Genomic DNA, 72,089 nt, shown 5'->3' on the forward strand with positions numbered 1-72,089 from the left:
AGAAGGAGGGAAAGAGAGAAAAAGATGAAGGGGAGCAAGAAGGAAAAGAGTGAATAAATGGGGGGGGGGGTAAAAAGGAGGGGAAAGGGAGAGAAAGAGAAAATATAGCGGGGGATATCGAGCGTGGTGATTAAAGGGCTTTTCGACTTTATTATATAGAGGTGAACTGGGACGGGCTTTTATTCTTCAACTTGGCTCGACTAACTCCTTTGTTCCCCGAAAAGAATAGTTAGATTTGATAGTTAGCGTTTACGTGAGCACCCGCTAAAATTCTTAATAAAAGAAAAGAATGGTTTGTATAGCTCCATTCTTGCTTTGTCGGAAAGTGATAATTAACTCGTTAAGTACCCATTCCATACAATACGTCATAGTAGCTTTCGCAAACATAATTTTGCTTGGGTTTAAGCATTTAAGCAAAATGCGTTAGGAAAGTTTTTAATAGTTACATATATGCAAATAGTTTTGTTGTTCTGCTCTGAAGCGAATTGAGCATCTAATCAAGATGGAAAGTGCGCTATACAAATCTCATGTATTATCATTTTTATCTTCCATATAACACTGAATTATGTATTGTACCAAGCTGTGGTTTGGTTTTGTGATTGGTTTTATCATTTCCAATTCATTTAACAAAATATATTCGAAGGAAAATCTTGTTTTACTGAAATGAAAGAATCGAAAAAATGTCTAGACCCTCAATGATATCCAACTAATATATCAATATAAAACCGCAGTTCGTAAAAATGATAGGTCAATCTTTACTTCGACGATCATCATATTAGTGTATCAAGGATATTAATATTCGTTTTAAACCCATCTGTAATTTTGTATAAAATTGCGCGTAATAAATGCGTTGGACAAGTAATCTTTGCTTTGATTATGTTAATTATTATTATCTTTCCAATCCGAATATCTACCCAATAACACCGCAATCGAGAGCAGATAATGTAATCAGATGTTTTAGCAAAAAGACAAACTTGTTAACCCGTTCGCGACGGCATAGTAGAATAGGTTCTAACAAACCAAACGAGATTAATCAGCCGGCCATGTCAAGTTCGAACAGCTCCATTGTTCCGTGCGTGCGAGCTGGATCGTTGATTACAAAAGCGTGTGTGCGATCCACGATGAGTGAATTGATCGATCGATAGTTTTCGCGCATGCGTAGTTCATTTCCTGTTTTGGCTGCAAGGAGTTCAGAGCTCACCTGTCGCTCCAGTGCTATAATTATGTCCGTACAGAGTGACTTCTTTGAGAATGTATTGTTGGTGATGTGGGTTTTGAAGTTCTTCTTGGACTTCTTCTTTTTCGATATTACTATCATCATAATATTCTCATAATGTTACTATTATCATAATATTCTCCCTTCCTTTCTTCTTCCTTTTCTTCTTTTTCGATCTTCTTATTATTATCAAAATTATTATTCTCATTTCTTTTCTTCTCATATCCTTCTTTTTCGATATTCTTCTTATCTTATCATCCTCATTTCCTTTCTTCTTTTGTTCGATCTCTGTCTCATCTTTTTGTTCTTATACTTCCTATTTATAGACCCCCCCCCCCCTTCTCCCTTGATATAGTCTTGCTTTGTTTCCTCTTGCAAATGAAATCCTTGTTTTTTCTTCCTTTTTTATAATGCTCCCTCTTCATTATCTCATCCTTCTTCTTCTTAACTGATAATTGTGTAATCCTACACCTCCTCCATCTCCTAAGTTTTCTCTTTCTATTTCCCTTCTATTTATTCTTGTTATGAATTTGCTTGTGCTTCTTTTTTTCGCCTTTTTTTCTTCGTCGTCTTATCTTCTCTTTATACCTATTCTCATTCTTTTACTCCCGTCGTCCTATTTTGCTTAATTTTGTTCTCTCTGTTTTTCTCTTCATGCAAAATGAAAAAAAATGAAGAATATGATATTTCCTTTTAAAAGTATGCCCCCCAAAACATGAATCTTCAAAATATCGTTATATGCATACCAGTAATAATTTCTGAACAAGAAATCATAATCTTCTCGATTAAAATTTGCAAGGTGGTATACGACAATTATTATGAAGATTATTTATCATTTATCATTCAATTACTTAAGTTAGCCCACCCCATCCCCCCATGATCACCATTATCTTCTCCCTTCATATTTTTTTCTGTTTCGTCTGCTTTTTTATTTTTCCTTTTTTTTGTCTTATTATTATATTCATAATCTTAACCATTGTTGTTATTATTATCAATATTATTATTATTTTTTTTATTATCCGATTGTTATATTTTCTTTTATTATTTGTTATTATCATTGTTAGTGTTGATAGTAATGTTTATAATTGTTATCATTGATATTATGTAAACATTTGAATATTTTACATGTACAGAATAAAAAAAATTAGTTTAATTCGATTGAAAAATATTATTGTTATTGTCATGAATGCCATCCCCTCTACTCTCTCTAATCCCCTTACCTCTAGTCAACCTCTACTTATATTCTCTCTCTCCTCTATTTTCCCTTTACTTTTTTCCCTTCTATTCAATCAGTAGCTTACGCAGGGGGGGGGGAGGGTTCAATTTCATACGAGGCGCTTTTAATCGAAAAAAAATGTACTACAACACTGCGCAGACGGGGTCCGACCACTTGACCGAAGGTCCGCGAGACCGAGGGCCCGCGAGACCGAGGGTCCGCGAGACCGAGGGCCCGCGAGACCGAGGGCCCGCGAGACCGAAGGCCCGCGAGACCGACTTTTTTTTCCTTCATCAGGGGAGCGTTTCATCAATATTTTCATCCGACAAGTTGTCAGATCTGACATCTTTCCATGACTTTGATTGGCTGAGATGCACTGTTCCTATGGTAACTGTCGGATAAACTGGTACTTGTCGGATAAAATGTCCGACATGTCCTTTCATGAAACGCCCCCCAGGTGACGAGTGGTTTAAAGCGCCTCGTTGAAGCGGCTTATGCCTGTTTTCGGGGAGGGGGGGGGAAGTGGGGGGGGGGGTAGAGCCAAAACATTTCCAGGTAGTGGGCTGTAGTGAGCACGCAAATCATGCGAAACACTTACTGCGCGCATGAAAGGGCTCTCTGGGGGAGGGGGTGTTTCCGATACTTACAGTAGAAACTTACGTTGCCTAATTTCACTGACACTACTAAATTATATACTCATTTAACGTTTATTTTTTATGGTAATTCTGCTACATGATCTTGTGCATTTAATCTTTAACAAGAAAATTGGAAATATTATAGAAATACATACACCTGGAACATTGAACCTTCATTATGGGCAATCCTATCTTACATGTCCTAGCATTTTTTTTTTCATTTAAACAACCAAAAATAAGAAGACCAAGAAGGTGAAAGTTTTAAAGAAAAGAACGTACATTGATTTGTCACTCAATTAAGAGTGCCGGTTTAAATCAGTATTCCTCCGAGAAGCCTGTCCTCGAGGAATGGTCCTCCGGGGGAATTTCCATGGGGGAGTCGCCCTCCGGAGGAGTAATCCTCTCGGGGAGTTGTCCTAAAACCCATTTTTTATTATCATTGCTGTTACTATTTTTGTTATCATGATAGCAGCAGCAGCAGCAGTAGAATAAAAAGTCGTAGTAGTAGCAGTAGCAGTAGTAGTAGTAGTAGTAGTAGTAGTAGTAGTAGTAGTAGTAGTAGTAGTAGTAGTAGTAGTAGTAGTAGTTGTTGTTGTAGCAGTTACATAATTATTGTTGTTTTTATCATCATTATTACTATCATTATCATAGTCATTATTATTACTATCATTTAAGTCATTATTATTATTCGGCATTTTTGTTTTGCTTTGTTTCATTTTGTCTCTTTTGTTTTATTCATCGCTTTAGTTTATTCAATCAATTTTTAAAAGCGACGCTCCAAAGAAATGGATGAATACTTTTCGAAAACCAGACATCTTTTATAAACAGTCCTGTATTTTAAAGTTATTTCTCTGAATTTTGCACTGCATTAATTCAAAATCAACTCATCTCACATGTCTACTCAACTAGCAGATTGTTTACTTAGACTATTCGTCTCTTCCCAGCAGTTTAATTGTTAGTTTTGTGTGTGTGTGTTTCTGTTTTTTTTGGGGGGTCCATTCTAACCTTCCAACGAGTCAGTTTTTCAGAACAGTCACTCTGGATGCAACCTCATGAATATTTATGAATCACTTTAGCGTGAACTGGTGACCGTTAATTGTCGCAATGCTCAGGCCAACAAATTATCAACATCATCAACTTCATGCGTATTTTCCTAGAATGCGGTGAATCAGGCGCGTACGCAAGGAGGGGGGGGGGGTTTCGGGGGTTCAAACCCCCCCCCCCTTTTCGTTTCCTTTTTTTTTTTTGCTTGTCTCCCCAGAGGTCGGTCTGGTCAAGGAGTTATCGGGCAAGAGCCTGATAACTCCTTGGTCTGGTTACGGACAGTTCCCCTACCCAATAATGTATATGACAGCAATAATGAACAGAATCTCATGTTTCCGACGAAAAACACAGAAAAAATTTCCGCTCGCTTCATTTTATTATATCTTTTATTTCCGCATGTCACCGACATGATCACGGTATCGCCATTAACAAGGCCATACATGATTATCATGATGTATACTTATGAATACAAGTGAACCAAGACAAAGACATACGTTTTCTTACAAAATATGTTTTACAATATGAAAACCAAAATGACGGAAAACGCTAAAATGTCGGTTAGCTCGCTCCGCTCGCTCGTAATAATTTATGAAATTCCATAAGTATCTAGTCTCCTGTTCAAGGCCGTATTATGAGTGTTACGAATAGAAGGACATGTAGCATCGACTAATACTTGATTTACTAACAAACTATTGACAAGAAATGTATGTTTTGACGGGAAAACGCGAAAATTTCGGCTCGCTCACTCCGCTCGCTCGTAATCATTTATGAAATTTCTTAAGTTTCTAGTCTCTTGATCAAGGCCATATCATGAGACTTACGAGCAGAAGGACATGTATCATCAACTAATATGTAATCATTACCAACAAGCTATTGAGAAGAATTGTATGTTTTGACGGAAAAACGCAAACATTTCGGCTCGCTTGCTCCGCTCGCTCGTAATTATTCATGACATTTCTCAAGTTTCTAGTGTTCTGATCAAGGCCATATCCAGGCGCGTAGCCAGGGGGGGGGCGGTCGCCCCCCCCCCCCCAAAACGTCCCCAAAAAGAAAAAAAAGAAGGGAAAAAAGGAGAGGATCGAGAAAAGGAAAAGGGAAGGAAGGAAAGGGAAAAAAGGTAGCTTTGTGTTTTTTCTATTTATTCTTTATTTTTTTCTCAAAAGAGAAACTCCTTCACTCTTCTTGCTTTAAATTCATATATGAATTTTGCTTCCGCGCTGCGCGCGGTTAAATGACAATATTGAAGTTCTCCATTGTTCCCCCACCTTTTCTCTAACCCTGTTTTTCCACCTCAGCTATGTGCTTCTTGCCAGTTAAAGTTAAAATTGTATACATTAGGGCATGAATTTGAGTAAGGTTAGGCAGAAGTAAATGTATGAAGTTATTTTTTTTTTCAACTGATCGCGCAACTTCTGGTCTGGTCGGCTCCGAGCGGGTAAAATCTTTATATCAGTTTCTGCCGTCACCTCCATAAAGTCAGCTTCTCCCGCTTTTCAGCTCATTACTATAAACAACCATAATTTGGGGGCAAACAGGTTCCTAATTTAAAAAGAGGAAGGTATGGAATTCGTGTCGTATTAAATAAAAAGTACAATATTTTTTTTATCAAATTGTATTAAACTTCATGTCATTTCCCTGTATACATTCATCTCCTGTCCTGTTTTGCGCCCTCAGTTTGAAATTTTGAATGACACTTAAGTTTCTTTATATTCAAAATGAAGCGCTTCAGGATAAGTCAAAAAAATTAATCATCCTTTATTATATAGATAGATAATTTCAATAAATCACAGAAGTTTCAACTTTATGCGCACTATTTTCCTTGTAATGAAGTTCAATAATCTTAGAAAATCAATTGAATTAGAGACGATTGGGTATTAGAGATATCTACATTTGATGAAACGTCCGCCCTTTGAAATTTCAGAGTTTCATTGCTCATCGCGGGGAGGAATATCTTCCTCTACCAAACTTCTACTCTGTTTTGCGAGTTAAAAATATGCACTGATGCTAAATTGCTTGTAATCAAATCTGATCTTTCCAAAGAAAGTTTCAATATATCTTTGAGAATACCCTTTTCTCGGGACCCTTTTATGGCAAGAAAAATTGATAAATCACTTTAGCTTCCGCGCTTCGCGCGGAGTTATTATCATTTTAATTTCCTCCATTGTATACCTCTTTTGTGCGTTTACAATCACTTTTGAAAACAAGGTTCAAAATCGCAATATAGTCAACCGAATTGGAGGTACTAGAGACAAGAGAAAGGGAGGGGGAAACTCCCCCTCCCTGCACCCACCCCCTAGGGAGCGCGCTTCGCGCGCTCTGTAAGTGTTGGCACGCTTCGCGTGCATTTACCGCCCCCTCCAAAATGAAATCCTGGCTACGCGGTTGGCCATATCATGAGTGCTACGATCCGAAATGTAGCATCGACTATGATACCAACAAACTATTGACAAAAAGGTTATGTTTTCAACTCAAAAACGAGAACATTTCTGCTCGCTCGCGGGTCATGACCGCACTGTTACATACCCATCCCCACTTAAATGTTATTGTCTTATTTGCAGCGCTGAAAAAAAAGAAAAAAAAATCATCACCCCCCCCCCCCGCTCATCACTTTTTAGAGACTGGGCGGGAGATTTAAAAAAAAAATCAGCTCGAAAACCCCCCTTTCAAAAATCCTGCGTACGCGCCTGCGGTGAATACATATTGAGAAAAATTCGTCATGCAGCTGGCAGAAAAGGGGGCAGAAAGCGAAGGGTAGCATGCGCGAGCTCCAATTTCAATTTTTTTGTCTGGCAGAAGGGCGTTAGCTTGAGCGATCTTTATGTGAATTGTACGGTGTGAGCGGGAGTTAACGCCCTTCTGGCAGACTCACGATATGTACAATCCCACTTGCCCAATGGCATGCACCTGAGAACGGGCACATCTTTCATTTTATCTTCTGTCAAAATGGCTCAAGAATTAGACGCATGTGTCAAAGTCGGGATTGGAAGGGGGCTCGTTCTAGTTGCTCATGGCCACAGATATCACAAAAACAAAGTAAATGTGGCATCCATATCTTGGCGTTGTTGGAGGAAGCAATGTCAGGGACAAGCAACAACAAATGTTCTCCAAGTTGAGGATGGGGCTCGTCCAAATAGGATGAGGGTAAGTATTCTGTATACATGCCGCATGGCGTCAGTCCCCCACCTTACTGGGTTATCCCACAGATGATGACAGATCGACGAGATTTCGAGACTTATACAAGAACTGAAAGATGCGGATCGATTGCATCATTACATAGCCCGAGGGGGCGGGGTATCCCCCCCCCCCAAGAAAGAAACGCACATTAATTCTTCAACCGGGCTGGAGACAAAAAAAATCAAATACAACCCAAAACAAAAGCAAACAAAGTGAGAGCAAGCGGGGAAGGGATTGTCAATGTGTCGAAAGGGTGGGTGAGCAGAGCGGGGATGACCAAACCCTTTCGAGAGAACCCCCCCCCCCCCTTCTCCAGTTATCGCGACAGAATGGCTTGAGAGCGGGGAGAACATTCCATAAGTAACACTACACATGGTACTTTTTCTATACATTTTATTGGAGTTTTTGAATATTTTGCCCCAGAGTATTCGAGAACACGGTTTTCATTTCGTAAAAGATATGAAAACTCACTTGATTAATGAAGTTTGATGGTTGACATGAGTTTGGGGGAAAAATACAAGAAAGTTGTTTTAGTAGAGTAGATACATTGCACTTTGATCCTTTTGGGGAAACCATTTTCGACTAGCACTTTTGCTAACTTTTGGTTCTCCCTTTAACAGCATTTCTTTTGGTACAAAATCACCCAAACCATTTAATTTATGTTCATGCATACGATCAATTTTTATGGTGATTTGCTTCTTGTCAGACTGCATCAAGACTCTTTTGTATTATATGCTGATATCACATGGGGTATCACATTGTGTTCTTTTATAGACTATGCTTATGTTATGAATTTCATTTATATGATTCATGTTATACAAACACATTCTTGTAAACATGTATTATACATATATTCATTCATTTAAATATGTTAATGTTGTTGATAAACTCAACTAAAGATAAATTAATAAACACCTATTCATGGGAACTGGGGAGGGGCTTGTCTCGAAAGGGTGTGTTGAGTACACCGGCGTAAATCCACTTTGAGGAGTGGGGAATGATCAATTTTTATCCCCCCCCCCATAGGCGGATCCAGGGGGCGAGGGGCCCGGCTCCCCCTTCTATTGGCGGAGCAAAGAAGAAAAAAAGGAAAGAGTAGGAAGACGAGTGAATAAAATAATAGCAGAGGAAGACTTGAAGAAAAAAAATCTTTCATGTCACTGTATAAAATTTTTTCTCGCGCTTCGCGCTTGTATTGCCTGTCAGGCAATTCATATATCTTGTTCAACATGGAGCCTAAATATCAAGTTCGGAAGTCAATATACAAAACATATTTCTCCTTGAAAATCGAACTTTCATTAATTTGTGTGATTTACAAATTGATGGTTAAAAAGTGCTCTGCTGTAAAAATGTCAGTTTTATGGTCTGAATATTAACATTTTCTGCTCGCGCTGCGCCCACGCGAAATTGATTTCTCAGGTAGATAGTCATCATATGATAACATGTCCTAAGGATGTCTTGGTCCTATGTCCAAAACTCAAACTAATGATGAAAAACATCAGCTCTTTACACTCTAAAAAATGAAGTGCTAATTCAGCTCTTAAAGAGCGTGTATAGTGACTGCACTTCGGAGTGCTGATTTTTCTCGTTCAAATTTGAACTAGACAAATCAGCACTCCGAAGTGCAGTCCCTATACACGCTCTTTAAGAGCTGAATTAGCGCTTCATTTTTTAGAGTGTATCAAGTGCGATTTTATATCCACCTTACAATTTTCCTACATAGTAGACTTGTTAAGAGGTTGAACGCTGCATTTTTTAGTACAAATGTCCAACTTGGCACAAATGTTCCTTGAGTCAAAAGAAAAAGATTCATCCAAAGAGACACGCTGTATCTATGCAAATAAGCAAGTAATTTGCATAAATTTGCATATTATGTCGATATAGGAAAAACAAGTAATTCAGAATAAATATTTCAACAGAACTGCCCTAAAATTGGAAATAAAGACTTAGGGTAAGACAGGGAAGAAAACTGTCAAAAATAATTGGGATATCCTTGTTTATTATTACCTAATTTACATAAATTATGCAAATTATAATTTAAAACAGAGTATTCATTCAAGAATCCTGAACTGTTTTATAAATAACGGCAATTAATACGAAATGTCAACATTCTACATGAAAGAGAATATATTAGCGAAAACATCGATATGCTTCATGACAGTATTAGTGTCTTAATTTGCTTAGAAAGAGGGCAAATATGTCAAAATGTATGACGTGATATTGCGCTAAAACGAGACCAAAACAACCTCTATGTCACAGTCACACTCACGAATCGGACAATAAAGCGATCAATGGTATGTCATTCGAGATAACACAATCTCAACACAATAGCTTCCATCGGCTTCTCGTATCGCTTTTGTTGGTGTGTCTGCCACACCGTAATCTGTGATACATACGGGCAAAATGCATTTCGGTATCGGTAAAACACTATTAATTTTGTTTTATTTGTTTCTAATTGGTTTCTCTTGGAAAATTTACAGGAGACATTGCTTTGCAGGTTACTGCTTAAATGAAGCTCTGGCACATGAATTATGACGAAGCTACCTGAATCCTTATTTTAACTTTGTTAAAATATATATCTTTTGTAGACCCCAAAGTGGCAAAACTGCATCTCCCCGGCATTCCCGCTACTTTACAAAACCAGTTTGACTTGTATTATCTACTTGGAAAACACAGATGCTTGAGACATCAGACAACATGATTCCTGAAAAAAAATATTTTTGTTTATTTAAGCCAACGGGAGCCTTTCGAATTTACCCCATCCCCTCTCCGTATTTCGACTTTAAATACAAAAAATATCTTGTTTTAAAGCCATCGGCAAGGCAAATTGCGTTTTTTTTTATAATAAAGCAACTTTTATATCTATATCGTTATATTTACATTCATCATTATTGATATTATTATAATTATTATTAATATTATTATTGTTATTATAATTATTAATAATATTATTATTGTTATTATTACTATTATTGTTCGGCAGTTTGTAATAGTTCTCTAGCACAGTAAAGGCTATTGTTCGGCCGTTTGTAATAGTGCTCTAGCACATTAAAGGCTATAACCCAACAGGAGCATGCCTAGGATACACTTTCCCTTTTTGGTTTTATGTATTAAAAAATAGTTTATTGTCTTTAGAACTCTTAAAAGATTACTTTTGTTTGTTTTGATACGTTGGAATAGATTGAGGAGAAAATACTTTTCAACTGACATGTAGAGGAGCTGTGGTAAATTGAAGAACAGCCACACTGCCCTTTATTGATTCCACTCTATGTTGAATTTAAATATTTTGAGAGCCCAATCGGAAGAAAGATACATTTTTACAATTCTACTACACACAGTAAAGCCTCTTTGCGTTCTCATCTTGAAAAAACAAATAAACATAGAAGGCATTGTTTTATTTCTCATAATATAAGTTCGTGTACGTGACGGTGGCCTGTCGAAGTTGCCAAAAACCGTTTATTTTGTTTTGACAATATATATTTAGAATATCATCTAAATGAAGCCCTCATCTGGAAAATGGCACTTATTAAAGACAGCATCTACATTATATAGACATGATAGAGGAAGCCTTGGCACTTGGAAGAGGGGGCTGAAGCTTGTTTGATTTCTTGGGACCAAAATTTTACATTGAACCTTTTTCGTTTTTCAAATTTACATCAATAAATTTTACAGGAAATAAACAAAAAGGATTGCACTACAAAATTATTTTTTGGGGTAACGTTTCGTTTTTTTTTCGTTTTGTCACATCTGCCGGAATTCCAGGGGGTGCTATCTATCGAGAATAACACACGCAGCACCCCCCTCCCGCCCCCTCGTCCGGAAAATCTTGCGTTGTGCTTCAGCCCCCGCTTCCAAGTACCAGGGCCTCCTCTATGTAATGTAGATGCTGCCTTTAATAAGTGCCCTTTTCCAGATGAGGGCTTCATTTAGACGATATTCTAAATATATATTGTCAAAACAAAATAAAGGGTTGGGCAACTTTGACAGGCCACCGTCATGTACACGAACTTATTTTATGAGATATAAAACAATGCCTTCTATGTTTGTTTTTTTCAAGAGGAGAAAGTAAAAAGGCTTTACTGTGTGTAGTAGAAATGTATCTTTCTCCCGAATGGGCTCTGAAAATATTTAAATTTAACATAGAATGGAAGCAATAAAGGGGTTTGAGTATTTTAGAGCTTACGTGTGGCTTTTTTTAATGTACTACAGCTCTTCTACATGTCAATTGTAGAGTATTTTCTCCTCAATCTATTCCAAGATATCAATACAAACCATGGGCGGAAATCCCAGGGGGGACAGGGGGACGTGTCCCCCACTCAAAATAGTAGGGGGGGACACAATATCAAATGTCCCCCTACTTTTTGGGGTCTTTGGTGATGCTAAGAAATATATCACTCAAAATGGGAATAAAACGTACGTTTTGGGACGAGATGACCTTTTTTATTAATTTTTTTTTGCTTGTCAAATATATTTTCGTCAAAATGACCTTTAATTTTAGGTAATAGCGTTTTATTTTTTTGCTTGTCAAATTTTCCAGACCCTTGTCCCCCCTACCTTTTGTGAGAAATTTCCGCCCCTGATACAAACAAAAGTAATCTTTTAAGAGTTCTAAAGACAATAAACTATTTTTGAATACATAAAACCAAAAGGGAAAAGGGTATCCTAGGCATGCTCCTGTTGGGTTATAGCCTTTACTGTGCTAGAACATTATTACAAACTGCAGAACAATAATAATAATAATAATAACATTGATAATATTATTGATATAGATAAATTTGAAATATAGATATAAAAGTTGCTTTATTATACCAAAAACGCAACTTGCCTTGCCGGTGGTTTTTAAACACGATATTTTTTTATTTAGTGTCGAAATACAGAGAGAGGATGGAGTAAATTCGGAGGGCTCCCGTGGACGTATAGTCTTAAATAATAAAAAAAAACTATCTTCAGGAAACATGTTCACTGATGTCTCATACATCTGTCTTTTCCAAGTCGATAATACAAGTAAAACTGGTTTTGTAAAGTAGCGAGAATGCCGCGAGCCGGGGAATGCAGTTTTGCCACTTCGGGGTCTCCAAAAGACATATATTTTAACAAAGTTAAAATATGGATTGATGTGGGGTACATTCGTCATGATTCATGTGCCAGAGCTTCATTTAAGCAGTAACCTGCAAAGCAATGTCTCCTGTAAATTTTCCAAGAGAAACCAATTAAAAACAAATAAAACAAAATTAATAGTGTTTTACCGATACCGAAATGCATTTTGCCCGTATGTATCACAGATTACGGTGTGGCAGACACACCAACAAAAGCGATACGAGAAGCCGATGGAAGCTATTGTGTTGAGATTGTGTTATCTCGAATGACATACCATTGATCGCTTTATTGTCCGATTCGTGAGTGTGACTGTGACATAGAGGTTGTTTTGGTCTCGTTTTAGCGCAATATCACGTCATACATTTTGACATATTTGCCCTCTTTCTAAGCAAATTAAGACACTAATACTGTCATGAAGCATATCGATGTTTTCGCTAATATATTCTCTTTCATGTAGAATGTTGACATTTTGTATTAATTGCTGTTATTTATAAAAACAGTTCAGGATTCTTGAAAGAATACTCTGTTTTAAATTATAATTTGCATAATTTATGTAAATTAGGTAATAATAAACAAGGATATCCCAATTATTTTATGACAGTTTTCTTCCCTGTCTTACCCTAAGTCTTTATTTCCAATTTAGGGCAGTTCTGGTGAAATATTTATTCTGAATTACTTGTTTTTACTATATCGACATAATATGCAAATTTATGCAAATTATTTGCTTATTTGCATAGATACAGCGTGTCTCTTTGGATGAATCTTTTTCTTTTGACTCAAGGAACATTTGTGCCAAGTTGGACATTTGTACTCAAAAATGCAGCGGTAAGCCCCTTTTTTGCAGTTAACAAGTCTACTAACAAAGTGTTTGATATATAAAGCTCAAATTGACCGCCTTTTTCAAATCGGAATATCAAATATTTTAAGCTCGCGCTTCGCGCTCACCTTTATTTTCATGCTAAAAGATGTATTTAAAATGCCTAGATTCTATGTCTAAATCTGAAACAGGCGTGCGCATGTTCATTCAGAAAACTTTCTGCTCGCTCTTGGTGCTCGAATTATTAATATAAGAAGATCCCCTCTTACTCATCATTTTCATGATTTACAAAACATGAATAGTGTCCCGTTTTAGGTCTAAAACTAGAATTTTTCCGCTAAAGCTTCGCGCTCGCATCAATTGTTTAGTTATGTAGCTATCTTTTCATGATTACAAAAATTAATTTTCCATTCTTTATGTAGAAATGTCATATTTTTTCTGCTCGCAATTCGCGCTCGCCTTATTTGATTGTTGAAATATGTAACATCTTTATGGCTAACTGCAAGCAGGTAGGCCTACATTCCCGATCATTTCAAAACGTGTATCAAAAATTTCTGCTTGCACTTCGCGTTCGTAGTAATTATTGCAGGCACATCTTTTTGTTCAGAATGTTCAAATTTTAGAAAAAAAATACATGCAATAAAAAAAAATTGCTCGCGCTTCGCGCTCGCATTATTAAATAAGGACTATGATATTATATATTTACGTTGATTTAAAGAATAAAAATAAGAAGTGACTCTTACATGTCTTAGGACTACCCCCTTCAAAGAAACAAACAAAAAATCATCTTCGAGCGGCCGATCGGGGAAAATATGGCTGAAAAAAATTCCGGGCCCCCTATTCGCGAAGGCTGGATCCGCCCCTGCCCCCTCTATACACACATTTGAATATCTATTTAGCGAGCGGTCAAAGCGAACGAGCCATAAAGAACAACTTTTCTCGTTTTTAATCACATTTCATAATATATTTTTTTTGGTTTTCAATCGCATTTTCAAATTGAAATTTTGAAGTATGTTTTTTTATACTGATTACTTGAAATATATTTTCTTTCCTAAAAAGTGGGGGGATATTTGTACACGCCAACCGCCCACTCCAAAAAAGTGAGTGTGTGGGGGCGGGGTATATCCCCCGGGATTTACGCCAATGGTTGAGTATTCTGATGTACTGGCCATCCTTTTTTATATAGAAGATTTTTTAACGGATTTAGATGAGCGAGAGCAGCTAAGGAACAATTCAAAGAAACGTCGGAACTTCCTCGTTTCTCGCGGGGGGGGGGGGGGGTAGGTACACTCCCCTCCCTGCACCCCCCCCCCGGAACGCGCTTCCCGTGCTCAATACTGAAATCCTAGTTAAATGTATGCAATTATTTCTAGACGGAATTATTCGGAAATATTTGGCTCTGCCCCCCCCCCCTCTGATAACAGGCACCTGTTACGCCGCTGCAACGAGTCGCCTTAAACCTCTCGACCGCGGCAACCAATGAAGGGAAAAAGTCGGTCTCGCGGACCTTCGGCCTCGCGGGCCTTCGGTCTCGCGGACCCTCGGTCTAGCGGACCCTCGGTCTCGCGGACCCTCGGTCTCGCGGACCTTCGGTCTAGCGGGCTGTCACCGCGCAGACAAGTGGGTTATGCTGCTCTCTCTCTCTTCTTCATCTCCCGTTCCGTGCCTCCCGGCCCTCTCTCTATTTTTTCCCTTCTGAGTATATTCTCGTCATCACAGAAATATGTCCAAACCCGGAACTCCAAGCCCAACCCATACTAAAAAAATAGAACCTACATTAGGATAGGTGCCCGGCATATTCGGCCCATAATCAATCTCAAATGATTTCTAGATTTTATACGTCGTCGAGAAATGTTCAACAAAAACCTCCAAATTATTTCAAAATCCAACGGAGACGTTGCCATGTATTTGTGTAAAAAAATGAATATTATGTATCAAATGATTCTAGTAATTAAAATTGTATTAAAAACCAGACATTCTGCCTTTCTTTCATTATCCAAGAATATACAATAAGTCCCTGCAAACCGTTTTATTTATTGTGAACTTACTCAATTCTCAGTTTATTTCACTAGTTTAGAACATGTGTGGTTATTTTCTTGACATTTATGTGCAAAGGATTTAATGATCAACAAATGATTAGTAATTCATGGAAAATGCAAGAAAAAATAACTTAAGTATTATGTTGGACAATTTAAGATGGAAAAAAATGAGTGTGACCAGTAAGACATTTTCGGTTTTGCTGGTAATCTAGTTGTCAGAGATCGGCGGTGAACCAAGGAATTCTTGGTGGAGGGGACTATAAATGCGCTACTTTTTCTTTACTTTTTTCTGACAAGCAAAGGGGGGGGGGGAAATAGAGGTCAGCAATGAAATCGCAACCCAAGTTACACCATTACTATATTTTATACCCTTTTTTTATTCTAGTGCATATAAATTATATTCCATCATTTAACCCCCCCCCATTTGTTTCGCCACACTCACTGTCAAATTTTCGGACAATATATGATTTGATTAACATTTTAGGAACTTTCCGTTCGGAAATTATTATTTCCTGCGTTCAGTTTGTTTTAATATCCAATTTCGTCAAGATGAAAAAGGACTCTGAAAATAATAACCTGCATTGCCAAAGTATAATTCTAAAATGTCGTAAGTGTATATAATTTCTCACCCGGTACATTCACCTTTACAGAATTTCGATGTATTAAAATAAGTCTTATGTTTTATTTCTCCACTTCCTTTTTCCTTGTAGCCAACAATCCATAAGAGCTCCGATGAAAATACAAATATAACGAGTTAATTAGAGAACTGTAAGAGGAAGAGCGTGCTTCAAAAGAGATACATAGAAAGGCCATTCTCGCCTGCCTAAATATCATATTCCAGCTCATATTAAGTGATATATATTATCTCTAATTAATTAATTAATTGTCTTTATTAATCAATTCATGTACTGATTGCTTTATCTCATATTTATCTTTATCAAAGTTGAACGTCTGTTATATTCTATGGAGTACGGCCAAAAATGAAACAAATAACTGAATGGACGTATATGGAATCACAATATGCTTTATGCCGTTTTTTCGCACCCTTCTAACAAGCAATTAAAAAAAATTAAACGAGCCGCATGATGATAATGATTAATAATTCATATAATATCCACTAAACATTGTGATCAAGGCGCTCTACTTATTCATTACCCGGCTTACATCATTTGTTCCGTGAAAAGCATTATAGGCCTGTTTGCAGACATAAACATAAATATTTTATTTTAATATATTCTGCTTTTCATTCCCTCTATCTTCTCGAATAATATATCCATGGAATGCATATTTACTCCATGCTCTGGATTCCTATCGCATCACATTTTTTTTATATGCAGGTCAAACCAAACCACGATAACATACTCAATCAGAATAAAATCAATTGGGGAAACCTTAGATTTTTTTCGAAAATTCATATGAGATTACTGATATGGATAAAACATGCTTCATATACTTTGTACATCGTAAATAACACATATTAGTCTTCATTAGCATGATTATGCCTATGTCACGGCGTTTATCACTCTTTGGTGTTAAACCAAACTGACAAAGTGTGAATTCATCCGTACATCCTTCCCTTTCAAGTCACTCTTTTACATTGTTAGTAAGTGGCAACTTTATTGACCTTCGCTGGATGCCCTTTTGTGATTTTCAAAGGAAAGGGGGCCATGCCTCCATCAATTACCACATCCGTATCGTTAGAACAAAATAGAGTGTACGTACGATCCGAGGTATTCTCAATAGCCAGCTGTATACACTTTTTGTTTAGGATTATAGAAATCGATATCAACTTAAAGTCGTGTACTCTCTTCTAGTTTGATCTAGCTTGATCAGTTCATGAAGTTGAATATTATGACAGCCATTTTCAAGAGGCAAAATAATGCACCTAAATGAAAGAAGAAAACAAAAATCGATGTGTTATGATTTTTCTTCTTCCTATATTTTATCAACGGCGCCATTTTTTAAAAAAGAAGTGCACACCTAGTTAGCAGTAATGCATATAGCATTTTCATTTATTTGAAAGCAGGATAAAAGAGCATTGTAGATTAAATGCCTTGCTCACGGGCATAGGTGCCGCGGCCGGGATCGAACCCCGGACTTTTTGAAACCTCACAAGCAATCTTATAAAGTATCGATCGTTTTCGATCTATCGTTGATCATATCAGCGCACGCACGCAGCTCTGCGTGCGTTTTGGGTTGCATTTCGCTGCTCCCATTGTTTTCCCTCACTTTTATTGATTACGGTATATACGTGGTTCTGCGAAACTGAAAATCGTTGAAATCAAGCTTCCATCGCGGCAATGCCCACTGTACGCCAATATTGGACTCTCTTCGAAGCATAACTCGTTTTATAATGCTTTATAAACTATAGAAACAAAAGGTAAAAACGTATGACTTTCTGGAATGTGTAGTTTAATTAATGGACATTGTAATTATAAAACAGAAAAGGCAGAAACATAGTATGAAATTGTATTTTTAAAGCCTGCAAATGGATGCGAGTAATAGCCTTTGGGGAACCGACTATATACGGCTCCCGTACATGAATAAGTTTTAGGGAACCGTATATATCCGGCTCCCGTTGGCAACGGGTTAAATCTGCAACATTGGGGTAAATTTATACTTTATACAGGGTGGGGGTTTTAGAGACCCGATTTGAACCGATTTGAAAAGAATATCCTTATTCATTGTTGTTGACGCATCAGATATTTGATACCCCCCCCCCCCCCTCATTTCTAAGAACATCCTGTCATAAATTGGTAAGCGGATGTGATCAAAGGAGAGGGGTCGGTGTGGACGGGGAGCAAGACTCTCACAGACTATTGACAATAACAGAAAAACCAAATAGAAAAAAATCGATGAGCACAACCTGTTTTGCTAGTGTTCGCTTTTTTCGCGTCTACTTTTTATGATGTGAGAAAGAACAATTTTCCCCGATATACAAATGCATTAGCATGATTAGAGAAATGAATTAAGATGATTAAAGGCAAGGAAAATGAATGTAGAAAGGAATGAGCCGAACTCTGAATTGGAAAATAAAGAAAGGGACAAGATAACACTACACTAAAAGGGAAACAGAAATTAAAGAATGAAAGAAAGGATGAAAGAAAAGAAAACAAATAACATCTTAAATCAAAAATTCAACCTACAATAGATCCTGATCACGCTAGTTTAAAAACATAATGGTCTATCACAAGATAATCGAAGTACATGCTCATGTAAACATAATGCAATGTACGTACCCTAGGATTTCCTAGAGTAAGTGCGGGCACGGCCAATTTTACATAGCACGCAGGAAACCGCGGGCCCGTCTAAATGCCCTAGTCTGCTCCCCTTGAAAACCCTCGGTTAGACGCGAAAGCCCCCTAGGGTGTTTGCGTGCTCGGGCGTGACGTTTCCTGCGGCTGGCACTGTATTTTCAAGGGGAAATTCACCCTAGCTGACAAATGGTTTACTGTAAAATTAGCAGAAAAATATATAAGAAGTTTGACTTTTTGATCTGTGACGTCATATACTAGCAGCTGCCCCGTATTTTATGCACCAAAATATATACTTTAAAATTTCATAATCAGAGGTTTATGATTGCCAAACAAATTCTTTCAGGAGCGGATGTGAAATGATTTGTGTGTTGATATACTTAAGGTAAAATAAAAACAATTTTATTTTTTGTTTTAGGAAAATGACAGTTCATTTATATTTTTCATTACACCATATATGGGAAAAACTGCTTGCAAATGACGTCACCGTTAAAATGTAAAATTCTAATAGCTTTTTGAAACTTTGCTGGATTCCCGAAAACCCCCAGCAATATTATTTTAATTATTTTCTGCTGTTTCTACAATTAACTTTATGTTAGTGTGAATTTCCCCTGTATAATGAATTGAGTATAATACTTGGGATCCAAGATGTGCTTCAAATTTGAATATTAGAAGAGCGATTTGACATGAGCAGGCCGGTTACACTTCGTAATTCCGAAGCTTCGTAATTTCGAAGGTTCTTTATTCCGAAGGTTCGTTATTCCGAAACACGTAAATTGCCTATACCTCGATGTTCGTTAATCCGAAAACGAAAAAGGGTTCGTTAATCCGAACATTTGTGGCGTAATTCCGACAGTTCGTTATTCCGAAGGTTCGAAAATCCGAAAACGAAATAAGGTTCGTTGTTCCGAAGGTTCGTTAATCCGAAAACGAAATAAGGTTCGTTGTTCCGAAGGTTCGTTAATCCGAAAACGAAATAAGGTTCGTTGTTCCGAAGGTTCGTTAATCCGAAAACGAAATAAGGTTCGTTGTTCCGAAGGTTCGTTAATCCGAAAACGAAATAAGGTTCGTTTTTCCGAAGGTTCGTTAATCCGAAAACGAAATAAGGTTCGTTAATCCGAAAACGAAATAAGGTTCGTTAATCCGAAAACGAAATAAGGTTCGTTAATCCGAAAACGAAATAAGGTTCGTTAATCCGAAAACAAAATAAGGTGTTCGTTAATCTGAAATATGTAAACCGGGAAAGCAGAGGCAGAGGCAAGGGGAGGGGGGCGGGGGACACTGTTGCCGTTCAATTGTTATGAGGATGGGAAGGCAAGGGCGGCCGAACGAATTTTCGTTTGGGGGGTAAAGCCAAAAAATGAAAATCATACGTCAAAATTGACACTTTGGTGATATTTTCCCCTTAAGATTATCATCTGCTTGAAGTCATTGTGTGTTTGATAGTGATTAAGTAGAGAAAAACCTTTTTTGAAGTGATTTCTTATTATGGCAAAAAGTATATTTAGGCTTTATTTTTCGGGAGAGAGTGTAATGAGCGAGCGGCTTGGTAAAACAAATTCAAAGGTGAAGTTGTAAAACGTTTTTTGGGGTCAATTATTCTTAAAATGGCATAATTGCGAGGTGTTGCGAGCGTGAATCACAAGCTAAGACTTTAGGGTATTTCAATAAAAAATGAAAATAAGTTTTTAAAAATCCGAGCAGATTTCTGCTGTCATTAAAAAGATGTGCATCTAACTAAAAAATTAACACGAGCGCAAAACGCAGCTTAAACATACTGACCAGAAAAGGAACCTGTTAAAGAAAGCATTTAGTGACCTCTTTAGGATGCATATTTCACCAATCGAATGAGAGTGCGAAGCGCAAGCTGAAAATTTGCAATATTCCAGCCTGAAAACTTAACGGCCCGAATTCACGAAAAACCTGGCTCCTGGTTTTTGGTGGTTTAAACCCCCTCCTGGTTTAAACCCCGAGCTGGGTTTTTCATTTTAAGTTTCACGAAAGAGGTTTAAACCCCGAGGGGGTTTAAATGCGTCATAAAACGTCATGAAACGTCATATTTTTTAGTCTGCTCTTAGATGTGGTTTAAACCATGGTTTAATTTTATGAGCATGCGCACTTGAGGAGTTTGTGAAAAATCCGTGAAGCGAAGAAAATTTTTCTTGCGGTCCTGGACCTGACAAGTGGTCTTCTTGATTAGAAATTCGTAAGTATTCTTCTTTGAATTCGTAAAAAAAATTCCCGCTTTCCTTCTCTGGAATATATTGATACGTTTTAAGCAGTTATATGAAATTGGGAGTGTTGTTTTTCATGATTGCGAACGAGGTTTTGGTATTGACAAGTCCAGACGATGCACTTTATCGTCGCGTGTGTATTGCCACAGTCCCATCCGTGCATTTAAGTGTTGGGATATTTTGTCGCTGTGTTGTTGAACGAGTTGAAGGTGCTCAGCTCAGCCGCGGGCCGGGCCGGCCGGGCTTACTTGTTTTATGAGCTTCACGAGGATATTTATATTATTATGCCATCTATATCTTAATTTGTCAATGTCAAGATGAAAATGAAATATCTAAATCTACATAATTTTTGTACTATTTGGTGCATTTTAAGAGGAGAAACTCAGAGTCAGAAAGATTTTTTTTTCAATTTGATTTTGAATTTGCCTTGACTAAAGTAACCTTGTAGGCCTACTAAAAAGCCTAAATAAGTAAATTGCATTTCAAATTCAAAATATACATTTGTAGATCGAGACCTACCTTTTTGCTTTAAGCACAGGCCAATTTTTGAGGCTGTATTAAAGAGTTGATTACTCAAAATTTGGTCTAAAGTCTTTTCACTTGCAAATAGAGAAAATAGAGCCCCCCCCACAAAAAAACAGATTTAAGTTAAGCCGTTAGGCCTAGGCCTAATTTAGAAAGGCATATTCCAGTTTCAAACAAATTATTACAATATTTTTTTTATATTGTTTACTGTGAGATTTGCATTTAAAAAGTGATAAACCAATGAATATTTTTTTTAAATGAAACCCTTATAAAAATCGCCAATGGTATTTGAATGGTGCCGAATGGTAGTTGAATGGTGATCTGAATGGTAAATGGTACGCGAATGGTATTTAAGTGGTGTTTCAATGGTAAGTTCTTAATGGTAATTGGTAGTTTATTTAATGGTAAATGGTATACCATATACCGAATGGTGTTTCAGTGGTATGTGACTAATGATATGATTGGTATGATGAATGGTATACCATTTACCCAGTGGTGTCTCAGTGGTATTCAATGGTGTCTCAGTGGTATGTGCTTGTAATGGTATGATTGGTATGATGAATAGTATACCATACATCCAATGGTGTCTCAGTGGTATACAATGGTGTCTCAGTGGTATTCAATGGTGTCTCAGTAGTATGTGCCTGTAATAGTATGATTGGTATGATCAATGGTATACCATACACCAATGGTGTCTCAGTGGTATACAATGGTGTCTCACTGGTATTCAATAGTGTCTCAGTAGTATATGCCTCTAATGGTATGACTGGTATAATGAATGGTATTCAATGGTGTCTCAGTAGTATGTGTCTCTAATGATATGACTGCATGGTATACCATAATATACCCAATGGTGTCTCTGTGGTATACAATGGTGTCTCAGTGGTATTCAATGGTGTCTCAGTGGTATGTGCTTGTAATGGTATAATTGGTATGATGAATAGTATACCATACATCCAATGGTGTCTTAGTGGTATACAATGGTATCTCAGTGGTATTCAATAGTGTCTCAGTATGCCTCTAATGGTATGACTGGTATAATGAATGGTATACCATGCACCAATGGTGTCTTAGTGGTATACAATGGTGTATCAGTGGTATTCAATGGTGTCTCAGTAGTATGTTTCTCTATGATGGTATGACTGGTATGATGAATTGTATACCTTATACCCAATGGTGTCTCAGTGGTGTCAAATGGTGTCTGAATAGTATGTGCCTCTAATGGTATGACTGCATGGTATACCATTATATACCCAATGGTGTCTCAGTGGTATACAATGGTGTCTCAGTGGTATTCAATGGTGTCTCAGTAGTATGTGCCTCTATAATGGTATGATTGGTATCAATATGGTGTTTTAGTAATATGTGCCTAGTGGTATATATAATCATGTTGGATAATTGTAAAGCTATAGTGGCTTAGTGGTGTTTGCCTAATGAATGCCATTTGTGTTAATGGTGAATGATATGCCCAATTGCATTACCCATTAACATAATTCCGAAGATTTAAAGAAAATATATCAAAGATTAAAAGGTATTTAGATTCAATTAAATATTTGACCTGTGACTTTTATGCGAGTAGCTTCCCCAAATCAAGTGTAATCGCTCATGATTGTAAACATGGTCTCTTTCATTCTTTTAAGGGACCGCATCCATATTGTATTGGCAGCGTGCACCCCGCGAGCACACCCCCGCTGCGGTAATTAGTGAACAGGATGTATCTCCCCGCTAGACGCAGCTAGCGGCGGCGCGCTGCTCAGATTAAAGCAGATTAACAGCCCCATTAATCCTAGATTTTATCATTGCAGCTTCTCGCCGCTTCTCGCAGCTTGCACGCGGTCAACTTGCAGGCGAATACTCGTACTCAAAATGATGTGCTTTCTAAATCCATTGGTGAAATGTGCGCCACCGATGAGGCGATTTTCTTGTCTGCCCGACACGAAATGAAGGTATTAAAGTATGAAATATTGAGCTGAAAAGTGTCTTAGATCTTTAGCAAAATAATTCTTATACATTTCGAGGTGGAAAGATTCATATTGATATTAGTTTTATATTATTTCCGTTGCGTAATAATGATCTATTTCTTCCAACAAAGTACGATCATCACTTATTCTTAATCCGACCCCGACATGAAATAGGACATAGTAACTTCTAGCAATGTAAGATCATCGCTTGCGTGTTTGTTTAGGTCCGTTCCGGCACGAAATGAAAGTATAAAAGAATGAAATATTGAGCTAAAAAGTGTCTTAAGAGGTTTTAAAAATATTTCTGGTACGTTTCATTGTGGAAAGATTTGTATTCATGTAACTAAACTTTACGAAATAATTATGTATTTCTTAGAACAATGTACGATAATCGCTTGTTCTTGAATTCGACCAGACAATCAATAATACAAGATATGGAATATTAAAAGATAAATGGGTCGTAAATACTTTTAAATAGTTTGAAGGCGGAATGAATCTAATTACCCTTCGTATAGTAATCTACTGTATTTTCCCAAATGTATGATTATCGCTTGCCTGTTTGTTTCCGCTCCGGCACGAAATGAACGGGGAAATTAAGGAAATATTGAGCTAAAAAGTGTTTTTAATGGTTATAAAGATATTTCTGGTACGTTTAAGGTGGAAGGATTCGTATTCATATAATCAAACTTGTGAAATAATTATGCATTTTTTGAACAATGTCCGATGATCGCTTGTTCTTGAATTCGACCAGACATTTAATAAAATAAAATATATGAAATATATAAATGGGTCGTAGATTATTCAAAATATAGGCCTACTTTTAAATAGTTTTAGGTCCGTTCCGGCACGAAATGAAAGTATAAAAGAATGAAATATTGAGCTAAAAAGTGTCTTAAGAGGTTTTAAAAATATTTCTGGTACGTTTCAATGTGGAAAGATTTGTATTCATGTATCTAAACTTTACGAAATAATTATGTATTTCTTTGAACAATGTACGATAATCGTCGCAATTCGAACAGATATGTAATAAAACAAAATGTATGAAATATTAATAGATTACACGGATCCTAGATTATTCGAAATATACTTTCAAAATGGTTTTAAGGCGGAAAGAATCTAATTACCTTTAGTAATAATCTACGATATTTTCCAACAATGTACGATTATCGCTTGTGTGTTTGTTTCCACTCTGGCACGAAATGAAGGTATAAAAGAATGAAATATTGAGCTAAAAAGTGTTTTTAATTGTGTTAAAAATATTTCTGGTACGTTTCAAGGTGGAAAGATTCGTGTTCATATAATTAAACTTGCGAAATAATTATGCATTTCTTTGAACGATGTCCGACGATCGCTTGTTCTTGAATTCGACCAGACATTTGATAAAACAAAATATATGGAATATTAATAGATATGGGTCGTAGATTATTCGAAATATACTTTTAAATAGTTTTAAGGCGGAAAGAATCCAATTACCTTTCGTTGTAATCTACGGCATTTTCCAACAATGTACGATTATCGCTTGCGTGTTTGTTTCCGCTCTGGCACGAAATGAACCGAGAAATGAAGGTATAAAAAATGACATATTGGGCTAAAAAGTGTCTTAAATGGTTTTGAAAATATTTCTGGTACGTTTCTAGGTGGAAAGATTCGTGTTCATATAATAAAACTTGCGAAATAATTACGTATTTCTTTGAACAATGTACGATAATCGCTTTTTCTTGAATTCGACCAGAAAACAAAATATATGGAACATTGACAGATAACATGTGTCCTAGATTATTTGAAAATAGTTTTAAGGCGGAAATAAAATAACCTTTCTTTTCTTCGCACAATGTACGATGATAGCTTGTTCTTGAATCCGACCCGACATGAAATGACGCAAAATATTTGGCATGTTAATAGATAAAATAGGCCGTAGATTTCTAAATAGTTATGAGGCGGAAAGCATCTGACTGCCTTTCGCAATAATCTACGGTATTTTCAAACAATGTACGATTATCGCTTGTGTTTATTTCTGCTCCGACACGAAATAAAGGCATAAATGTACGAAATATTGAGCCAAAAACTGTCTAATAAATGATTTTATAAATACTTCTAGTACGTTTCAAGGTGGAAGAATTCATATAAATCTAATTAAAAATTAACTATTTCTTCCACCAATGCACGATAATCGCTTGTTCCTGTTTTAGAATGATACAATTCACCTTGCCATTAATTTGATGGTTCAAATTACTAAATTTGTGATTTTATGCCATAATATTTGATGCAAAAGAATTCAAGTAATTTCATTTCATTTTATATAATCATTGGATTATTTTGCCGCAGCAGGTGAGTGTAATGGTGCTTCTTCGCAATTCATTATGTTTCCATACTCGTGCAATGTATACACAATTAATCAATTTAGAAGCCCATTGTAACGAGTAGTCTGAAAAACGCTCAAGCGCAATGAAAAGAGCAGGATCTTTCGCAGAATAGTCATGTCCGCTACGCCCATGACCCTTCAATGATAATTAATCAATATAATCTACGTCGGATACTTTCTTTGAAAAGAACTTGCCGCGCATTATATTGTGAAAGCAAATGGCCGCTTTGATCTTTAATGACTTAAACAGCACCATTGTTAGGTATTTAATCAGTTAATCTTAAAAGAGGATAAGAAAGAACATCCTGTGGAGTCTACTTTTTTGCCCTCTTATAATATTTTAATGCTTTTAAAAGTCATCCAACACTAGAATCTTTTGAAAAATTGTTCGGCGATTTCATGTAAACGGGGGGGGGGGGGGGGGTGTCGAAAATTATTAGACCTATAAAATCCTGGGCACGTTGAAACCAACAAAGTATGTATAGCCCTTTGGTATAATTATGTACATATATATTTTTAGGGCGGTAATGTCAATAGGCATCTAAAAAGAATACCTTGTTAGAAGGCGGGATTATTAGAACTTTGATTATAACTTACCTTTTGTATCGGCGTGGGGATACAAAATCTTTGCAAATTGTTAACATAATTAAAAGAAAGATAAACTTAAAATCGGGGGGGGGGGGGGTATACAACCAAGTCCATACTAGTGAGGGCACTAATAGATTTACCCGGGGCCACAATGCCTAGCTGCCCTATCAGCTACTTTAAAAGATATGCCTCATTATATTGCTATATAACTAGATCAGATTTCATTTGGCCTTTGTAAATGGTGCAAGCACGAAAACACGACACGAAGCGCGCTTGAATTTTCTATAAGGCATATCTTCAACAATTTTGATAGTTTTGACATTTAGAGAACGTTCGTAAATAATCAAATGAATTAAAGCTTCCATTTGTTGGGGGAGCCAGGGAGAGGGTGGGGTGTATGACATTTTGTGTCCCCTACGCTTAACTGACTTTTGGAAGGACGTGTTCTCCCCCCCCCCGACATGTTTGATGTCCAACTACCCAAAACATATAATGGTCGGCTTGGTCGCTATTTTTTAAATCCCGTTCTTTAAATTTTCATGATCTACTTTTCATACTTGTTTTTTTTCACATCTTTCAATTCATTGTATTTGCGTTCTTTTCTCTGTTTTTAAACTTTCTTTTGCTCTCGCGATTTTTCAAATTACATTTACAAAATTATAATAACCCGAACCACTTTTGAAATATAATGTTCGTCTGTTTATTGCGTGCTCATTGTAGTTTCCTGTTGGGGTTATTTTTGCACCATTTGGAATAACGTCAACCTGGTCAGGCTTCCTGCTTTCACTCCTGTTCAAAGAATTCTTGTAATTGTTATTTTTGCCAAGAAAAGCACAAAGGTCGTCCTGACAAAAAAAAACGAGATGGTAACGTAAATGTTTTCAATGAAGCTCAGGGTCAATGAATTCGATCATGGGCACTTAATCACTCCTTTGTGAAATGACGAAGTGCCAGTTGCCCGAACTTGTCACAATAGCTCTAATTCTATAAGGAATTAAATCTATTGTTCCTTCGCATTTCATCGTTGAGAGGATAAAAGCACATTTGCAACATATTTTGCAGCTCTAACCTTGTTGACAAATTAGACACAGAAGAAAAGTGACGCCTATTGGACAAAATTGTTAAAAAAAGACGAGATGTAAAATAATCATCAACAATTGCGTATGCATCAATTAACTAGAAATGGCACGAAAGTGGCAATGATATTGCATGGAGTGGAAATAGAACATGTCGTCCCTTTTTCAGTCCACGTTCATTTACCGCCATGTGCTGTGTATATAGAGCAACATAAAATTCTGAACGCAAAATATATTTTGTCATATTATCATTATATATGTATTACTATTTTTTTTAATCCCCTTGCCCGCCATCCGGGGTAGGAGGATGGGCGGCGGCAGGGTAATTTTGATTACGGGGAGGAGTAACTTTTTTGTATACTTAATTTCATATCGGGTCGGATCAAGAACAAGCAATAATTGCATCTTGTTAGAAGATGTAGATATTATAGCGTAGTGCGAATTATATTCTTTCCGTTCCAAAACTCCTCAGAAGTATATTTTTAATAATTCAAGATATTTATGAACTCGATATTTGTCAGTTTTATGTCGGGTCGGATCTCTTTCCGATTCGAAACCTTTTAGAAGTATCAGCTAGATCGAAACTCCGTATATATCTATGATTTTCTTAAAGTCGACCATCATTTTATAACGGGTCGGACCAAGAACAACAATCGTATGTTGTTGGAAGATATAGGTATCCATAGCCCAACAATAATCAATTATTTCCACATCGAAAGTCTTAAAACATATTTTTATTGACAGACGATATCTTTTAACTCGATATTCCATACTGAAATACTTTCATCTCATGTCGGATTGGATCAAGAATAAGAAATTTCGCGACTTTTATTCCATTAAAATATTGCCTTTTCGACTTTGTCGGGAAAATTAGTAATTTCATTTTTTTCTGACAGAACATGGGTTCGTCCATATACGGGAATATCAGTTATTTAAATCGTTTACACTCGCATTAAATTTAAAATCATGCGTGATCGATCCTGCATTAATTTGAGATGTTTGTAACTCCATTTCATTTGCCTTTCCGATATTGCCGGGAAAGTGTCATTTACGTTCTCAGAGAACATGAATTCAGTCCTGAAGATATATGAAATTTATCTTAAATTGTTTGCACCTTAAAACAATCGCTCTTACATCAACACATGATCAATCGGAAATGATGGCGAAAATCAAAGAACGACAGAGATATTCCATGCATCCAACAATGGAATCGGTTCGCGAAATATACAGGGTAGCACCCATTCATCATGTTCATAATAAAATATAGAGGGTGAAGAGTTTCCTCATTTGAATAAAAACATGCGGCACTAAAAAAGGATTGTCACATGTATCAGTTCCTATTATGTGTGTAATGGCCCTAGCCTATTTATTCACAAAATGTTGCTAAGCTAAAAAATAGGCCTCAAATGATTGGATTTATCAAATACTGCAGTATGGAAATTACAATGAGTATCATACAGTTTCACTTTTTTTTCAAACCTTTGATGTTTTGTATGGGATGTCATCTGGATCCCAAGCGTTTTCTTTTTCTTCATTCAATGTTTTTTTTATAATAAGAAAAAAAACTATGGACTACTAAACCGCACATCCGGGTTTTTTTATTATTGTTCCTGCTCGAAATGATATAGAGCGATCAAAAGACGGCGTTTGTAATTTGCATTCGACCCTTAACGCCCCCGCAATCCCCCTCTGCGTGTGGTCTTTAGCGTCACTAGGGAATTAACGCACTATAGAAAACCGGTGGATGAAAGGCTGATCGGATTTAATCCCGTGCCTAGAAAGACAGTATTGAAGATTATTGATACTGAAAAGCACTGATTTTTATACCGAGACTTAAACCTCGGTCACATTTGATGTACGGCAGCCGTAAGGCGAATTAAAACAGCCGTTTATTCATTTGTTTTATATACAAACCACCTATATGCAGCTGGTTCAAAAATGTTAAAACGGCTGTTTCCGACTCGCCGAACAGCCGCCATAGAGCAAATGTGCATGACCGAGGTACAAATGGTAAAAAAAAATTGACAAGCAAAAAAAAGTCTTCACATAGGAGAGGGGTCACTTATGGCTCGTCAGGGATCACTTTGGACTCGTCAGGGGGGGGCAGGGATACGTCACTTGCATGTGTTGTGACTCGTCAGGGGGGCAGTCTGCCCCCCCCCCTTATTAGGTACGCTAATGGTGCTGATCGTTGACTTTGGCCGGTTTATTAGGTCCGGTAAGAGGTAAAGGGTTGGATCAATTTTTTTAAACGTCTCAGATTAATTGAAAATCGTTCGAGACAGAAATTATTTCAAAATTGTTTTGATTTGGAAATTATATTGAAATAATTTAATTTCCTTTGAGAATAAACACTCTCCTAAAAAGAAGTACAATTCACGTATCTTTTCAATTAAGTCAGAAATATAAGTCCTAAATACATTAGATAAATGGTCTCAACTCTCAGATCACAGCTCATGATCGATCGGAACGTATTTCAAAATTGTTTTGAGGTGGAAATTATATAGAATTTATTTCAGATACCATAAGCTCTTTTTCCTGAAATAAATATTATTCGCTTATCTTTCCAATAAAAGGGAAATACGTTGGAATAAAAGTACTCAACATCTTAGTCTTAGATTAATGCACGATCGTTCGAGACGTATTTTTGAAATTGTTTTGAAGTGGAAATTATATATCATGAAATCAATTAAAACCTTCCAATGTAAACTTTTATTCTCCTGGAAGAAATACAATCGCGTATTTTTCCAAAAAAAGTCCAAAAGAAGCAGATTGCGTTTCCAATAATTTTCTAGAATCAAGAGTGCCTACAATATCAAAAATTCGGCATAAGTTAAACAAAAAACCCAACATAAATATACCCAAACAATTTATACGATGTCAGAAACAAAATCGAAATGTCAAAAAATCAAAACAAAAATATCATAAAAGGAAGTATTTCAAACCAACATAAAAAGTAAGGCAGTATGTCTAACAAAAGAAAAAGAAGTAGACATTTTGTTGATTTGCGATTTAGCGTGTTTAATGATATGGCGTCATTATCATTCTCCAAAATTTAGTTTGCCGTTGATATCAATGTTCGCACTAATTTAGTTACATTCGGGCATCATATTCATATTGTGTCATTTTATCTGGCCTCTGTCAGAAAAAATAAATGTTCTAAAAATATTAATCTTCCCGTGGCAAAGATGAATAGGCCTACCCCTCTAGTTATACACTCTTGGCGGACATTATCCGGCGAGTTGGATGATATAGGCCTATTCATACCAAGATGTCTCAAACTATGGCCTTAATAGAGGTAAAAAAAACTATGCATGGGTACCATTCGTGCAACTGCTCGATCATTAATATTCTTTTTAAACGAACGGTTTGTCTTGCGCTTCTTGATTTTCATGCTCGGGAATTAATATTTTTGTCAGTGCCAAGAAGCAACGTTGACGTTCGGATAAAACGGGATAAAATAGGCGTGTAATCCATCTGTATCCGGTCCCAAAATCATACGTTAAAAAAAGGTCATTAATTCAACTTATTTTTCATGTGTGAATCTTCCGTGTCAATCTCAACTCGAAAGCTGCAACATTTTCGAAATCGGCAGTATTTCTATTGATGGCGTTAATTTTCAGTTCAGTTCGTTGACAACGGAAACTATTGAGAACCATCGACTTATCGAGATCGAGAATTTTTGTCATATTCATAATTATGCGCACGTGTTGATATATTCTATCACTAGCTAGCTGTAGTCATTTCCAATAGAGCGTGCTTGCATGAAATGCTTCGATACGGACATAAAAGAGGAACGCCTTTCATTATCATGCTTTTAAATATAATAATTTGAAGTCGAGTAGCACGACAAGTGGAACTAGTACAGGCACCACGACGTACATGTTTACTCTTCATTCCGGGTCTTCATTCCAGAGCGAGTCGCGGAATTGAAGGCTAGCCGTGGCCGGCGCGGGGTGAGATTGCCTTTGCGAATTTTGATAGAAATGGGGGGGCAGCGACAGCGCAGCTAGCGGCCGCTAGCTGCCGCTAGATGCAGCGAGCTGAGGATTAAATCTATAATCAAATGTAACATAAAGTATGGCAGCGAGCGGCAGCAGGCACAGGGGGAGCTGCGAGAGCGGATGTGAGTTCTATTGTGCTTTAATTATCGCAGCTAGCTGCCGCTGGCCGACGCTATTATCCCGTCTTAGAGTGTGCAAGCGTACGCTCGCGGGGTGCACGCTGCCAATGCAATATGGATGGGCTCCCTAAATTGTCTTTGTCCTTATTAAGTAAAAGGTCTATATGTGTTTAAATATTATTGATCCAGTGGTTATGATACAATATTATAAATTTGTTATATTTTACAATTGTACATATTACCGTCTAAATTTAAATCTGATGCAATGGGTGCAAAAATAAAATCAATCGGTCAATTAAATCTTTTTTGATAAAAAGGGTTTTAATTTTTAATTAATAAGCTTTATTCTATTTTTATAATCATTTTGCTTGTTTATGGCCGCTTTTTGTAAAAAGAACTATATATTGAGTGTTTCAAGAAGATATTTGCAATCAATCCCAAAATTTGATCAGATGCAAATTTACAGGTGATGATACATTAAGTTTATCTAGAACATATCAATTTGGATTTTTTTATGGATCAGTTGCAAGTTTGCAATGAAAAGTATGACTCTCATGATTTTGGAGTCTGAAATTGATTTGCGTTCGATTGCTTCGATTGCAAGTTTCTTGCAATGCCCCATATTTTGCTCAAAATGAATTCACTGTTGGTTGTCTTGGTCCCCCAACCTCTATCAAATTCCCATCCGCAAACCCTGATTTGGTCTGTCTGCAACGTCAAAAGCCCCATCTGAACCCATTTGTACGCTATTATAGCTGCTTCCAATCATGAATTATTTCACCCTTTTTTACAAATGATATTTTCAAAATTCTAATTCTATTTTTAGACCCTAAATATTCTTTCCCACTTGTGGACGGCGTTTATAAAGAGGAGAGCTATTCTATAGGCCGGCATTACTTGATTGAAATGATTTATCCACATGGTCTTGCTCCCTCACCCCTATCAAAATTCCCTGCCGCCATACAGGGTATAGTACAATGTAACAGAAAAGAAATCTACTGAATGAAATCTCAATTTCAATCATTACAAAAGCAAATTAAAACTAAGAGGAGTGAGTAAAAAAATATATATAAAGGGGAAAAAACAAGAAAAGAAAAAAGGCAAAGAAGAAAAGAAAGATTAACAGAAAAAAAAGACAACGAAAATAAAAAAGAAAATAAGAGAGAGAACAGGAAAAAAAGTGAAGGGATCGAAAACTTTTTTCATAGATTCCAAGATCCAAGGAAAACAGTGGCACTCACGCCATCATGGTTTCCAACCCAGAAGCAATCGAGAGGAAAAAGAAGACACCCCTGATTTGGTTTTAATCCACCCCCTCCCCCCCATATGCGTTGGCAAGCAGGGCCGGGCCGCTTAATTGGCTGCTTGCTAGCGCTAGCTCTATTGCACGCGCGCGCGCGCACGTGCGTCTAACCGCCAATTACAATATTTGAAAAAGAAAACTCCATCTACCGGGACCGCCGTTTTGCTGTTGATAAGTCCGTCGATAATTCATCAAAAACTAAAGGAACATGGGTCAGATTCGGACAGCGACTTCAAAGTCATTTGTAGAAGTCTAAACAGTAAGTTCTATAACAATTTTCTTTGATTTATTTCTCAAATTGTCTCAAAATGTTAGATGTCGGTGTACTGCCACGACCACTACACTGCCACCGCCATTGCCCCGTTGGCGCTGGCCGCTGCTCTACGCGGCCGGGACGTGGCTATGACGATAGGGAGCTTGCTTATGCTTTGTGTTGGCTGAGTTTAGCTCGGGGAGCATTGAATAGATTAGTAATTCGCTCATATTGCCTGATGTTTATTGTCAATGTTTTACAATAACCGTCTCTGAATACGTTGAATTCATGAATGAATGATTTGTTAATCTAATGTCAAGACTGTCAAAACGTTAATTGTGAAACACGTAGGGCCTATAGGCCTACTGCACAACGTTAATTCACTGAAATTGAAAACTTGCCGCGCGACAAATAATGTTTTGGAATTAGGCCTATAAATTTGTTGTTGTTGATGGATGTTGGTAAATGAGATAAAATGGAGGTGAAACATGGAAGGGGTCCTAAAGTTTAAAAAATGATAAAGGCTACGCAGCCCCTATAATAAAGTTACACTCTACCACTCATGGCACGTATGGTGAAATGTGCACTTTGTGTGTGGAACTGTGACTGGACAGAGTGACAAACGATTCCTATTCAATTTTTCTACAGAGGCTGCAATAATTATGCAGAGAAAAATGGCGCTAATGCAGTTTTGCACCGGCTGATTACCAGCATACCTCGTCACCAAAATTTGTTCCCAAATGTCATGACAGGTCTCTCAGTCACATTTCGATGTTAATACCACCGCTTTTCAAAATATCTGGAACGGCTGTATTTAGTCTTCGATCTCGATGAGTTGATCTAATCCGTAGACATCACTTCGCGGATTGCTTGGATTCGCTGTAATGTTTATTGGGACTGAAGTTAGCGAACAAATCATGCTTACATGTGGCGAACAAACAGCCAACATGCCTCATGCGAATCTTTTGGTCGCATAACTTCGGTCCATATCAACATAACGGCAAATCCAAGCAATCCGCAATATTTTGAAAAGTGGTGGGCATATTGTGTATTGACTTCAAAATGTGTGTAGACAATTTCTGGTGGGGAGTTTTGCTCGAAGTTGGCTGGTGTGAAACTTGTGAAGCATTAATGCGGGAGGGTATTATTAGATTTTTTTCATGGGGCTAGGCATATCAATTTTTAAAGTAAATTTTATCCTTTTTTTTAAGTTTGTCCTGTGATCACATTTTATCTGTTTTTATTTATTTACTGATCAAAACTTGCCTAAAACAATGTTTGGAATTCATCCACTGACATATGATTGTCCATGAACGGATCCATGATTTCTCAAAGGGGGTAGTGGGGCAGATTTTCCCAAGGAAACTTTGAATAACAAGCAAACCAAAAAAGAGATCCTCATGTATGAGACAATATTTTCAATATAAATATTTGCTGTAACTTTCGAAGGGGGGGGGGAACACTTGTGTAAGAAAGCCACATTCTTATCTTGCTCTCAAGGTGGGGGCACAGGGGTCCATTGCAGAAAGAGTTGCGTTTAAACGCAGGTAAAAAAATCAATCGCAAGTCCCAAATGCGCGCTGTTGATTGGTTGAAAATCAAGTTGCGCATGATATTTAGAGTTGCGATTTATTGCAACTCTAAATATACAACGGACCCCAGGTCAAATGTGCCCACTTGGATCCGCTTCTGTGATTGTCAATACCAGGGAAATGGAATTTATGTCATCGATTACCCTCCTTTTGAAAATTGCTGCTCTGGAAATTTGATTTCAGATGACATAGCTATTACTAGTATAAATCATGCACAGTTATAATACAGCCTTGTCTGAACTAAGCTGAACAATATCACATTTCCTTATTGTTTTCTTGAATTCTGGGCTGGTAATCAGAGATCCATGAAAAATATCTCTAAAATTAAAGTTCTAAGATCATTCTTTTTCTATTACTATATTAGTATTCTATTTTTGTTTGTATCTGCACATACATGCAGATTTTACAACACTCAAATTGATTTTATTTCATTTTCAAAGTTTGGACGACGGATACACTGGATGATAAGGTTAATGGTCCAGCCTTATCTGGGAATGACACGACGGGTGTTGAACACAGAAAACGTGCCGTGTACAAGAAAAAAATGGAGTTATGAAAGGTATGTGTGTAAGAATTTTCTTCAGTAGGAAAAATTGCAAAGCTTCATGAGATAAAACAGATTGTATTCCTGCAGTGGCATAGCTGAAAAAAAAATCAGTATGTTGGCTGAGGGGGAGGGGTGGACGCTTTGTCCTCAGGTATTCATTTGTTGTGGTATTTGTCATCATTGGGGCCTCCCATTAGATAATAGGTTATTTTCTTCCCATCTATGGTTAAACATAAATTTATTTATCATATTTTACAAAATGTTTTGTTGGTATTTGTTAATTGGCACCATTCAATTGAATGGTAGTGTATACTGCAAATTTCTCGATATTTAAAAAAATATATGAACTTCTAAAGAAAGCTTACACACACGACAAGCATTGATGTTTTGAACCCTTAGCTAATATACTGTCCTTTGCATTGTTTTCATCCAATATTTCTTATTACAGCTTCAAGGAATTAATCCTGCCGGGTACCCATTCACTTCACCTGGGTCTAGTGCAGCACAGTGTGGATAAATTTCGGGCTGAAGGAAAACACACCATGGCTAGGACTCAAATTCATGACCCTCTGTTTGTAAGGTGAGAGTCAGAACCACTAGACCATGACGTACCCAAGCTGATGTCATATCCCCACTTGTTCTTTTGTATTTTATTACAAGAAGTCGTGCTTATTTACACTTTGTCCTCCGAGAACTATAAAAAATGGAGTGAAAATTTATTTCAAAGACATGTCCACCCTAACAAAATGTTGATTTGATTAAAAAGAGAAAAATCAAACATAAAAATCGGATGAAAAATAAGAAAGGTATGACATTTTTAAGTTTCACTCAATTTCACTTAATAGTTATATGCATATCCTGGTCGGTATGCAAATGAGGGAACTGATGACATCACTCATTCACTTTTCTTTTGTTTTTTTTAATATGAAATATAATTTTCTCCCCATTGACCTATGAAATAAAGTTTTATTTCTCACTGAACATGTGGAGTTACCATTGCTAAACATTATTTGGTTCAGTCCAGTTGGTCCTTATTGTCAAATCTGTAAAATTTGAAATATTGTAGAATTCAAACAATGAAAAACAAACCAAAAAGTTAGGGACATCATCGATTCTCTCATATGCATGTGGGTAAATTGTGCATATAACTATTTTGTGAAATATAAGCGAAATTTCAAAATGTCATAACTTTCTTATTTTGCATCCGATTTTGATGAAATATTTTGCATGATGCTTGCCTGATTTTTCTCTGTTGATTCAAAACAACCTTTTCTGTGGTGGACTTGACCTTTAATGTGAAGATATTCATTGCTGGAAATAATGATATGATACTTGGGACATATCATACACACATGTATGAAAATATTAAATAATTATGATTTCATTTTATACAATAAGCCTAGCAAATATTCCTGACGATCATGTGTACATTAGGTTATATTTTTTACCGAAATATTGTTAAAATTTCAAATTCAATAACTTTGTTATTATTAGATGTTAATGAAATTTTCAGAATGATGCTTTTCTGATTCATTCTCTCCCTACCAAAATCTCCCCTTTTCTCATGCTTTCTTTCTATGGTCCCCTTCATTCTCCTTATAACTATTTTATGTATAAAATGTAACCAGTCGTCCAACCCATTCGATTGAAGGGCTAGAGGTACTCGAGACTGAAAGTTATGTGATACAATTCAAAGTGTACATCAGACAAACAAAAAGCACTTAAAATTTCATCAAAATTTGTTGAGGATTAACGAAGTTATGACGAATTAAAGTTGTTATTTTTTTGTAAAACTGTTCTCTTCAAGTCCTCATGAATATACAAAATCACAATTTATATATTTTTTGTATTATATGAATTCAAATTTTGTCCAAGCTAGGTTGTAAAAAATTACAATTGACTACTGATTCTGTGTAAGACAATAATCATATTATTTCTCACACATACTTGAGTTATTCATCTGATTCAGCACAGCAAAAACAGACAGAAAAGAAATAAGTGGGTATCTTGTATATATTATTTTCTATATATTTTGCAAAAAGAGGTCTCTATTTTTTTATGTTTTTTAGTGTTCCAAATTGAATAATTTTCTTTCCCTATTTTCATTATATTTTCTTTCTATGTGTGATATATTATTTATTTCTTAATGTATCTTTATTGTATTTATGATAAACTTTTGGCATGTTTCTACAGTAAATCATTAAAAACAGTTTATCTTTTCCAGACTCGAATAACCTTATCGCTCTTAAACCAAGCTGTTTCTACAGACCAAATAATCTGATTAACTTGCATTTCGCTTCGCAAATACGGCAGAAATCGGAAAATTCAACCTATAACATCAACATTGCATTTTGGTATGTCAAAAATTGCATCTCGTCAGGAAAATTTTCAAAATTAATGGTAGATCTCACTCATTGTAGCAGGTATACATGTTTCGCGATCAGCTGGCGAGATTAAACAGGCCAGAATATATGTATACTGTGAGATCGCACTTCTGGGTTCAAGCACTTAAGCCAGACATGAATGCTATTTTGCCCCATGTTTACAGAAAAGTTAAACGGATTTACATGGCAATAACCACCTCTCAAAGATGGTTATGAGAAACCGTATTTTGCGCGATGCAATTTATCAATTAACTGCATCGCGTTTGTTTCTACAGGAAACTTATCCAGGATTCTGGATACTTAGGCGGGTAATACTTTTTAACAATTCTTTGTAGAAACACGCCATTGATATATCTTTTTAGGTGAAAAGAAAAAAGGGAACAATTTGGGGGACGGGGGTACTATTTTCCCCCTTTTGGGGATATTTCATTTCTTCTAGGTGTGGTACCCTTTATTCATTTGGCCATGTGAAGGCTATCGCACATTTTGAGTTTAATCTTCAAAATTTGGTGTTCATTAGTTTGTTGTCCAAATTCTGTCTTGCATGTCAATTTGTTTATAGGAAGATTAACGTAATACCTATGTGGAGTGTAATCATTGATCTCTTGTAGTGTCGCGCAGTCACATGTATTCATAATATGGTGCTTTTATGCCATACCTGTCAATACTCTTTTGTACTTGAACTTATCAGTAAAAAAATGTTTATTAATATTGTTGAAAGCAATTACACACAACAGATTTAACATCAAGTATCAGGTTTGTACGCAGAACAGTGGTTTTGCCAAGTACTCAATCCATGTAAAAAGCAATAAGAGAGAACAGGTTTATTCTTGGAAATGTTAGTCTTCATTTGTTGTGTTTTTCAATCAAACTCGATCTGTCTTGATACATGTTTATTTTTTTCATAACAAGATTGACAGAGATATCAACGAGTAGCTAAGACTAAGTTATATATATTAATAACTTATGTGCTTTAATTATAAAGTCTATACTTGTGAATACTCTGTGCCATTTATGCTGTACTTAAACTTCTTATAGTAAAAACAATTTAATGACGTTCTTGAAATAACTGCTTTCATTTATTTTTCTTGTGTATACTTATTCCATTATCAAGCCTACCATTAACCCCAGAGATATGCTGTACACCATTGGTCTACCATTCACTGTACTTTATTGGCTTACTATACATTGCACATCTTTGTTCTTCTGTCTACCATTAGTCTACCATTGAATGTACGCTTGTGGTCTATAGTGTATGACCAATGGTGTTATTTGAATGGTTGACTAATAGTATAGAGTGTATGGTATGACAGTATTGTATGGTAAATGGTAGGTCAATGGTGTACAGTGTATGGTAAGCCAATGGTGTATGGTAAGCCTACGGTGTACGGTGAATAGTAGTTCAATGGTGTATGGTAGGCCAATGGTGTACTGTAAATGGTAGGTCAATGGTGTATGGTAGAATGGTGTAAAGTGAATGGTCAATCAATGGTGAACGGTGTATGGTGGTTGAATGGTGAGTGTCGAATGGTACACGAATGGTGTACGTTGAATGGTACGCGAATGGTGTACGGTGAATGGTGTACAGTGAATAGTACGCGAATGGTGTACGATGAATGGTACGCGGATGGTGGATGGTACATGAATGGTGTATGGTGTATGGTCAATGGTAGGCGAATGGTGTATGGTGAAAGGCAATTGGTAGGCCAATGGTGTCCAGTGAATGGTGGCTGAATGGTAAATGGTAGGCCAGTGAATGGTGGCTGAATGGTGAATGGTGGTCAATGGTAAACCTGTCTATAGTGGCCATATGGTAGATCAATGGTGAATGGTGTTTGATCAATGGTATATGAATGGTAAATGGTGCTCATGAATATGGTAATAGTAACGTCCCAATTATTTAAATTAGTTTGAATGGTATACCATTGAGGCTTGAATGGTATACCATTGGTGTATGGTGGGTGCTGTGCGAATGGTATTCCAATGGTATATCAATGGTGTATGATAAATGGTAGTCAATGGTATACCATTCAATTTTTTTTATAAGGGAAAATTATTATTATTTTTTTTATTTGACCACTGTTTCACAGAATTACATCGGCATCAGAGGTACCATACAGTGTAGGTCTCTATGGATTATCTCCATCTTCTTCACAGCTTTAAATTACTAAGAGGTATGATTATTAATTTGATTTACATTGTTTTGATTTGTTTAAAAGTATTATTGAAATGATTTAAGATATCGAACATGAAATATTTAGACTGAAGAAATGAAATGGCTTGAATGTAGTTTTTGTTAATCTCTGGAAGTAAATTAAGATTGCAGTAATTATGTTGGCAGATCAAATCTACATGCACATGTACAGTTTGGAATGATTATAAAGATCACAAAATAAAAGAATTAAAAATAATATTCAACTCTTCTGCATACAGCTACCTTTTCCAAGACATTGTGGGCTACATGATGCTAAAAATCCATCGAAATCGTACAAGGATGGGCCATCTCGAGATCAGTATCGACTGTCAAAAGAAACCGTCACCAATATGCTGGAAGCCGAAATGAAGAGGGACACACAGCTCAGAGGATAGATCAACTTCCTGTTTATTTGCAGGTGTTGACAACTCTCCATTTTTATGCAGTGGGTAAGTAATTTAATTTTTCATAAACGATTATTGAATGTATCTTGGCACTGTTAAATCTAAATGACTGAGATTGTTTCTATAATTTTAGGACTCCAGATAAAGCTGATGACATGACAATATCTAGAAATCAGAGAAGGAGCACATAAATAAGAGTATCATTTCAGCAACAGTCAAGAACCTATGAATTGCATAATTTAAAAATTCCAAAACTACCACAGCAGTAGTGAGGCTCTGCTTTTACAACTGTTATGTCAGGTTAGAGTTATAAATTTTGCCATTAACCCGTGGTAGAGCTTCATGAGGTTCACCAAACTTGTACACAAAATTTTGAAATTTTGAGTACAAAATTATGCTAATTTATGCAAAATTTATTCATGCTAATTTATGCGAAATTCATAATCACAAAAGCTTCTGTATTTGTAGACCAATTTTGATTTTTTTTTTCATCCGTCTGGTAGAGCTACATGTACATGAGGGTCCCCAAATTTCCACACAGACTTTTGAAATTTTGACTAGAAAATTATTTATGTTAATTTATGCAAAATTTATTCATATATCACAAAAAATGCTTCTGTGTCACTTCTCTATTAATTTTGATTCTGTTTCCTCAATTCATGTCACAAATATATAATTCACTAGTGATGACTTGGCTGAAATTAAAAATTGATGGTACATTGTTCGGGTACTGTACAACCCAATTATTTTTTTTTAACTTTAATCAAAAGATGTGCAAAACTTCAAGGTAAAAAGTCATTAAAGCATTGGGCAAAAAATTATTCAATAGTTGTTTTTGAAAGTCAGCACTGCTGCTATATTGAATCGCATAATGATGGCGAGACTGCCAAAGGCGTTCCACTTGTTAAAATATATTGGAGAAAATTGTATATTTGTACAAGATGAATATTCATTGTTTAACATCTGTATGTGCTTCAATGAAATGTTTTAAATTACCTCAAAACAATCACCTCACCCATCAACCATATGGTTTGTTTTTATTTTACAGGATCATTTTAAAAGATGCATGGTGATGAGGCAGCAATATAGCAGTCATCAATGTGTCAGAAGCTAAAGCAAGAAGGAAGAGGCAATACATGAAGATTCCTACAAGAGAAGAAGTTGAAGCAACTCGGAGACAGTTCTATCTAACTGTTAGATTTCCAGGAGTGAAAGGTGCAATTGATGGGACACATGTCTACATCAAGAGCCGGGGGGGGGGGGGGATCGGGCCGTATGCTTCTTATATACCCCTTCCAACTTCATGTGGAAAGGAATGCCTGTAACAATGGCAAAAGCATTAAGAACATAGAAACACAGAGTTCATTCAAATTTATGAAGAATACTTTACTTCTTTATTTGTTAATAAATTGATTATTATAACCCTGTGATTCCTGCAGCTTAGCTTCAGCAACCTCTCTTTCTTTATTCAAAACGTCCATTCGTAGTTTGTGCTCCTTCAAGCTCATATCGTGTCTTTCAATCTCATTTCGTGCTCTTTCAATATCATATCATGTTCTTTCACTCTCATCTTGTACTCTTTATAAAGTCGAGACCATGTTTCTTCCATTGAACTTCAATTCCAATGGCATGCACTTCTACCAGCTCAAACTCTTCTGACAGATGATTCTTTTTTCCTTGAGATGGGTAATTCAAATTCCATTTTGCAGAACAAAGGTTTGTGGTATTGCTGCAGGGTTAAAATTCAATATTGAAATGCATTTAAGTACATAACATATAGTAACAGTACAGTTGTAAAACACATACTATAAATCATGTTGTCAAAGATGTATGTTGTTTAACATACTGGTAACTCTCTACTTGATAGGTTCAGCTTCTGACACCAATGTACATTGTGTTTTCTGATTGTTCTCGGAACCATAAATTGAATTTTTGAAAACATTAAAGACTTAATTATAAAAAAATCTTTAAAAACAGACAACAATGCAATGCATTCTTTTCAGAAGTATACAATATTCAGTGCACAGTTCATTGAATTGCTTGAATCTGGTAACATACATATATTGAAGCCCTTTTCATACTTCAAATGATTCACCCTCCCAGTTCAGTTTTATCCCTCTTCACCTCTAAATACCTTACTACATATCTGTAGTATATTCAGATTATTTTGTGTGTACCAGTGTATTGTGCATCCAATTGATGTTGTAATTACATGTACATGTACTTGTACTTGATTTGGGGATCATGTTTAATTTGCTACAGTATTTAACATCTATTTCAACTACTTCTGATATATGAGTCTGGCCAAAAAATATTCTGGCAGAAAGGGTCAATGGAAAAGGGAAAAAAGGCATGGTAATTTTAATGATACTAAATTACCTTGAAGAGGAATGCGATTTCGAAGAAATTCCACCAGTCTGGGAATGTTTCCTTGATACCTCAGACAAATGAATTTGTAGAATTTGTCCTTGTTGTGAAAGAAATAGATGAACTTCTGTTCTTTTGCAGATTTATAAATATCAACAATGTGTCACATTCATCTCAGTTGGGAGGGTTTTATTATTTTGTTTCAAGGAAAGTGATGAATACTCTTGATAATGTAATTATATTATGATTTGGGAAGTATTTTGAGAGGTCCACTATGTGAGATAGTTTTTATTCAAAAAAGCTTCAACTGGACATGGAGTTTTCACATTTGCAATCATTATTTGTGTATTAATTGCAACAAGCATAAAAAAGAAGAATGACCTTTCATTTTGTGAGGATGCATTTCCTAATTTAAGAACTGTTTATTTCAATAGATTATCAAACATATTTTTGTTTCATAAAATATTTAAAAGATAAATGTTCTTTACACGGTTGATTTATTGAGATATGTCTTTCAGTCATTGATGGATTTGAAGTGGAGGGGGGGGGGACAGGATGTTTTATTTAAAGTTCTTATATGCAAGAGTATTTTCTAATCATGTATTACAATAAGGATTAAGAATGCAATTCTATAGTGCTTGCTTCAAAGGATTTTCACTAGTAGGAAAATTGTATTCTGCACTTTTGTTATAAGTACCCCCTTATATATATTATGGGGGGATGTCAGATATATTGTGAGAAATATTCACCCAGAATGGGAAAACGAAATCAGAGTAGATGCACTTGGTTGTTTGGGTGGTGTAACTTGAGGCAGTGCTGGATTTGAAGTTGCCGTATTCCATGGTTGAGGGAAATAAAGATGATAGTTAAATTCTGGGAATGCTTGATATTTATATAGATTTTCAACAAAATTAAATGCATAAATGATCTAAACTAACTTATTAAACAGAATTGTATGTATGAAAATGAATTAATTGGAGAATTAAATTAATAAAAAAAATCACAAAAAATAAAATCTATTTTTGATTAATGTCAACACAGTTACAAAAAATAAGCGTGAAGGGAGTGAAGTCAAAGTAGATGCACTGGCTTTGCTAGGTGTTATTGGAACTTGATCTATACATGACCTGCAATGTATATATATATATATATATATATATATATATATATATATATATATATATATATATATATATATATACATAGAGCTCCATGTATATATATATATATATTTTTTTTTTTGGGGGGGGAGAAACATTGTTCATTGGATTAATACATTACATGTACATGTACTGAGAATATTATATGCCTATAGAATGTACACTCTAATGAATTTGACATTTGAAAATATTTCCATTATATTTTTTTGCCAAGGTATTTTGTTGTACAATCATTAAGACAGGAAATAATTATATGCTTGAATATTGAAATTTTCATGATTTCTCTATGTACACCGCCTTGAAATATTGAAATAAAAAAATAGCTAACTTTAAAATATTTAAACTGCTTTGATGTAAGATGCTTCTTATTACAGGTTTTCTGTTGATGCATTTTTGAAAGAGCAAGGGGAGGGGGTGACAGAGAGAAAAAGGTAGTAGGATGGTGAATGTGTGTGCAGTAGCGTACCTAGGATTTTCCACGGGGGGGGGGGCAAAATCGTCCGCAAAAAAATGACAAAAAGGGGTCTTCAATCACAAAAGGATTTCGTACCAGAAAAAAATGGACAACCAAAAAAAAAAACTCGTCGGGGGGGGGGGGCAGGGATAGGTCCCTTGCATGGGTTGTGACTCGTCAGGGGGGGGGGCGGTCTGCCTCCCGTAGGTACGCTAGTGTGTGTGAGTGATATAGAAAGAAAATGAGCGTTAACAAGAGAAAGATTATGAGAACGAGAGAGAACACTTCATCACTTTCACTTTCACAATATTGTTTAACTATTGAGAAAAGTTTCAAATTGAAATGAGAAATAGAAATTGATATAATTTATTTTGATAAAAAAATATTCAGGAAATATATATGATAAACCTCTATTTTTTGGGGGGGAATGAAATAAACTTCTAATTCTAGCTACAACTACCCCACCCCCAAAAAGGTTATCTTTCCAAAAGTCGGGTCATCTCGTCCCAAATATATGTTTTATTTCGATTTTGAATGATCTTGTATTTTTTACCATCATAAAAGAACTAAACTATTTTGAGTAGGGATTTCAGCCAATGTTTCAGTGATCCACAAATATTTATTTTTTATGCGTGCTAGAGTTATAGGATGCACTTTTGATTACCATTAACAAAATAAAGTCAAGATTTAGGGAATAAATCAGGGCGGTCTCAATTTTAAGAAAGGAAAATAAGCAAATTGGAGGATAAAGTTTACTTCAGAAAATTTTGGGGCGTGTTCTTTCTAGAATTTACATTTGAATTTATTTTTTTTGATATTTTTGGCAATGGAACTGGATTCAAAGGTCGTTTCGCAATTTTGATTATGACGTAAGAACAGCTGATCGACAATCTTTGTTATGATTGTTGTTTTTATACTGAAAAAGCATTAGAAGACCCATATATTTTTCGAATATTACGGGCATGCGCGTTGTTAACTCTCAGCTCAGCCTCAACTAAACTTAGCGATCGAGATCGTAGACATGCAAAATCAACAGCTTATTTTCATATTAAATGCCGCTTAACACCAAAAAAGGTAAGTATTAAGAGAAAGCGATCTGATAAGATACTACTTAATCTTGAAACTGATGAAGTAATTATATTCATACTTCAAGTTTCATCGGGTAATCTTTATATTACATCTGTTTGTTGTCATTTTCTTTTCAGCCGAATTAAATTTATTCAATGATTAAAAACATGACATCGATGTTTACGGATGGGACCGACATGAGATTATCGTCGACGCGCAGACGACCGCAATGGTTGAGACAAATTTTCATTTTTATTGCATTTTGTGATGTATATAAAAATAGCGGATGTACAATACAATTCGACTCATCAAACAATGAATAAGTTTTTAATGTACTTTCATTTCATGTAATCGATTGAGATTGCAAATTTCGGTATTTTATACCCCAGACTTTGGATTTTCGAACCCTGTTTGCCGTGGTCAGCAAAGACGTAGCAGACAACATACGCTCTACTGAGCATGCTCAGAACCGTGGACTAAAATAAAACCATGGTTTAATTTTAAACCATGGACTAAAGAAACCATCGTTCGTGAAACAGAGAGGGGGTTTAAACCCCCTCGGGGTTTAAACCATGGACTAAAAAACCTAGGAGGGGGTTTAAACCCCCTCGGGATTTAAACCTCCTATGTGAATTCGGGCCAACTTGTATACTTTAAAAAGAGTATTTTATTTCGAAAAACACGAAAAACGGCATATTTATCTTTGAAAAAAGGAACTTTCCCATTTTGGAAAATATTCATTTCCCTGTTTTTTATTTCATTTTTGGGGTGCAAGTACCCCCTGCCTCCCTTCCGGCGGATCCAACTTTCGTCAAATAAGGGGGGGGGGGGCAATATTTTTAGCCACATTTTCCTCGATCGGCAGCTTAAAGTTGATTTTTTTATTGTTTCTTTGAAAGGGTAGTCCTAACAGTCAATAATTAGCTTTATACTTATAAAATAAAGTAAATATGTAATAACATAAAAAACCCTTTTTAAATAATGCGAACGCGAGCTATATATTTTTTTTATATGATGGGCAATATGTTTGGGATCTTCAAAACGAGATGCATATGTAACTATATTTAGATAATAACTGCGTGCAAGATCGCAAACAGAAATTTTAAATATATAAGCTCTGACCTGATCTAAAGGGGACATTTAAAGAACTTTTTGCAGTTAGCCATGAAGACGATGCGTGTTTCAACCAGTGTCGGCGGAATATATCTTTCTTGGGAAGGGGGCAAAGCCAAAAAAGGGGCCAATAGGGGCAATTTGGTGCAAACGTATATTTTCACCATGAGATTATCATCTGTGTAAAGAGGTTGTGTGTTTTGTAGTAATTGAATTGAGCAAAAAAAAAAAAATAAGTGATCACTGATTGATAAATTATATATTTACGTTTCATTTCTGCGAGCGTAGCGAGCAAGCGGTTTGGGGGGAAGAAATCAAATCTGAAGATGTAAAATTCGCCTTTTTGGTCAATTACTGTTAAAAGGGCATCCTTGTGAGATGTTGCGAGCGAATCACTTCCTCAAACTTTTGGAAATTTCATGTAGGCCTAGAATGATAATGACATTGTTTACCTAGGGAAGCCACTTTAGTTCTGAAAACTGTTCTCCCAGCTATTATTTTTTTACAAGAATGCTTAGAATGTCCAGTTTTCAGGTTGGAAAATAGGAAAATTTGGGCTCACGTTTCTCGCTCGCATCAAGGATCATTATTATAGTATTATTTTATTACCAGCAGAAGCTGTTATAAAAAATGGCATCCCCTCCAATACAAATCCTACTATCTAGAGGTTACTCGCACGCGACCAACACACTTGATCCCCTGCATCTTTAAACCATTTGCTTAGGCAGCAATTGCTCAGATAAAATCAACATTAGCCTATGCTTGATCAGGGTGCCTATTCTTAATGAAATACATGCTTTTGGCCACAACACATGCATGTATCATCGATCGTAATTGCATAATATCGTGTAAACTTGTAATGACAACACCGTTTTTGTTACAAAAATTAATAATTTTTCATTTTCGGAAATACGAACCTTATTTAATTTTCGGATTAACGAACCTTATTTCGTTTTCGGATTAACGAACCTTCGGAATTACGAACCTTATTTCGTTTTCGGATTGACGAACCTTCGGAATTACGAACCTTATTTTGTTTTCGGATTAACGAACCTTCGGAATTACGAACCTTATTTCGTTTTCGGATTAACGAACCTTCGGAATTACGAACCTTATTTCGTTTTCGGATTGACGAACCTTCGGAATTACGAACCTTATTTCGTTTTCGGATTGACGAACCTTCGGAATTACGAAGCTTCGGAATTACGAATGTATGCGGAGCAGGCCGTGCTTGTAAGACCAGGAAAAAAATAAGAAATACCAACTCAGGTGTTATCAAATAGGTGCAGAAGATTTACAGTATCGTTTAATAATGTTACCCTTTGCATTAGTCAAATTCAAATTTTCTTCTCAGAACCTTTCTTATTTGATCTACTGTATACATGGACGGGCTTTTGGATTTTTTGCCATGGGGTTTAAGACTGACTATTTATACCTCTGTCTCTTTTTACCTCTGTCATTGTTATCTTTGCCATTTTTACTTTTGCCATTTTTACCCCTGCCATTTTTACCTTTGCCATTTTTACCTCTGCCATTTTTACACCGAGCCAAATATTATACTTTATCGTTGATGATATAAAATTCAAACATTTGAATGCCGGAAGATTCCATTTAGATAGATAGGTAGATAAATGGTTTTATTTATACAAAATCACATATAAAATACATACAGGCATGGTAGTTTTTTAAACTAAATTGCACCATGAATTTACAGAAAAGTGTACATTGCATATTACTTAAATGAATATTGATTATCAAAAAGAATAAGTAAAAAGAAAAAAAATATTCACAAGGACACACTCATTAAACAGTCATACCCAAGCATGCGCTTATCCTCACACTCACCCCGCATCCAGACACACACACACACTACACAAACAAAATTGGATACTCAAATTTACATAGGATGGATAAAACCAAATCATTAATACGGATATTAAACAGATGGGGCACGGCATTGCTGGAATAAGATTCGGAATATTAAATTCAAAGTGAATGATGAAACATTCTTGAATATGCGTGTCCAGTTTAGTGAATAATGAGAGGATTTATCTTAGCCCGTTCCGTATAAAAGAACCGCACTTGATCACATACATACAAAATGCATTTTTAAGGAAGCACATGAATGTGCGCTACCATTAACACACTGAAAAAGACAAGTTCGGGATATATATTCGAACCACTTGCAAACCTTTGAGAACAGAAACATTAAAAAAAACTTCCTGATGTAAACGTTCCTTTTTTTTCTTTTCATATTTCAACGTCATAATGGATCCGAATAGATGTTTATGTGATACGTAAACAGTTTAATGAAAATGATATAATAACAGCAAGTAGTGTTCACTTTTTAGAGCAATAGCACGCTGCAGCTAATCCAAGTGTACGCCAGGTTCCTACAGAAGTTTCCGCATACATTCGTAATTCCGAAGGTTCGTCAATCAGAAAACGAAATAAGGTTCGTAATTCCGAAGGTTCGTCAATCCGAAAACGAAATAAGGTTCGTAATTCCGAAGGTTCGTCAATCCGAAAACGAAATAAGGTTCGTAATTCCGAAGGTTCGTTAATCCGAAAACGAAATAAGGTTCGTAATTCCGAAGGTTCGTTAATCCGAAAACGAAATAAGGTTCGTATTTCCGAAAATGAAAATGATTCATTTTGGTAACAAAAACGACATTGTCATTACAAGATTACACGATATTATGAAATGTTCGCTACGCTCGCAGAAATGAAACGTAAATATATAACTTTAGTGATCACTTTGAAAATTTTGCTCAATTTAATTACTACAAAACACACAACCTCTTTACACAGATGATAATCTCATGGTGAAAATATCCGTTTGCACCAAACTGCCCCTGTTGGCCCCTTTTTTGCTTACCCCCCCCCAAAAAAAAAAAGAAAATACGTTCCGCCGCCAGTGGTTGAAACACGCATCGTCTTCATGGCTAACTGCAAAAAGTTCTTAAAATGTCCCCTTTAGATTAGGTCAGAGCTTATATATTTAAAATTTCTGTTCGCGCTTCTTGCTCGCAGATTTTATCTAAATTTAGTTACATAGACATTATTCTCGTTTTGAAGATCACAAACATATTGCCCATCATATTGAAAAAATATATAGCTCGCGATCGCATTATTTAAAAAGAGTTTAACATGTAATTACATATTTACTTTATTTTATAAAGCTAATTATTGACTGTTAGGACTACCCTTACAAAGAAACAAACAAAAATCAACTTTAAGCTGCCGATCGAGGAAAATATGGCTGGAAAAAAAAATTCCCCCCCCCCCCTATTTGACGAAAGTTGGATCCGCCGGGAGGGAGGCAGGGGGCACTTGCACCCCAAAAATGAAATAAAAACAGGGAAATTAATATTTTCCAAAATGGGAAAGTTCCTTTTTCAAAAATGAATATACCGTTTTTCATGTTCCTGCCTGCACCTGTTTCACCAAATGACATCAGTAAACTTATGTAAAGAATTATGATTTTGAATCAGTATAATACAGATGAATTAAATAATTTCATCATTTAAATTATACACATAATCATTACAAAACGGAAGAGAATTTTAATTCTTACAAATTAAAAAAGATATCAGTTAATGACTGTGCAAGTCTGTAATTCTGCGGGTGCAGTACCTTTTTTATACACAGAGAGAGCATCGAAATTATAATTTGAACCAGTTTATAAATGTACGATTGCGTACTGCAGTAAAGCGCGCGCGGCGCGCGCTGAGTTTCATCCAGCCAGGCCAGCTGGACAGCACTTCACTGGCGCCCAAGCACGCCCGCCGCTGCATCACAGCTGAAAAAAGGTTTTGTCCCGGCCGAAACTGCCGGTTGACCGACCAACCATACTCCGTACCAACTACCATCCTGCAGTTTTTACTTCTTCTTCTGGAAACAGTACAGTCCACCGTCTGGTAATTGTCGTACTGGTACTTCGTCTTACAAATCGGGAAAACAGGAGTAGGCATACAGGACGATGTAATTATAGAATTTAATGGTAAGTACCATATGGAAGTTTCAAATTTCCTAAAACCTGTCGAGATGTAGACCAAAAAAGCTTCAGTCTCTGTATTTTGATTGTTCCGCTGAACTACGTTGGCTCCAGGATTAGGCCAACAGTCAGAAATTGTTGAATAAATCCCCAGAAATTACGGTTATTCCTGTCTAGTCGAGATGGTGACTGAGATACGTGATGATGGTGCCCCACTCACACAACATGCGAGGTTATGGATGGTGCCCCATGTCTTTGCTCCAAATCCATTACTTTTACTTTTTAGCACGCAATGCCAATATTAAATGACTGCACTGTGACTGTCTGAACTAAGTCAATTTTTTTTAGCCTAGGCCTAATTGAGTCATCATGGTGTGCGATTCCTCGATAATGATGATGAGCCGGGGAGCGCGGAGCTATGCCTATGGCATGTATTGTACACTAGGCCTACTTTGTAGTTTGCTCCCGTAGCCATCTACAATGTAGCCCAGGACATGCCACCGCGCACAGAAATATCAAGCCATAGTGTTGTGGACACCAGAACTGAGATCCAAGCACGCGTGACCGAGGCACTAGCTAGAAATCCACTGCCAAACGCGGTTCATGGTACGAGGTTAGTATACATGTACTACTAGAGTATCTACTATTAACCTCGCAATACGGTACAGTACGTGTGAGTGATGACTACATATAGCATCTTTAATCATATTTAGCATGCATCACATTTTAGGATTGGATGAAGTTTTATCCACAATTTGGGTTTTTTGGACATTCCGAGCAGTCAATTTCTTTCGCCTATCCGCCATTTTGATATCCTGCTGTATACATGTAGCTTCGCGTTCTGTTCGAACGTAGAGGGCAGGAATGTTACATGTAGTTGCGCTTGTGATGTTTTCGATTTGATCGAATGGAGTCGAGTATAGTCACGTCATAATGTTTGGATTGTCACGATCGATCACCCCACTTCTAGTATAATAAAAGCAAAGTGGGAGTGAGCTAGTATTTCGTTGAGATTTTGGAATAATTTATTTTGCTGTTCTGTGCAGTTTGATGAAAAATATGTTTTCTGTGATTTTCCATTTGATAAGCCACTTTCAAAGGGCTGTTTCCTTGAATTCTCTGAAAACGCGAAAAATCAGTCTGTGTCAGTGCATAATAGTTTTTATAGTGGGTATTATCGACAGAGAGAAAGATTATCGATATCGCTAAGTGGCAGAAACAAGCGATTTTCGACAGGACCATCGATAAACAGGTTATTAATAACAGCCCTCGTAGTGCACGTATCCATGTAGCCATGTATAGAAGTATTCATAAGTAGTGTTGAAATAATACAACATGTACACGTACATGTAGCTTCGTATCCGAAGGTCATATAGCATATCCGAAGCTCATTTAAAAAATAGCGTTATAGGTCCAAATAGCATTTCCAGTTTACCACTACCTCCTGTATCACCTGCCACTTGTAGTGCACTCTCCATCCCTACCCTCACAATTCCCGGGGGGAGGGCACTGATCAACCAAAAAAGTAGTAGGTGTGTGCCGCGGGCGAGACAAAAAACGGGGGCCTTGGAGCGGGCTTATTGTAAAAAGGAAGGTCCTCGGAACGGGCTTCGGAACTACAAATGTTTGTGAAAACGGGGGTCCTTGGAACGGGTCACCTGAGTGTGAGTGCATACATATATGCATCCCTATGGAACGTGCATGCAGCTAGCCTGGCGGTACGGGCGCCGGGTGCGCTAACGCAGAGGCGATGGTTGGACAGGACAGCGGTCTGCGGCTGCTTTTCACCAAAAGTGCGGCTCATTGTAGTGTTCAGATCAATACGGCCGGAACGGCGTAACAGAAAATATGCGAAGCTTCGGAGCGGATTTCTGTCTTTTTTCTCGATAAGAAGAAAATTCTATGCTTTGGAGCAAATTTCTTTTTCTCAATAAGACAAAAATGCTATGCCTTGGAACGGAAATTTGAGTGTAAAAATGGGGGCCCCCTCCGCGGCACATACCCACTATCATTATATACTGAGTTCCCCCTCCCCCCCCGGGACAAATCCATATCACATTAAACAATTGTCGTCAATATGTAACCCCCCCCCTCCACCTCCCCTCCAGGCGTGCGGTGACGCAAACGCTTCCTAGATCTTTGTGTAGTAACATAGCGGGAAAAAAACATAACCTCGGTATACACTTCCCCTTGTAGTGTAGGCCTACCCGGGGAGGGGGGAGGAACTCAGTATATAATGCATGGTGGGTGTGCCGCGGAGAGGACCCCCATTTTTACACTGAAATTTCCGTTCCAATTCATAGCATTTTTATCTCATTGAGAAAAGAAACAAAGAAAGCCGCTCCAAAGCATATCATTTTCTTTTTATGGAGAAAAAGGAGAAAGAAATCTGTTCCGGCTGCATTGATCTGCATTTTTGGTGTAAAGCGGCCCGCAGGGCGCTGTCCGACCATCGCCTCTGCACGAGCGCACTGATGTGCTGTTCCAAGGACCCCCGATTTTACAAACATTTGTAGTTCCGAAGCCCGTTCCGAGGACCCTCCTTTTACAATAATCCTGCTCCAAAGCCCCGGCCCTGTTTTTGTCTCACCCGCGGCACATACCTGCCACTTTTATGGTCGAGTACTCCTCTTCCCCCTTCCCAAATGCCTGCCCCTCTCTCTTTCTCCGATCGAACTTCTTGAAATGGGCGTGCGGCAGTGCCAGTGCTTCCTATAACTATATACTGTGTAGTAACGTTCAGGGAAAAAAAATGTATGCCGTGGAAGGTTGTTCTCATTGTCGATCATGCCATTGCATTCCAAAGTTATTTTTTATCCTCTATTACTATTAGAATCATGCAGACAGGCATGTGCGAAGACAAGGAGGACTGCAGACTGGGGGGGGGGGGGGGAGACTGGCCATACTACGGCTCACGCCCCCCTCATGCCAAGACGAGAAATAAAGAGATGTTACAATTATTAGGAATTTATCTTGATCCACTCTTTGACTTCATCAAAAGCATCAATGCCAACTCCTAGCACCAGTATCTATAAAGCAAATAGTACCTACATTGTAGCAGCTCATCAACCTTGTGACAGACACACTGAGAGGAGATCATTTGCGTGTGGAAATGATTTACAACGACCAACAAAAACAGCAATCCATTCCAACACAATAATACTAGCCCCGAGAACCTCGCCACTTTAAGTGGAATGGCCCGCAGTTGGCTACCACTTATTAAGTTTACTTTATGCCTAAAATTTAAGTTTTAAATATACTTTGCAAGGGATCAAGGACTTTTTTTAAATTTTGAAGGAATCCCAACAAATTCCATACCATAGGAAAAATTTTTGAAATAAGACAAAAAATGATGATTAAATCAACTCATATTCTGAAATATTAACAGAGATATTTAAAATTTACAGGGGAAAATATGCAGATTTTTTTTCTGTAAAAGAATATATTGAGGGCCGAATTTAGTTACATTGAAGAGATGGACCCTATTGACTTTGTCTGAAGGAATCCCAACAAATTTGGTACCATTTTAAAGCTTGTGAAGTAGGAAAAAGAATAGTGCTGAAAGGTCAAGTCCACCTCAGAAAAATGTTGATTTCAATAGAAAGAAAAATCAGACAAGCATAATGCTGAAAATTTCATCAAAATTGGATGTAAAATAAGAAAGTTATGACATTTTAAATTTCGCTTATTTTTTACAAAAATAGTGACATGCACAATTTACTCACATGTAAATGAGAGAATCGATGATGTCATTCACTATTTCTTTTGTTTTTTATTGTTTGAATTATACAATATTTCAATTTTTACATATTTGACAATGAGGACCAACTTGACTGAATAAAAAATGTTCAACGATGGTAATTCCACATGTCCAGGGAAAAATAAAACTCTTCCACAGAACAATGTGGATAAAATAAGAATATTTTGTATTTCATATAAATAATGAAATACAAAAGAAATAGAGAGTGATTTCATCAGTTCCCTCATTTACATACCCACTGTTTTGTAAAATTAAGCAAAACTTTAAAATATAACTCTTATTTTACATCCGATTTTTTTGAAATTTTCAGCATTATGCTACTACATGTAGTAGTTGGATTTTTCTCTTTTTATTCAAATCAACTTTTTGTTGGGGTGGAATCATCCATTTGAATCAACTCATGTAGATCTAGACCTATTAACTTTTAGTCAGGATGTGCATTGGTTGTTACTCTGAACAATGTTGACTCCTCTCAAAGGGATTGACAGTGGAATGTCAGAATTTCTTAAAGAAAACCCCAGAAACAATGATTATTCCTGTCTACTCATGATGTGTAATATTGAAGGAGATATTACCTGTTTAAAGGAGAGTACAATATGTATGTGCAGATTTTGTTCAGCAGCAAAAGTACAACTTACACAAATGCAATGACTGGGACTGTCACTGTAATCCTTTGTAAAGTGCAATGCGCTGCTACGCGCGGCAAGGTATACTCTTGAATTGTATGCCCTTTTATTCATAAAACTTCAAAGTTGTTGATGGTATAGATTCTTATAGGGTTTTTCCTCCTCCATGACTTTTGTAATATTTATTGATCTCCTGCTTGCTTTACATTGATGCACAGTTGCAGATACAAATTCTGAAAGTGGCATTTTACTTTTCTCTCCATGGAAGCGCCGTGGTGTGGCGGTTCTGACTCTCGCCTTGTAATCAGAGGGTCGTGTGTTTGAATCTCACCATAGCCTAGCGTCCTTTGACAAGGCGTCAATCCACACTTTGCCACTCTCACCAGGTGTTAAATGGGTAGGCCTACAGTAGGAAACAACTCATTGTGGTTGGTTTAGCAAGTGTGCGCCTAACAGGCTGCTTGAAATGCTATGAATCCAGTGACTGGGTAATAATAATTGTGAAGCACTTTGAGCAGTTGTAGATTGGTAAAGTGCTATATAAATGACTATTATTATCCTTACATTCTTCTATATTAAAAGTGTGTCTAAAAAATATACAAATTTGAAAAAAATAGGGTTTTATTTTAGACTAGATCATTGTCGGTCTAATGTTAGTCTCTAGACCCTCAATCTAGATCTAACGATATATTTCGGTCATTTCAGCCAGTCATTTTGTTAAGACAAGTAAGATTGAAATTGAATTGAATTTCTGCCAGGATTTGCTACGCTGAGACTTGATCTGGCTTTGTGGCATCCTGTTCCTCCATAGGTCTACTAAAGTAACCCAGATCTATGAAGTGCATATGGGTTACTTAAAGTCTACATGGAGGAATTGCACTGCAGTGTTGGGAGTAGGCATCATACCATAAACGTGATTGGCTTGTGCATTCATATGCTCTATTTGCAATAGAAAAAAAGAATAATCAGCGAACTTGACCTGGGCTACAGGCTTTGAATAAAAATAGTTGATTACATTTCATACCAATAATCTGACAAATGGTTTGCTGGTCACTGTATTCTTAAAAAGTTAATTTATTTTGCGGCTGTGTTTCTCCCATAAATGATTTTATGGAGAGAGAGTGAGGTAGTGCACTCTTTTCCAACACGCTGTAGTTAATCCATGCATGAACTACCACCATTACGTAGGGAGGGCTGAAAAAAAAAATCTGAAGAAAGAGCAAATCCGTATTCCGATCTGTGTTAGCTTTCCCTTTTTTATACGCCCATCCTACGGGATGTAGTTATGGTATCACGCTCGGTGTCTGTCCGTCCGTTTTCTTTTCCTCGTAAGCGCAATAACTTCAGTTTAACTTAACCTTGGGTCATAAATTGGTGTGTGATACTAGCATGGATCTCTGGAAGCCTATCAATTGATTTTATAGTTCAAATGGTCAAGGTCACACTGACATGTTTTCATCATACCCTTCTCAAGTCTTTGTAAATTTGATAACTTCAGTTTAACTTATAACTTAGGCTCATATAAAAACATGTACTACATGTAGCATGGATCCCATGAAGCCTTTTGATTTTGAGGTCAACAGTCAAGATCACCGTGACATGTTTTCATCTTACCCTTCTGAAGTCCTTGTAAACACAATAACTTCAGTGTAACTTTAATAACCTAGGCTCATATAATTTGGTGTGTATGATACTACATGTAGCATGGGTCCTAGGAAGCCCATTGATCTTGAGGTCAAAGGTCAAGGTCACACTGACATGTTTTCATCTCACCCATCTGAAGTCCTAATAATGCGATAACTTTTCAGTAGTTAACTTAACCTAGTTATAGGCTCATTATAATTTGGTGTGTATGATAATAGCATAGATCCCACAAATTCTATTGATTTTGAGGTCAGACAGTCAAAAGACAGTCAAACTTTTCTTGCTTGACCAATAACTAAATTTTCTGTGTTACGGGCAGGCGTATTATGTGCTCGCCCTAGCGACACTCTTGTCTTCATTCTAATCCTATTAAATGTACAGCTGTAAGGCCTCCATGTATCAACGCACTGTCACCCATGACGTTTCAGGTGCACTGCAAAAAAGGTTGGTGTAAATTTAACATCAGCCAGGTATCTACATGTACATGTATATCTGTCCATACTGGAGAGGTGTTAAAACAACACCGGTTTGGTGTAACTACACTAACACTAATTTGGCATTTAACCAACACCAATCAGTGCAAAACCAATATTGGTTTTGATTCTTAAGTGTTGTTGCAGAGCTGCCAACCAGTACGTTTTGGGCGTATTTAGTATGTTTTTGCAACCAGAATACGTCAGTATGTTTTTTCTTTAAAAACTATGATTTTGTGAGAGAAAAAATTGAAAAATAACAGGAAAAATTTCAGGAAACTTTTTTTTCAATCATTTTGTTAAAACCAGTGCACATTACAGCTTGCATGCAGCTTGAGCGCCGCGATGAGCTTTCGCACAATGTATTTCATTATGAAATAAAAGTACAGTTTTTTGGGAAATATGCATTTTTTTTGTTCACAGAATACAAGTTTTTCATTTCCAGAGGTTTGCAGGTCTGGTGTTGTTTCAATGCTTCTGTGATGTGGACTGATATAGATACCAGGCTGGTGTTACATAAACACCAGCGTTTTGCAGTGTGGGTTTCTTTTGGTAATATCAACAGTATCATATTTCTCTAGCCAACTTCTGTACTTGGGCTTGCGCTTCAGTTTAATGAAGTTAAAAGGGCTAGTGCTAAAGCAAGCAAATCAGCCTTTATTAAGTACCGGTATGCTACTTCACGACAGAGGATTAGGTCTGAGAACTAGCAGTTCAAGCCAAGGGCTTTATAAATTATACATGTATTTAAATTAATACCAAAAACTAAGTGAAATTTGGTTATGTAACTGTGTGATCACATCGTTTCTACCATTCATCAATTTTCGTCGTGAGCAATCTGGGCGTTGTGGCGTGCGCCTGTAATCCAAGCTGTGGGGAAGTTACAAATTGATGCAGAGGTTCGAGGTTCGAGCCCTGGTCACGTCTTTTGGATGGTGACGTTAGAGGTCGGTCCCAGACGTAAATAATCATATCTGATTGATACACGTCTGATAAAACTCAAATACACACACACAATCCCCAACCAAGATCTGAATAAGAAGAATCCAAATTAGGGTTAAGGGAGTAATACAGCATATTGTAGGATTACCCGTCAGTGCAAATATGGCCAAAATTAGGTAAAAACATTGTGATTCAAACTACACATGTACTTCCTCAGTTTTACCAATTTTCATAAAATTTGGCATGCACATTGGTCTTGAGGTAAAGATGTGCAAGATATATTTGTTGCATGTGTCAGAAATCATGTTGCCATGAATCTTGCTCTTCAAACCTCTTCATCAGTTTTCAACGAATTCTTATGAAATTTACATGTAACTCTCACATTCTTTTTTTTATGCAGTAAAGATGTGTATTAAAGACAATTTGTGCAACTGCATTGTCAGAAATTTTTTTGCTGTGGTCGTGGCAATTAAAGCCACAAACACAGAAAAACTGCTATTCTCAGGGTTTTGGTTAGGGTTCATCAAAAGTTAGCATCCACATTGGTCTTCAGCTAAAAACTTTAAAGCAATTCTCTATTCCAAATGTGTTTGAGATTGTGTTGCCATGGTGAGTGACAGCACGTTTCTGCCAAAAACCCAGGAAAATTACTTTCCATTTTACCATTGCTCTTGAAATATTTATCTGCTTCAAATCACCCATTTATAACCCACCTCTATGAGCAGAAACTGTAAAGAGAGTACTTCTACAGTATAAAAAGAAGTCTTCCAATGCAGCATTGTACTGTGCAGGTCTAGCATACAAAACTTGAAGTGCACACCATCATTTTGTCGGCCTAGCTTCTTGACCATTTATGAGTTTCACACAGGTTTATAGTCAATTCAATTGGTTAACAATTATTATTATTACACCATGTCTACAGATCGATAATAAAACCAGCAAAAAGTCAATTCAATTTTCTGTCTTGAATTGGTTCATTATTTTGCTTTTCTTTTTCAAATGTTCTGCCCTTTTTATAGGCATATTGGTGTTGAAGAGCAGGAAAATAACAGGCAAAGAGTTGAAGGACTCTTGTATTTGGCAAAATAAACGTTGGTGCAATGAGTCGAAAGTTGGTGTCTGACAGTATTTCCCAGCGATAGAGCAAATTCGTTGACCTTAGCATGAAAATCTGATATTGTGACAGATTTTGAAATAATATTCAGACAATAACATCATATCTCACCCTCCTTTCCTTTCTTTTTACAAATTTCCTTTTTTTTCCTTTATCGTTGTCAAGGAACATGAGAGACAGAGTAGAGGGACATGGCACCTGATAATTCATTTGTCCATTATACAATCTATAAATTTACTTTTGTTGAGGATGTGTTCAACCCACTGCTCAATAGATGAACAAACCCTTTAATGATACCATGTGCATACTGTACATGTACATCATATGCCAGCAATTCACTTTTTTTTTCATTTTTTAAATGCGAATAATGATAATGTGCCAATTTCTTTCAAGATTTGAATACTTTTTATACTACTGCATTGGATGTACATGCATGTATGTATTTGCACACAATTGAATTTAGGATCAATTTCAGGTAATTTTGTAGGTAACATCAGGGACTTGACAAATAACAGAAAAAAGAAGGTATACATTAATTCTAGGGTATTCTTCTAGATTTGAAGGGATAGTTAAAATTCAATTTTACATGCGTGTACTGAATTTCAAACCAAAACATCACATTATAAATATAATTAAATAAATATACAATGCATCTAGGACTACATGTACATAAACTCATATCAATTAGATTATGGCATGTACAGTGTTGTACATGTACATGTATCTAAATTGGTTTAGGACCCCTTTAAAGGCAAGGCTTGTGAGCGGGGCACACATACACTTGGCAGCCACAAACGCACCCATCCACACAAACACATAAAACTGATCATAACTTTTCAAGAACTTTTTGAACATGGAAAAAGTTGTACTATTTTTTCATATCAACAGTCATACTGTTTCATTCTTTAATGCAGGATATGAAAGGATTTCAGAGTGACATTTGTTCTCGCAAAAGGCTAATGACCATGAACCCTGTGGCGTGCATACATGTATTATAATGTATCTATTTGTTAGTTCTGGAGGGGTATTTTGTAATGTATACTCTTGAGGCATTAATTGTAGTTTGAACATAAACAATACGCAATTGAACGACAATGATGGATACATGTACATAAGTCGTATTGCCCTTTTCTGTAATAATCTCAACTTATCAAGATAAGACTTGAAAGTGTGTCCCCAGGCAACATTATAATATCTAAAGTATTTGTATATTGTTATCAGTATCATTTCAGGTAAATTCATTTTAACCTACAGTATAAATAACTACATGTTCACCGCGAGACACCAGTTTATAGTGCAGACAGCATCTGGATGATTTTTCTAGGATTGTACAATATGTTTAAACCAAAGTAACTTTCATTGCTATTTCATGATTCTATTAATTTTTCTTTGTTAACATAATGATCCAAATACTACTAGGGGTGCAGAACGTGGCATATGGGGCAAAATTTTTAAACTTTTGAACATGATACTTACAGTATACACCTGAACATTTTGACATGATACATGTACATGTATACACAGAACATTCGGCCACATTTCATAGTTTTTCCTTTGCTTTCTTTTTCTTGGTTGTGGAATGGTTTATTTGGGGGGATGTGCCCCTCCATTGAATTTCTGATGAAAGGATATTAAGAGTAAGTGAATTGTGGAAAATATTTATTTTTTGGCTTGGCTTCATTAATTTTGTTATTGATTTCATATAATATTGATACTATAAATGGGGTTCAAATCTCAATATTTTACATACACTGTACACAGGGTCTTTCACGCAGGTGGCCATAGTCCGGAGGGTGGGGGCACAAATGAAATATTTTGACATTGGTAATGGTTTGCTTCATCGTGACACCTTCGATTTGGGATACTTAAAACTATGTGCACATGTATGGTGATCTACATGTGTATGTAATGTATTTATGATATGTACATGTACTACAGTTCAAAACATACTTTATTTCTGTTGTGAGTCTTCTGAATATGCATTTGCATACATTGGCTGCAGTCAATCCCTCTCTTTTATGCTTGATCAGTAACCAGTAATGTATGCGGCTGGTGCCCCATTCCAGGCGCTTTATGCTATGTGCATTTCTTCCCTCTTGTATTTAATCAAGAAATTCTCTATCTCAACTGAATCTCAATAATCTCAATCTTCTCGTAAATAACTGTCAGCGCATCCTTTCTGTACCACTATCGATGACTTATGTGGGTTATGGATTGTTTCAATATGCTACGGAATTAACTTCCACAAGACATGTGCAATATTTTTTGTCAAGCAGGACCTTCAAAATATTACTAAAAACTTGGTTATTCACATATACAGTATGTACATTATATATGCTTTCAAGTAAATGAAGCTTTTCTCTGGCCTAACATGTTTCCATTTTTCCATGTCTTTTGTTTATTGCACCATAAAGCATTGTCTCATGATGAACACCAGCGCTTTACAAATGTCCATTTTATTGTTTTTATTAAAGGATTTTGTAATGTTATATTACTGAGAACATTGACAGTTTCACTCAAATGCAACGTCTCATTGCAATACATTTTAAATTGTCCTCTGAAATATAAAAGTCAAATTACTTCAAAAAGTAACCATGTGGAAGATACACATTTTATAAATTCCTTAATTGGTTGATGAGCTGAAGTATGCATTACATATTCTATATTTCTAAGTCCCCACATTTTCTTGATTACATTGATCTTTATAGAAAACTTGATGTGTAATATGATTTTATGCCCCTTTTAGTTATGCATTTTTTTCATAGTGCATACTCACTATATCTTCATTTTTTATTTTCTTTTATTATTGATCTTTGAAATTTCAGTTGTTTCATGAACTACCTGAATCAGCTCTAACACAGACAGTCTTGAGACCAAATAATGTTGAAGCTGACAGCGGGAACTATTTCAGGTATGTTCATGTAATTCAATTTGCCTTCCTTACAGTAATTCAACATCATATATTTCAGGGATTGGCATGGAGTTTGCTTGTTTATTATATCGGAGCCTCGACCAACCCTTGCTGGGGATTCCTATTGTCCTGTATTTTTTGAATAATCAGTAAAAGATCTTAGTAAATTGCAATTGTAACAATAATTGTTACAATTACCACCGATCTTCCTTTGCAACAAACATTTTTATTTTCTTTGTCCTCTCTTTAGAATACATTACCTATTTTCTGTTAAGTTATGCAAATCTCTAAATGACTTCAAACAAGCATTTCTCCGGGACAAAACTCATCTTAACCACTGCTGCAGCTTTTTTATCACTGTAATGACTTACATGTAGTTTTCAACCTATCTCTTTGACATTTCAATACTATTAATGATTATACTAGTGTCTTATTTACCCAGGGCAGCAACTCCAGTAAGGAAACTGTTCTGCCAGACATGATTTTATTATTGTTTGTTTCATTGGCCCCATAATATCAGATTTTGCATTGATCTGTAAATTACATGTAAGGGGCCAATGAAAATGAGAATGGGTTCAATGAAAATGAGAAAAAATCATAATAATAGTAATGCTTCATTTGAACCCTCCGTCTGTGAAATAAATACTATACATGTACGTGCCTTTTTTATTGTATTTTATTTGCAGAGTAAAGTTGAGTTGAGTTGAATTTAAGTCATTTTAAAAGGGAGGTGTAAAGCCATCAGTTATGATCTATATTTATGGGAAATTTATGGTATTGACTTCATATATCAAATGATTTTAAAGGTCAAGCACACTTAAACAATTTCATTTTAAATGTTAAAATATCATGTGTAAAAATAAACACAGTGTTGTGCTTTATTTCACAAAACAGTTCAGTTTATATGGGGTGATTTGGAACTAAGACTAAAAGTTGGTGATGTTTCACATTTCCTATAAACATATTTCATTCTGACAATTATGAACTATAACTAATGATTCATGTTTTAACATTGCTATTGCATAAACTGTATGTGTAGAAGATGAAAGATCCTTTAAATCTTGGAAAATCAAAGACACTGGTAATCTTTGTCCAATTTTTCTTTCAATTTTTCTGCTCCAAGTCTAATGCATGTTGATTGAAAAGCATTTTCCGACACAGGGCATCAGGCAACAAAACTAAGACCAAGAAACTGAACTGTCCCTTTGCAAATGATCACTTACGCCTTGGTAGATGTATATTGTCAAAAGACCTGTATGTTGTCATAAATATGCACATAATCATTAGGCGGCGGATTTTGTCTATTTAAAGGTAAGAATCACGTTAAATGTCCGTCGCTAATAGGTCCATGGTACAATGTTAGAACATTGTACCATGGACCTCTTCGTGATGGACATTCATGTACGTTTTGATCGGAACTACAAAGATATGGACGTTTAATGTGAGCCTTCCTTTGATGCAAAGATAGTGTCCTCCTTCTAATTATGTGCATCTTGAAAGAAAACAATAGCGACTGTCAAAGATTGTTGGATTATTTACATACAAATTATTTACCAGGTTTGGATTTTGCTGGCTGATATCTGTATAAATATGCCTTTGAAGGAACATGCTTCAGATTGGGAAATTGTAAATTCTTGATTCTCGAAATTTCACACACATGATTTCAATAACATTGAAAGATACATGATTTCTGCAAGCCATGTGCCATTTTCCTTTGTCATATCAGGAGGAAGCTTGGAAAAAAGGGCTTATGAAGGATGAACAATCGATCACAATATGGCCTTTATCTGGAAATGTTTGTAGATTGTCCAAATACATGTAAATAAAAAATGAAACTAAAGGTGTGTTCAATGTCGATTTTCAAATTTAAACAGCAACATGAATCATTGAAAACTAAATTAGAAATCACTGAACACAAACACGATCAGCGTTGCACTGTTCAGTGTTGAAAACATAAAGCAGTTTACATGTTGATCGTCTTTAAATTTCCCTCTTTAGTTAGTGCAGCTTTAGTGCACAGTTTGACCATCACATGAAAGGTCAGTTCTGGCACCAGTTTGTGTAGGCTTCCTATACGAGAGCAAATTTAAAAACGCTTCAAATCTCAAATTGTGTTTAATGTCCATTCGTGATGGTCAAGGTCGTAAAATTTGAGTTGATTGCGTTTTAAATCGCATCTTTTTCGATGTTTAAATTTTCCTTCGAATCATGATTTGAAAGATGTTTACTATTCGACCGGAAATAGAGAACATTGAACACACCCTTTGGTTCTCATTCTATCCATGTTTTGTAATCACGTTTTTTAATCTTGATCCATGTTGCCGATTAAATTTTGGAATGACATTGAACACACCGTATAAAGATCACCCTATAAAGTTTGAAACTACACATTGATTTTCAAGGATTTCAGCAAATTTTCTTTGCATGTACTTTATGCAATATCAATGTCTAATACATGTATGTAATTTATGTCTCTTGGGCGCAAATGAGACAGCTGATAAACTACTTTCTAATTTCTTTTGACCAGGTCTGCAAGCTGATTCTTAGTGATTCATCAGGTATGACAGTGCTTATCAGAGGTTAATACCGAAAGAAAGACAGAGAAAGGTTCCACTTAAAGCCAAAACGTAGAGGAACCATTTCTTTGGGTTGCTGTTCCCAAGGGCCAATTACCTCATGTTCATCAAGAGGTCACTGCTACATATTAACGCTGGTAAACAATACTGCTACAGTAGCAGAAATATTGTAGAGCATCTACTCAAGGCAAGGATTTCCTCATAAATGCTTGCTGATAGAGGAACTGCAATTACCTCAGAGGTATGAAGGAAGTTAGCCGACTTTTTTCAATCCGTATCATCCACGGTGTTAGTCCAGGTAGGAGATATATCTTAATGAATAGAGTAAAATTTACTGAGCAAAATGCTGAAAATTTGATCAAATCTGATTACAAATTACGATTTTATGGATTTTAAATATATTCATTATTCGGTGAAACAGTTCTAGGCATGTCTTCATGAATATTCATTAGGTGGACTGATGATGTCATATCCCCACTTGTTCTTTTGTATTTTATTATATGAAATTTATAATAATATGAAAAATTTTCTACAAAGAACTAAAACAATTGGATTGACAACTTATTAAAGGGCATTAGTTATTTATTGCTGCAACTTCTTTCATCACAATGGAGACACATCATTTACACATGTATGAAGAAATGAAACAGTTATGACTTTGTGTAATAACATGAGAAAAAGGAAAGTGGGGATGTGACATCATCCACCCACCTAATGAATATTCATGTCAATGTGCATATAACTGTTTTCACAAAATATTGATAAACTTTAAAATTAAATAACTTTGTTATTTGTTATCCAATTTTGATGAAATTCTCAGCATTTTGCTTTGTGAATTTTACTATATTCATTTAGATATAGATATTTTCAGCCCGGACCATCCCTTTATTTTTAAAGGGACATTAACCCTTTGAACCCGATAGGCATGTGTTACGGCCTAGTAGTGAACTTGCAAATACCCGATAGGCTGGAATACCGGCCAGAAGTCATGCGACTTTAAAAATATGGGTTCTAAATATCAGGTGATCTTTAAAAAATAAGTTCAACTTTCTAGTATGCATAGGGATATTTAGTTGATAATTTCAGCCAAGATCTTAGCAGTATTGATTTCTGAGGTCAATATGACCATGTTGGGGAAATTAACATTGAGATCTTTAAACTTGGGTTGAGTTTTCGAAATATCATCATAACGTAGAGAGATTATGGACCTAGCTCATGAACCTTGGACATAAGGGTAATCAAGTATTACTGAACACCCTGTCTGAGTTCCAGGTCTAATTACCAAGATCAACATTCATTTAGAGTCAATTAACTTAGATTATGTTGGGGTAATAAAAACAAAATTTTAACCAAGGCAATTTTTTTTTTAATGTAAAAAGCTTTTGAAATGGAATCACAATGTTGAGAGTTTATGGATCCAGATGGAACTTGGACATACATGTAAGAGTAATCAAGTATCAGTGAAAATCCTGCAGGAGATTCAGGTCATGTGATCAAGGTAAAATGTCATTAAAGGTCAATGAACTTTGGCTATGTTGGGGATATTTGTTGAATTACCATCATAACTCTTTCAAGCCTCAAAATACCCCAGTCTATTTCAAGGTTAACCCTAATAAGACTGCATTTATCGCAAAACCTAAAGGCTGAATTAACCCCCCCCCCCGACATATTTTGTGATAAGTCTGTGCGAATTTTTTTTTATGCGCCACTTGTTGACTTTTTAAGTCACGTGTATTTGCAACCTGGTGTGTTCTGAAATGTGCATGCAGACTTTTAATAGCTAAACACCACAAATTTGTGTACAAAACTAATGCAAATAGTGTTATAGCCCAAATTCACAAATATATTATTATTTCTCTTTTTACTGATTAAAGGGCCCAGCCACTGACAAATTATTAGGAAATTGAATCAATATGAAATTTGCAAAAGGCCAATTGAATTGCGTAATATAATCCGTCCATCGTGAGCACCCGTCAGACTTATGCGATAGGTTTGGACATCACAAATTTGACTGAACTCGTGATTTACTTTGGATCAGCAGTTCCAGTTTCCAACAATCCAATTCTAGAATCATAGCAGGTCTCTTGATTGTAAACCAAAATAAATAATCTCTGTAAAGTTACATGTTTCAAAGTGAAAACACGCAGTTTACTTCTGGTTGTTTAGTCTACTAACTATTGTTCTCCTTAGACCTCCCAGACATGCCGGCGTCTATTACATAACATCCCAGGCAAGCCTCCGAGTGAAAGACTTGAATCCCTCCTTTTTTCTGAGATAAGCCTTGATTTCCCCATGATTTGTCAATGAAAGGTCGCTTTAAAACTCAATCTAATGTTTATCCATATTTTATTGTTCGAAATAGACATCAGAAATGAAATTTCCGGAAATTTGTTTTGCCCAATTGATCATAGGCCTGCCAGCCGCTGTGCAGCGCCAGATCGACGAGGCTCCATCCTTTGATTGTTGAACGCCAAACTGGGTAGCAGCAACTTCCATCTTTTAATGTCTTTTCATCCAACACGGCTGGGGTTTGAACTTTCGACCCCCCGGTTGTGAGACAGATGCTCTACCAACTGACCCAACACACTGGTAGGGAAGTCGGGGTAAGTTGAGCCACCATCCCCAGGCCAATAATGAATGAGTCAGACATTGAAGTGGTGTCATGTATTGATGATCCACTACATAACCCTTAACCCGACCACATTTTTTTCAACAAAAAGCAATTTTTAGAGGGAAAATACAAATTTCAGCCAAAAAAAATGATCTGAAATAGATCAGTGCTTTTTACTCACACTCGTCTTTAAATATAATGAAGAAATAAGAACAATATTGTTAGTCCAGGTATGGATTCTCATTCTTGTCATAGTCTTTTATGGATGCATAAGAAATGTTTGGTGAAAAATTTGTATTAAGTTCGGACCTGGGTAATTTCAGCCAGCCAACATGGCGCAAGTTGAGCCATGGTTATTCTTATGGTAAAAAACTAACAAACTAACCTTAAAAGCCATTGATATGCAGGCAGAAAGGAGCAAATTCACATGACAGTTCTTTTATTTTTAGAGCATGTTTATAGTATTTACAGAGAATTAGCAAGTGAAAAGACTTTAAATAAAAATTTTGACATGCTAGTTCTTCCCTCATACATTTTGTACATAGTTTTTATGGCTCACACTTACGCCAGAAGGTGGCAAAACTTACCCCACAGATAGGGCAAGTTGAGCCATTGGCATTGTTTTTTTCAAAGGTCACAATGACTTTCAGTGTGCTGGTAGAAAGTTATATATGGTGAAAAATATTTAAATTTAAAAGAATCAAATTTAAAGGCAATGTACTTATTTCTTTAATATTATTATGCCTATTAATTCTAACATGCAAAATGCAGAAAGTGTCACAATTTACCCTGCCTTCCCTATCTGTTGTTATGTTCAGAATATTATTCGTAAGTCGAAAAACATAGAAATACATTAAAAAATACAGAACAAAATACATATAAAATATATGATGTGGAAGAGGTTCATCGTGGTTCAACTAGTTATTTCTTCTACTCAAAATAATTGAAATATTTTTTGAATATTTTCAAGTACATTTGATCAGAATCCTATAAAGAGTCTGTGAATACAAATTTTGCATTAGGGGCCTTTATTTTTAGTTGATAAGAGCAAAATTTATATTTTACTCATAAATTTAATAGCATAATTAGCAATGAGATTTTTGGAAGAATTTGATTTTACCATTTTGTAGATTATGCCATGGGTAATGCATGCAGGCATGCGGATATTCGTCGTGATTGATGGCCGAGATCATAAGGGGAGCTGAATGAGCCCCCCTCGTCTTTTTATGGTTAAGTCATTTGATTCAAATGAAGTACAGTACTTTATAAATGTAATCATTAGTGTGTGTTTTGTTTATTTAAATGTTTCAGATACATAAGAACTTGTAATATGCAAGCAAAATGAACTTGTGTTTTGTGATGAGGACTAATAAAATTATTGAAATTAATTCTACATGTATATGATGTATTTTGATTTGGAGAGGAAAAGGAATGTTGAGTATGATTTTAATGATGATGGTGATACATTATCATGATGGTGATGATGAATGATAATAACTGGCTGATCTACTGGGGGAGGGGGATTAGGGGGTTAACTCCCCCTCTCTTTTAGTAAAATAAAATGTGCATTAAAAAGCATTATGTCCAGACCCAATAGCATGACCTACCTGTCATTGTTTCTATTGGCAGTAGTTCTATTGAATTAGTAAATGCCAGGAAAACATGACAAAAGGGTTTTCTAAAAAAACATTGGCGCAGCTTCGATTCTTCTGATTGTGCCCTCCCCCCTTGAAAAATAAAATAGATGTGCCCCTGGATAAAAGGTGTTAGATGATGATGGCCCTATAAGTGTAAGTTTACGATAGATCGAAATGATGAGGTAATAAGATCATTATAGTGATGATGCTAAATTGATAAAGAAGATAAGTAATGATATTTTTATGACAGTGATAATAGAGATGGTAATGGTGAGGATGAGTGGATGAAGAGCATTATACAGAGAGTGATCAGGTGGATAAGTATGAGGAGAGGCAATGGCGTGACCAGACATATTGAATGCAATGTAGCAGTTCTAGAGAGACTCCTGGGAACTTGAGAGCGCCCGTCCTGTTGCCCCCCCCCCCAGGAAATAATAAAATGCATAGTATAAAAATAAAAGCTAATGATAATTTTTGATATATATTTTCAATGCAATATCCCATGGATATCATTCGACTAGTTTGTGTATGAAAAGAAGCTTAAACACGGAATGTAACGTGATATAGCTTGGCTGCAAAAGGAGTAAGGTCCACTTTGGACTATTCCGAGAAAAATTGTGTTTTTATTCTCATTTCAATATTCATGTAAAAATAAAATTGGGTATGAAAGAAATCTGTCTATAATTTTTCTCTTTATTCTTTCAAAAATTAAAATCATGGACCTAACCCCTCTTGCAGGCAAACTGAAATGAATCCAATCTCTTTTTAACGAAAAAGTGATTGGTCTTTGCCCCTTTTATTCACGTTTTAAAGTGAATTTCGACTTTTCTTCGGTATCAGACCGACTAAAAATCGGTTTTGAGACAAAAAAAAAACAATAAAATTTATGAAAAAATAAACCTAACCCCTTTTGACAAATAAGCTTTTCAAAAAAGTGTGGTTTCATAAGGGTAAGGTCCACTCCAAGAAAATCATTGATCCCATATTCCAATATTCTGATGTGAAACTAAATTTCCATGATGCCCTACCATGTGAACATAAAATTTGGTATAAAAGAAATCTACCTGTCTTCATATTTTTTGTTTTAAAATGTTCTTTTCCAAAAAAAATATCTGTGAGGACCTAACCCCTTTTGCAAGTGAGCTCTTCATACATATATATATATATATATATATATATATATATATATATGTATGTATATATATATATATATATATATATATATTATACATAAAATATATATATATATATAATATAATATATATATATATATATATATATATATATATATGTATATAAATATTATATGTATATATATATATATATATATATATATATATATATATATATAATATATATATATATATATACATAGACATAGGGCTATATAGGGCCCCTATTGGCGTCTTTGTATTGAACCATCTGTCGAATGGGGAACTGGCGGAGGTGGTTAAGTCTAAAAAGAAAGGCATGAGGAATTTGAGGTTTTAATGTCAGATTAGGCATAAATTTGACCGAGAAGATAGCGAGATCAAGTGGTAATCAGTCCGAAATTTAATCCAATTAATGGACCAGAAAACACAAAAATGAATCAGATTAAAATATATATGAAATTAATTTTCTGTCACCCGTTGCAGTATACGTCCAAACCCCTCCACACTTTAATAGGGCCCTTGAATAAATCTCAAGTGTTTCAATATTTACCCAGGATATTTCCTTGTATGATAAGCCAATAGTATATATAAAGGTCAAGTCCACCCCAGAAAATGTTGACTTGAATCAGTAGAGAAAAAATCAAACAAGCCTCACACTGAAAATTTCATCAAAATCGGATGTTAAATAAGAAAGTTATGACATCTTAAAGTTTCGTTTACTTTTCCCAAAACAGTTCCATGCATAATTCAGTGATATGCAAATGAGAAAGCCGATGATGCCCTCACTATTTCTTTTAGCTTCTTATTGTTTGAATCATACAATATTTCCATTATTACAGATTTGACAATAATGACCATCTTGTCTGAACCAATATGTGAACACCATAGTAATTCAACATGTTCGGTGAGGAATAAACTTTTTATACTGCAGGGCGCCTTTGGAAAGCAGTTTTGCATAACTGAACAGGCCTACCCTGCAGTATGAAATAAATAACACCAATAAATAAATAATAATAAATAAAAGAGGAGAAAATTATATTAAATCATAATCATGTAAAAGAAATAGTGAGTGAGTGACGTCCCCTCATTAGCATACCGTCCAGGGTGTGCATATGTATAACTGTTTTATAATAAAGCGAAACTTAAAAATGTCCTAGCTTCTTTGTTTATGAAAATTTGATGAAATTTTCAGTGTTTTGCCTGTTGCATTTTTCTCTTTTTATTTATATCAATATTTTATTGGGGTGGACTTGTCCTTTAATAGTAATTAAAAAAAGAAAGAAAATGATTACAACAGGCCCTTTTTAATGCATATAATAAAATGTGAAACCTGGAGAATCATCAGCCATATTCAGTTGAATACATTCTTGAGAATGTATTTACTCATTTAATAAGTACAAGAAACATCCGATCATTTTGCTGAAACTTTTTGGATCCTTCATAATTACATCTTTTCATTTCACCTTAAACTAATCGATTATAAAATTTACTCGTCACTTTGTTTCAAGCGATATAAATCATGTGTAATAATTGGTATAAAAAAATAAAACTGTAAAAAAAAACTGCTCACGGAGGGGGGGGGGGAGGGTTGAGGGTGTGAAAGCAGGCGAGACCTCTGCTACCTACGTCATAGGTGGTTCGCGCTATAATTAGTTTAGGCTTTATACATGTACCTGGGGGTGGACGAAAATGCCCTTCCCAATAGAATTACTCTTCTTGACAATATTAAGCTCCTCCTGTTGATTTATTATTATTATTTGCTAGGGGAGACAGAAATAGAGGGAGTGGGCTCAAATCATGATTAATATCACTGCCATATCATGCTGGGTCTAACCCTCTCATGCATGCCGCAAAAGTTGTGGGTTTCTTTTCAATAAAAGAAAACGAAAGTGGCTATGACTTTGAAAGTATGATTAAGAAAAAAATACTTGCGTTTAATAATGTACGGAAAGGGTAAACTGCTGAAAATGGCGGTTTTTGTATATAATATTAAAATGATTGTAACCCAAATCAGTTGTTGCGATTTGTACTTTTACGTCGCGGTCAATTTTACAGGGGAACACGTCCAACCCATCCATCGGGGATACCCGAAATTTATTTATCTTTTTTAGGCCTTTTTTCGGGTATTATTTAAGATAATTAAAATAAAATATTTTACTTCTTAGTTCCATAAAAACACATATTATTTAGGCGTATGATAAAATACATTGACCATGATTTCTAAAGCATTGCACCCTTAAACTCATTGGCGTAATAAGCAAGAAATAAGATGGTCACAACATCATGAACAAGGCCTCCGTCAGAAAATTTCTTTAAAATCCTCAGAAATTGAAGCGAGCGATCAAAATTTTGGCCCTTTTTGAATAAAAAATATAGGCCTAATGTTTGTACGTTGTTGATATAATAAAGAAAACACAACAACTAATCTTATCCTTATTTCCCTT

General features: G+C 36.0%; 2 long non-coding RNA genes across 2 annotated transcripts; both read left to right on the forward strand.

Annotated features, from left to right (window-relative positions):
* The first annotated feature begins 20,490 nt into the window (after positions 1–20,490).
* Positions 20,491–41,297, forward strand: LOC121413210. Its single transcript, XR_005969709.1, has 4 exons — positions 20,491–20,698; positions 39,531–39,614; positions 39,874–40,083; positions 41,087–41,297. It is a non-coding gene; the product is annotated as an uncharacterized LOC121413210 (long non-coding RNA).
* Positions 28,770–31,194, forward strand: LOC121413211. Its single transcript, XR_005969710.1, has 2 exons — positions 28,770–29,081; positions 29,240–31,194. It is a non-coding gene; the product is annotated as an uncharacterized LOC121413211 (long non-coding RNA).
* Positions 41,298–72,089: the final 30,792 nt, after the last annotated feature.

Source organism: Lytechinus variegatus, chromosome 4 (assembly GCF_018143015.1).
Source record: "Lytechinus variegatus isolate NC3 chromosome 4, Lvar_3.0, whole genome shotgun sequence".
Lineage (NCBI taxonomy): Eukaryota > Metazoa > Echinodermata > Echinoidea > Temnopleuroida > Toxopneustidae > Lytechinus > Lytechinus variegatus.